We start from the raw sequence: 72089 nt of genomic DNA, 5'->3' as shown, positions 1-72089 counted from the left end.
AGAAATTATTTAGAAAAGTGATGCAATTCATCTAAAGCAATCTCTAATTCTAGTTAATCATGGAATAACATGACACAGCCTTCCATTCCTATTTACTCTGATTGGTTAGATTGTGTAGACACCACTACTTATGAGTGTTTATTGTTTTGTTAAGACACATCAGTCAGCATTTTGCCAAGGCTTGCAAAAATGTTTTCAAGTGTTAAAAGTCACAAATGAGGGTATTTAGCCATGAGCGAGATTTAGAAACTTCAAAACAAAATGCTTGGCACACATGTTCTCAATTAGATTGCTACTTCTTTTTTTTTTTTTTGTCTTTTTGCCTTTTCTAGGGCCACTCCCACGGCACATGGAGGTCCCCAGGCTAGGGGTCTAATCGGAGCCATAGCCACAGGCCTATGCCAGAGCCACAGCAACGCAGAATCCAAGCCGCATCTGCCACCTACACCACAGCTCATGGCAATGCTGGATCCTTAACCCACTGAGCAAGCCCAGGGATCAAACTGGCAACCTCATGGTTCCTAGTCGGATTTGTTAACCACTGTGCCACGACGGGAACTCCTAGATTGCTACTTCTTAACTGCTGTTCCCTACTTCCAATTTTTGCATTCTAAAGATTCTTTTCTTACACCTGAAGGAGAAAGGAGCGGTGGGGTAGGGGCAGGAGAGGTGACAGGGAGAGACATCAGGGTAAGTACATTAGCTTTGAGGAAAAAATTTAACATCCAGTGATATACAAGTCACTTTATCTTTCTGAATGTCAGTAATACATATATTTTACAGGATTGGTATAATTTTTTTTTTTTTTTTTTTGTCTTTAGGGCCGCATCCGCAGCATATGGAGGTTCCCAGGCTAGGGGTCTAATCGGAGATGTAGCCACTGGCCTAAGCCACAGCCACAGCAACGCCCGATCACAGCAATGCCCTGATCCTTAACCCACTTAGCGAGGCCAGGGATAGAACCTGCAACCTCATGGTTCCTAGTCGGATTATTTCTACTGTGCCATGATGGGAACTCCAGGATTGTTATAATGTTGATATGTTAAATATAAAAGTATGCATCCATGAGTCTCTTGCTGTGATAGTTCTGTGAGGTACCCAACATTAAAATCTTTGGGGTTATTGAGTATTCAGAAATCTGGCAAGTTGACTCTGGTCTTGGCTGGCTTTAGCTGGAGAAGGTTGGACCCCACCACCTAGACTGGTTTTGTTCTACCTAAACTAAAGGAATAACAACCATCTGGACATGCTTTTCTCATGACAGAAGGCAGAGACCCCAGAAGGAGGGTGGAAATTGCCAAGCCACCCAAAGTCTTAGCTTTTACTCACATACAATTGAGCAAAGTAAGCTGTATGGTCAAAGTTAAAGTCAATGGCAAGAGAAAGATTTGCAGGCAAATATAGTTGACTCTTGAACAACTTGGAGGTTAAGGCCCCCCAACCCACGCAGTCAAAATCCTTCTGTAATTTTCCAATTGGCCCTTCCAATCTGCAATTCAAACGACCCCAATAATGTGGTACTTCAATACCCATTTATTGAAAAAAAAAAAAAAACCCGTATATAAGAGGACCTGCACAGCCCAAATCATTATTTAGGGTCAGCTGTAATTCAATCTAACAATAGCTGGAGTATGCATCATTTTCAATGAATGCTTTAAGAAATAATGAAAATCCTGGAGTTCTCATTGTGGCTCAGCAGGTTATGAACCTGACTAGTATCCATAAGGACGTAGGTTTAGTCCTTGGCCTCGCTCAGTGGGTTAAGGATCTGGCATTGCCAGGGGCTGTGGTGTAGTTCATAGACGCAGCTCGGACCCTGTGTTGCTGTTGCTGTGACCTAGGACAGCAAAACTGTGCTCCAGTTCGCCTCCTAGCCTGGGAACTTCCATATGCCACAGGTGTGGCCCTGAAAAGCAGGGGGGAAAAAAGTCAAAACCGCTTACTTTAAAATATCACACTTTTACACCTAAAACATCACATTTTTACACCCAGGCTCCAGAAAGTATATACTACTTTTAATTCTGCTTATTATGAGCTTCTTCTGAATAGATGTTGCTAAGTATTTCTTTAATACAAAAGAATTCATATTTTAAAGGTCCAAATATCTGGATCGCCAGTGTAAGTAACCCTTCTACTTTAAGAATGGTATCTCCTCTGCCCATTTTTTTGATAGGGTTGTTTGTTTTTTTGGTATTAAGCGGTAGGAGGTGTTTATAAATATTGGAGATTAATCCCTTGTCAGCTGATTCATTTTCAAAGATTTTCTCCCATTCTGTGGGTTGTCTTTTTGTTTAGGGGTTCCTTTGCTGTGCAGAAACTTTTAAGTTTAATTAGGTCCCATTTGTTTATTTTTGTTTTTGCTGTCATTACTCTAAGAGGTGGATCTGAAAAGATGTTGCTGTCGTTTATGTCAGAAAGTATTTGGCCTATGTTTTCCTCTAGAAGTTTGATAGTGTCTAGTCTTATATCTAGGTCTTTAATCCATTTGGAGTTTATTTTTGTGTATGGTGTTAGGGAGTGTTCGAATTTCATTCTTTTCCATGTGGCTGTCCAGTTTTCCCAGCACTACTTAGTGAACAAGCTGTCCTTTCTCCATTGTATATTCTTGCCTCCTTTGTCATAGATTAGTTGGCTGTAGGTGCGTGGGTTTAATTCTGGGCTTTCTGTCCTGATCTATATGTCTGTCTTTGTGCCAGTACCATGCAGTTTTGACGACTGATGCTTTGTAGTATAGTCTGAAGTCCAGGAGCCTGATTCCTCCAGGTCCATTTTTCTTTTTCAGGATGTCTTTGGCTATTCTGGGTCTTTTGTGCTTCCAAAGAAACTTTAAAATATTTTGTTCTAGTTCTGTGAAAAATGTCCTTGGTAATTTGATAGGGATTTCATTGAATCTGTAGATTCCCTTGGGCAGTGTAGTCATTTTGATAATATTGACCCTTCCAATCCAAGAGCATGGTATGTCTTTCCATTTGTTTGTGTCATCTTTGATTTCTCTCATCAGTGTCCTACAGTTTTCAGAGTACAGTTCTTTCGTCTCTTTATGTAGGTTCACTCCTAGGTATTTTATTCTTTTGGATGTGATAGTAAACAGGATTGCTTCCCTAATTTCTCTTTCTGATCTTTCATTGTTAGTGTATAGAAATGCCATCAATTTCTGTGTATTAATTTTGTATCCTGCAACTTTGCCAAATTCATGGATGAGCTCTAACAGTTTTCTGGTAGAGTCTTTCGGATTCTCTAGGTATAGGTATCATGTTATCTGCAAATAGTGATAGTTTTACAAGATCTAAACAGACAATTCTCCAAAGAAGACATACAGATGGCCAAAAAACACATGAAAAGTTGTTCAACATCACTCACTATTAGAGAAATGCAAATCAAACCCACAATGAGGTACCACCTTACACCAGCCAGAATGGCCATCCTCAAAAAGTCTACAAACAATAAGTGCTGGAGAGGGTGTGGAGAAAAAGGAACCCTAGTACACTGTTGGTGGGATTGTACACTGGTGCAACCACTGTGGAAAGCAGTATGGAGATTCCTCAGAAAACTCAAAATAGAACTCCCATTTGATCCAGCAGTCCCACTCCTGGGCATCTATCCAGAGAAAACCATGACTCAAAAAGACACATGTACTCTGATGTTCATTGCAGCACTATTTTCAACAGCCAAGACATGGAAACAACCTAAATGTCCATGGACAAAGGAGTGGATCAAGAAGAAGTGGTACATATACACAATGGAATATTAATCAGACATTAAAAGGAAAGAAATACCAGCATTTTTAGCAACATGGATGGACCTAGAAATTATGCTAAGCGAAGTTAGTCAGACAATGAGACAGCAACATCAAATGCTATCACTGACATGTAGAATCTGAGAAAAGGACACAATGAACTTCTTTACAGAAAAGATACTGACTCAAAACTTAGAAAAACTTAGGGTTTCCAAAGGAGACAGTTTGGGGGGTGGGGGGATGTGCTGGGGTTGTGGGATGGAAATCCTATAAAATTGGATTGTGATGATCATTGTACAACTATAAATGTAATAAATTCATTGAGTAGTTAAAACAAATAGTATCTCCTCACGTCTACAATACATTTTTTTTTTTTTTGTCTTTATAGGGCCATACCCACGGCACATGGACGTTCCCAGGCTAGGGGTCTAATCGGAGCTATTGCTGCTGGCCTATGCCAGAGCCAGAGCAATGCCAGATCCAAGCCATGTCTGTGACCTACACCACAGCTCACGGCAACACCAGATCCTTAACCCACTGAGGGAGGCCAGAGATCGAACCCACAACCTCATGGTTCCTAGTTGGATTCGTTTCTGCTTCGCCATGATGGGAACTCCCACAATACATGTTCTTACTCTCAATCTTGGCTTTCTTTCCATGTTTTAGGGTGTATGGAAATTTAAGAGTGTGGATAGAATAAGTCTATATAAAGACAGGACAATTTCTTGAAAGCATCAGGATTTGAGATGAAACCTTGAAAGGAAGGAGCAGAGAGAGATATATGCAACAAGTGAGAAGGATGTTATAATTTGGTGGTGAATTTGGGCAAAGGGCACAAAGACAGGAGTGTTTAGGAGACAGTAAGATGCCCAGAGTAGGTACCCCAGTGAAGGGAACAGCATGAGGCAAGACAGAAGCAGAAGCAAAAGATGCCTTCTGTGAACAATGCATTTGCACAGTATTGAGGTCATGAATGTTTCAGATCTGTTTGTGAAAGCTGTTTATTCAAGCATGTTTCTATTTGTCCAAGTTTTCTGTTTATTATTTACAAAGTTATTATTTACAAAAAGCATTATTTGGTCATTGTTTAATTTTATTTTCTTTTAATTCCAAAGCCCTTTGGAAATCTGTTAATACCCCAGCTTTTTCTGGGAGAAAACCTAGTAATAACCCATAGCAAACAAAATGTAGCAAATTTTATTCTGTATTTTCAGTGTTCCCCTACAAGTTATCTAATTAAAGTTATGTCTTTAGAATTCCCACTGTTGTGCAGAGGTTTGTCTTTGTTGTGGCATGGGCTCCATCCCTGGCCAGGGCAGTGGGCTAAGGATCCAATGTCACTGTACCTGTTACTTGGATTCCATCCCTGGCCCAGGAATTTCCATACATCCAGGGTGCAGCCAAAAGAGGGAAAAAATGAATTAAATTAAATTCTTAATCTCTCTCATTATCTAGTGAAATAATGTTCAACATTCAATTACTACCTACACCTATACATATATGTAATTTGTATATTTTAAAATTATATAGGAAATAATTTAATTGTGCAGAGTATGTAATTGCAGAACATCAGTGATTTCAATTTTTCATTCTTGTTAAATATGATTCTTTTAATTGCCAGTAAAAGTGGGCTGCAGGGTTTTTGCCAAGTGTTTTTTCAGGGGTTAGCTAATGATAGTTGAGAAAGTTTTCATCCTCCTTTCATTAGGATGAAAAGCCTGTCTCTGACATTAATGCTGAAGATAAAAGGGGAGATAATTTTCCTTTTATAGTGCTTGCCTTTCAACAGACCTTCCTGATAAACCAGAAAGGCAACCTCTAGTCCAAGCACATTGTGAAGCCTTTGTGCAGATTTAGAAAGAAAAGTGATCATCAAAAGATGAAGTTGCAAGATGGAACTCAGGCCACCCTGAATGGACTTCAGAGATACTTCTTGAATTTAAAAAGTTTTTAGCATTACCTACTGTTGTGGATATTCTGATTTAAAGAAATTAATATACAGTGTTTCAACCAGGATGGGCAGTTTTCTATTAATGAAGAGTTCTTTCCAGTTTTGCATCTACACCTCCTGCAGTGATCCACAATACTCATTAAGGGACTCATGGAAATACAAGCCAACAATAGGTAAAACAGACACAGCTGAACATCAATCAAGTAGAGCAATATTCTGGAATATACTTTTTAAATAACCATTTGACTTCTCTCTCATTTAGGAAACATCATTTTCCTATAAATTTAGAAATGATAAGTTGATAAGAGTGAATGGTGTAGAAGTGGATTGTATTCTTTTCTAAGAAAGAAAAGTTTACACACATATATCTCTGTCAATAAATATTGGAGGGCTGTATTCCTCAAACATTTCCACTGAAGAGCCACTAATGGTACTGTGTCTGGATATATCGTAGATAGCAGTTATACTGTGCCTGGTTTTCATTTTAAAATTAATCTGAATCGCCTCTCTGCTTTAAAGATCATTTATGACATAAACATCAAATGTTTGTTTCAGTGTAAGATACTTTCTGTCAAAGAAAAACCTCCAGGTCTCTAGAAAGTCATCTCCAGTATGATGTGGAACTTTATTATTGTGTGAGTTCTAGTGTTCCCGCCCACAGGCTTGTACGACCAGGAATATATGTGCACTTTTCTGGGCATACAGAATATTCCCAAAGTCCAGATTCAGTTGTTCCTTTAACATATATTGTAAATAATACAAAAGTTATAGAAACATGATCTCTTTTTTCAAGGAGCTTTTAGCATTGTAGGGGAGTTAAGACAAATACACGAATAGCCATATATATACATTATAGAAATGGATAAGATTTAGAGGAAAATAAAATTGAGAAAATGGTTGACTGAATCAAGGAAAATCTTTGTGGAGAAGGATAGTTAGAGTGTGAATATGCAAAAAAGAATGAATGGAAGAGACTTTAACCAGTGAAAACAGTACTGAGAAAGGCACAGAAGCATGAAGAGAAATCATTGAATTTTGTTTTTCAAGTGCATAGAGGCATTGTTGCTAGTAGTAAATAACTTAAAAATACATCATTGCATTTAGTGATTGCAGATTAGATTTCAAATGGATGACAAAATAGGTCCTCTGAAAATCTAAAAAGAAGCTTAAAATAATTAATTTCCTGTACATTAGAAGACAGATTAAAGAGTTTTCAGATTATGGCATCAACCTGGATCTCAGCATTTGTATTTTTAAATAATCCGATTAAAGCATCATAACTCTAGATTAAAGAACAAAGACATTTTTCTATCTCTTATTTTGGAAATTTACATTTATTTTCCAGAACAAATTCTCAGGGAGTTTTAGAGGGATGACTATAAGATATGTAGGGTTTTCATATAACCAATGCAATCTTTCTTTAAAAATTCAATTGCTCCCTGTCATAACATAACATAAAAATCCATTCCAGATGGATCTAAGACCTGATTGTAAAATGTAAAATAATAAAGCTAGAAGATAACACAGGAGATTTTCCCCATGACTTTGGGATAGGCAAATATTTATCCAACAGATCACTAACCATCAAGGAAAAGATTGAAAAATTTGACTTCATTAAAATTAGGACATTCAGTTCAAGAGAAATGATCAAGAGAATGAAAAGCAAAGAAAGGAAATTTATAATACACTTTATATGTAAAAAGGACATATTTACAACACTTTAAAAAAGATACATACAAATCAATAAGAAAAAAGCATATGACCCAATTTATCCACTCAAATTGTACATAAGTATATGTTAGGAACCAGCAGTTCCTCTCTGAGCTAGAACAGGCAATAAAAGGTGTGTGAATAGGAGTTCCCACTGTGACACAGTGGGTTAAGAATTCGACCGCAGTGGCTTGGGTCACTACAGAGATGTGGGTTTGATCCCCGGCCCAGTGCAGTGCATTAAGGATTCAGCATTGCCACAGCTGTGGCATAGGTCACAGCTGTGGCTCAAATTCAATCCCTGGCCCCTGGGAACCTCCTTATGCCACGGGTGCTTTGAAAAAGAAAAAAAGAAAAAGGTGTGAATATGTGTACAAAAATACACACACAGGAATGTCGGGAGGATGCATCAGGAAGGAAGTACAAAGGCATTGTCTAGGAAATAGCTGTGTTCTCTATTTGGATCTGAGCGGTTAATTTTGTAAAGTTTCACTGAACTGCACACTTTAGATTTTTGCACTATAATGCATGTATGTTACATTTCAAAAATAAGGTTTAAAGAATTGATTGCACACGTGTAGTTAAAGTAGAAAGCCTTATGTGTGACTAGCTTGAGGCAGAGACAAATGGTTGCTTTGAATAAAAATAGAAACTGTGTGCTATCATAAACAGAAATGAGTATTTCATCAGCTGTAAGAGGAAAATTCACTAAGCATTGCCAAAACATTATAGATTGTTTTATCATGTGTATAGCCAGTTATTTCTATCTTCTTTTTAAAAATTAAACTCCTAAATTGTACAATACTGTTATTAAAGCCCAACGAGTTTATAAAATAGCAACTATAAATCCTGTACTTTAGTTCTTATAATAATAATATTTAACTCTTATTGAATTCTTTCTATTTATCTGTTTTAAGTGCTTCCATGGATTATCTCATCTTAATACACAAAGTGAAATAGCTACTAGTATTATTTCCCTTAAATGGAAAAAGATCCAGGGCTGGTAGAACCGAAGTAGTATAATGAAGGTCCTAGGACTAGTGACATTGTCATTAAAATAACTCAAGCAACTTAATTTAAAATTACATGCTTTAAAACATTGCACTACAATGATTCCACCTCCCCAAATACAATACGAATTCTATTCTTACAACTCCCAGTAGAGAATGGGCTGACTAACAATGTGGTAATAGACAGGCAGTATACCTCAGTTTGGTATTGAGCTTTGGGGTCATGAAACTTTACAGTGGATAAAATACCTAGATATGACTATATACCTGATTTTGGAAGTATGGGTATAAGAAAAACACATTTTTGTAAAGATATTTAAAGATAATTCTTAAGTATGTCCATGAACAGAACATAATAATAACATCAGCGTCATGGAGAGAACATGACATTGTCAGAGGCAGATATCTTCTTTGTAGAAATGTATCTGCTGGAATGCTTTGAGCTGTAAGTAACTGAATTCCCAAGTCAGTGTGGCTTAAACAATTAGTCTCTTATGGCTACAAATGGAGGCTAGGGATTCAATGATTGCTCAGTGGCAGGGAAACTCGGGAACTATCTACCTTTCTGCTCAACCAAGATGGTAGGTGTGACCTCAAGCCTGTCCCTCTTTGCACAATAGCAGGTGCATCTTTCAATTTCACAAACTTATACATCAGTGCCCAAAAGGACATTTTTAATTTTTGCATCTCTTTTTATTATGAGAGAAACCCCTTGCCAACCCTTCTCTTCACCCCTAAGCAGATTTCTTCCTTCCTTTCAGTTGCCAGGGTTGCAAGGCATGCCAATCAATGACTGGTAGCAGGGAATGTGATGATTGCCTTTGACCAATCAACATTCACCTCCTAAGAATGCCAGTTTGGCAGGATGCGAGAAGGTAAAACTGGAGTAAATTGGAGACTATGGGCTTGGAAGAAAGGAGGTGGAAGGCTGGTTTTGGGTTAGGCAACCAAGAGTGTCTGCCACAAGAAAGTAGTAATGCTAAAAACAACCATGGTTTTACGAGTAACAGCCTTAGCCACAAACCATAGTGCCCCTTTTACATGAATTCTGTAACATTTTCTTCTGTCTACACACAGATTTCTCAACAAAAAATAAAGTATCCTCTTTGAGTATTCCAGATTATTGTGCTTGATTGCTCTTCAAAATATTAAATCAGATATAACATGACATATTATTGAAGTGTTAATATGACCTGCATTACCAAATTGGCAGACAATAGAAACACTGAGACAAGGAATACCAACTTTTTTCGTTTCTTGCCTGGAGAAAGTTTTGGAATTAAAATCTTGAAACCAAAGGTAATTTACTTTAACATAAGCCTTTAGGTGTCTGATTTGTATACTGTATGAAAAGTTTTATAATGGAAATGTTCAAGAGTCAATGCAGTTAACTTCATTTTCTTAGCATCTTAACTCCTTTCTTCCCAACTTAAATTCTCTTTGAAAATATTTTAAGCAATATTATTACTTTTAACCCTTTTGCATTTGATACTCAGTATATTTTCAATACCACATTAAAATTGCAGTAGGGAGTTACCATGGTGGCACAGCGGAAACAAATTTGACTAGTATCCATGAGGATTCCGGTTCGATCCCTGTGCTCACTCAGTGGGTTAAAGTGGGTGTTGCTGCGGACTACACGGAAGATCCCAGAGGTGGCTCTGATCCTGCATTGCTATGGCTGTAGTGTAGGCCGGCAGCTATAGCTGTGATTCGACCTCTGGGCTGGGAACTTCCACATGCAATGGGTGCACCCGCTAAAAAGCTAAAAAAAGTAAAAAGTCAAATAAAATAAAATGAAATTGCAACATATAAATATGTTCTTTATCTGATGTAACAAATGATAGTTCTTTTATTATTAACATCAGCATCTTCAGTTTTCAGGAAGGGAAAGCCAATGCATGAGAGTTGTAAATAACTATTTGAAAAGTACAAATGCAATAGTCTTTTGTGTCTAAACTGCTATAAAATTGCAAAACGATACCTTTTATGAAAGTCATATGTGCACCAAAGCCTTTCATCTTCTCTGCTCTTCTGATTGGTTCTGTTTCCCTTTTGTTTATTTTCTTTACTGTGAAAGGAAGCAAGGTCTCATGTTCACCAGAGGCTTGGGTCTGAATTTTGATAAAGTGTAATTGGATGGTGGAAAGAGACAGGTAGCAATTTGGAATGATTTGGGTTATTACTATTAGAATGTTTTACTTTATATGATCATCTGCTATATACACTAGCATTTAGAGACTACAAAAAATTGAGATCATGGCTCACTACAGAAAGGAAGCAAAGGTCAATGAATTAAACCAATGTTTAATGAAAAACGTACCTGTACGTACGTTAATTAGGGAGTAGCACGTTAATTAGGGGGAGTCTCTGTGCATTTAAAATGAGTAATTTTCCCACTTGGAATTATAGCACGTACAACAGGGAAACTGACATTTCATTATCAGTTCCAGGTTTAGGTTTTGAATTCCTGTCAAGGTAGCTTTGATAAATTAATTGAGGCTACCCTTTATATCAACCCCATAGCTGTTTACATCATTAAGGAAAAAAAGAGTGCTGTGGTCACCTTGGATGCGACATATCTTATGGATAAAGGGGAGATCTCAACTGTTAGGCAATCTTGGGTCACAGATCATTCAACATTATGTGAAACCCTTTCTCCATTTGATCATCATCATCAAAGTTTTAAAGGAGCCAAAAAGAACTTTCCAATTCAAGGTCTTAGAAACGGAAGTGATCCCCTGGAGAAAATAATAGGAAAAACCTTCTGCTTCCCATCCTGCCCCCAGCCCAGTCCCCCATCCTAGTTCCTCTTCTGAGTCTTCAAAATCCAAGGTGTTAATCCCACCTCCACCCCTTCCGCACGCTCTCTGGGGCAGCCCTTTTCTGCAAGGGCTGTTAAAGTTATTTAGTATCCGTCGGGAAGGAGCCAGCAAAGGATCTCCGAAAGCAGATCCGAGCTGTGAGAGGCAGGAGGAGTTGGGGCCCTCCTTGCATACGCCTCCCACCGGGTCCAGACCTCCCACGTTCGGGTCCCTAAAGCCCAAAGCACACCCACAAAGGCCAAGCGTTCCGGCTTCGCTGGGCGGGGGGTTGAGGAGGTGGGGAGAAGCAGGGCGGCCGCTCCTCGCTCCCGCCGCGGGCACGGGTCCAGGGTTGGGTCGAGGTGGGAGTGGGCGAGGAGGGGCGCTCACGTCACGTGCGCGCGCGCTGGGACCGCAATAAATGCCCCGGAGCTCGAGTGAGCGACGGAAGCGCTCAGCGCCTGGCTCCGCGCAAGGCGGCTGCACCGAGCGGGAGCGCGAGGTCGCCTCCAGCTTTCGACACTCAGCCCGGCCCCTGTCCCCGCCCCTCGCTCCCGCAGATAACGCTCGGGGACGCTCGGGCGCCCACCCTGGCGAGCTAACTAGGCTGCTGCCTTTCACTGCAACTTCAGGCTCTGGTGCTGGAGGCTTTGCCTGCTCCTTCCTCTAGGTCCGAGGGGAGCTGCAGACGCCGAGGTTCGCACGCCTCTGCAGTCAGCGTCCTCGTCGCCCGGGGACGTGCGGTGTCCAGGTCCTGCGTGAAGCGGGCTGTCTTTGCGCAGCCGTGTGTGCCGGCTGCGGGCCGCTGCGGGAGGCCGGCGGTCTTACTCGGCTCCGCTCTCCTAGGGGACTTCACACTGGAGAGGTAAGGGCATTTCTATATCCGCAGCGCTGAGTCGTCAGGCTCCCACCTTTTCCTGTCTACTTTTTCTTTTTCAAAACAAAACCGTACCCACCAACTTGCAGAGAATGGTCAGATGGAGAGGGGGAAGGCGGGCTGCTCAGAAAGCCGCTTTGATGAAGATTTGTGGGAGCTCGTGGTTGTTGGTGACTTTGTGAGTTTCATCTCCCTCTGTCGCGCGCTTTCCGTTTGGGTTCAGTGAACTGTGTGCGCCTGCGGTGTGTGGGAGGAGAAGTGCTGAAGCTGACCTTGCACTGTTGCCTTTATCGGGTGCGGGACACAGATTAGGCACATACTTTCTAGGAAATAATGGTTGAATTCTTGACGTGTGTCTGGATAAGAAGGACCATACCCTGTCACTAACTGTTCACTGGCATTAATTCACTGCTTCCCCTAGAAGTACCCATGGGTATATGGATGAATAACATTTTGCACTTCTTTAAAACATTCACCCTCAATTTCATAATACTGTGGACGTTCTGAATGTATGTGAACTAGAGGTGGGACACTGAAATAAAATAATACCTTAAAACATGGACCTCTGGGCGGATTGATAAAACATTTAAGGGACATAATATCCTTTGCAGGCTGTATGTGATGTATAACCATTTAAAGCTTTGTAATTCAGAAATTATTTTCAAGCTTTGACTTTTCTGGGCTGCTTTTGCCATTTATTTTTGGCCTCATGTGTATTATCTTGGAAAATTTATTTGTCTATTTTCATTATTATTTTCATAATGCTTTTTGGGAAACAAGACATCATGGAAAGTCCTCCGGAGGAAGAATGGGTTGGTGAAAAAATTATTTCAAAAAGTGCATGTCCATTTGCTGGCATTATGTAAACAAATCAAACTGGCTCACTCCCTTTGTAACTGTTGTATTATTTTTGTTATTAGAAATAATACCTGCGGGGATTTTCACCCTAATCACTCTTTATGTCGTTATATAGCCAAAAGGAGTGGAAGAGCCTGTCTTGGAGATTTTCCCGAGGAAATCCTGAGATCATTCATTATGAAGTGTACCGCGCGGGAGTGGCTCAGAGTAACCACACTGCTCTTCATGGCTAGAGCAGTTCCAGCCATGGTGGTTCCTAATGCCACTTTACTGGAGAAACTTTTGGAAAAGTACATGGATGAGGATGGTGAGTGGTGGATGGCCAAGCAAAGAGGGAAAAGGGCCATCACAGACAATGACATGCAGAGTATCTTGGACCTTCATAATAAGTTACGAAGTCAGGTGTATCCAACAGCGTCTAATATGGAGTATATGGTAAGGACATTTTTCAAATGGTATGTATATAGAAATGTTTAATGATGCTTTTAGCCTCCATGATTAAATTCGCTCATGCTAGTCTTTCATCTTTTATTGTTTGTTTTGTTTGACATTTAAAAAAAGAATTTCTTCGAGAGTATCTTCCTCTGCATATTTTTATCAGTGCTCCTTTCATTGTAAGAGCTCTCTGAATTTCCTAGTAGAATTATATACCGCTAGAAGTCATGTTCCTACTAAGTGTTTTAAGTTATTCTTAAGAGAAAGAAATTTGTCTTGAAAATGCTCAACAACTGGTGCATTTACTTTTAAGTGACTTAGTGGAGTAATTGCTTCCTAATTCCTAACTGATGGAACCACTTATAAATGGTGGATCTGAAAAAAATCAAGGACCCATAATTTGAAGAAGCTTCCTGTATGGTTGATATACATATAGATAAATATAGATATGTATCGTTTCTAATGGGCCCTTGTTTCTTAGAGTATGTAAATGATATATTGCAAAGTGTACATTTCTGGGGTTTTATGTTAGGGAATACTTTAGCAATGACTTTTTTTTTTCTTCTGAATTTATTTGGGAACTTTGAGGAGTAGAAATAAGCCTGGGCAAAGGATTAAATAAAAATATGTGACTTATCCTTAATAACCTTATATTCATTCTTAGAGTAAATTAGCAAGTTTGGGAAAAAGAATTACTTTTAAAAAACTATTAATTATTACTTTTCTAGGACTATAATGCATTAACATTAGGGTACTTCATGCCCTAAATATTTAAATCATTTTTCATAAAACTATTATACCACTTACATGAATTAGGAATGCACTAGCAAAGACCAATAATAAATAACCATTAGTGACAGCAAATTTAGTGAACATTAAGGATAATATTTCTCCTTTGGCTACATTGCAGGGTGCGGTTCATTTTAATGCATTCTATTTGCATTCTACTTTTCCTTTTTTTTTTTTTCATTTACATAGAGAATAGAGTATTCTCTATTTTGGTAACTTTGATGAAACATGGAAGTTCTAGGTTCACATTGCCCATTACAAAACATTTCATTATATTATTTTAACCTCTACAGGTTTTTTTTTTTTCTTTTTTTGTCTTTTTGCTGTTTCTTGGGCTGCTTCCGTGGCATATGGAGGTTCCCAGGCTAGGGATCCAATCGGCGCTGTAGCCACTGGCCTATGCCACAGCCACAGCAACGCCGGATCCTTAACCCACTGAGCAAGGCCAGGGATTGAACCTGTAACCTCATGGTTCTTAGTCGGATTCGTTAACCACTGAGCCACGACGGGAACTCCTTTTTTTTTTTTTTTTTTTTTTTGCCCTAAAGAAAATAAGTAGCATTCAAGAGAACTCATATCAGAGATTAAGAATCAGCGCCCAGCAGTCAGGCCATCAGGGATTGAATTCTGGTGCTGATGCCCACCAACTGTGTGACTTTGTATAACTTATTGATCTCTCCTTCTGTTTCCTCCTGTCTAGCCCATGTACTCACCTCAGAGGGTTGTTGTGAGGGATTTGTGAGGAATGAGAGGACCTATGTAAAGTTTAGCTCATTAGCAGGAGTACTGTGATTTTGCAGGGTCTCTGTAAATGTTACTAATACCTATAATTTTTATGTCACCTCATATATATATATTTTTGTCTTTTTAGAGCTGCGCCCGTGGCATATGGAGGGTCCCAGCCTAGGGGTCGAATCAGAACTGAAGCCACTGGCCTACACCACAGCCATAGCAACGCGGGATCCAGGTGGTGTCTGCGACCTACACCACAGCTTACGGCAATGCCGGATCCTTAACCCACTGAACGAGGCCAGGGATCAAACTCGTGTTCTCATGGATGCTAGTTGGGTTTGCTAACTGCTGAGCCACGATGGGAACTCCTATACTGTTTAAATACAATGAGGAAATTGTTAGTGCTTGTCAGAACTCTGTGCAGGATACGACACCTGCAATGCCTACCATTTCTGACTTTTGTATATATATTTTTATATAATATATATACATGTTTTTTTGTCATTTTTGGCTGCCCGGAGGCATATGGAGCTCCCAGGCCAGGGATCAGACCCAGCCACAGTCATGACTTAAGCTGCAGCTGCGGTAACGCCTGATCCTTTAACCCACTGTGCTGGGCTAGGGATTGAACCTGCCTCCCAGCACTCCCAAGATGCCATTGATCCCATTGTGCCATAGCAGGAACTCCCTTTTGTATATTTTAAAGTGTTTGCTCAAAGTACAAAATTCTATGACTTCATCTGTGACTTTCAAACAGAAAGAACCAATTATGGAGCCTTTCCAAGTAGGCCACTGTATGCTTGATCCATGTGGATAGGTATTCAGTTGCTTTTTATTTAAAATAAGGAATAACTTGGGAGTTCAAACCCACAAAAAGAAATCTGAGAATATTTGTGTGTGCTTTAAGTAATATGGAAATATTGAAAGAACAGGTCTGTGATTCCTTTTTATGTCTGACTTCCAAAGAAAATAACTGCCTATTGTGTGATGTCTGGTCTAGGGTATTTATATGAGTTTCTTTTTAGTTTCACTGCTTTCATTCTATCCTTGAAATGTAGATTCAGAAACCAGCCAGGGTTTATGTTGTGTTGCCCTTAGAGACTCAGCGCTGGAACTGTGTCTTGGCCAATAACTAGGCTGCAGAGAAGTCCATTGCCCAACTGTAATACTGGAACGTATTTTCTAGAATACACATTTAAGGGGAAGTCTAAAAGAATAATACTGTTTTATTTGAAATACTGTTGATTTGTATCTTACACAGTAATACAGATATTGATCAACCCGTGAGAACAAAATTTGTTCACATAAGGGTTTAAAATGTATTTATTTTGATAAAACAAAATTTAAAACTAAGGAGCTATTGCCTATAAAATGTGCAATGCCCTATGATAAGTGCCTTTGGTCACTTCTACTCTCCATGTCATATTCCATTAAATGTTCGAATAGCCAGTTACCATATTTACATTTGATGCTTATTTTAGTCTAGTCTTTGTCCTTGAACCAACGGCAGACAAGCCACGTCCACTTTTATTAACATCACATTCCTACCCATACCCTTATGCTCATTTAATTAATAGGGTTTAAAAATGGACTCTGGAAGGCCACATCTCTCCTTGAAGGATTTATAAGCTGATTAAGAAGAAGGAAAAGACACGTTTGAAAATTTTCAAGTCAGCAAGGCCATAAAATTCTTTGTTTACATGTATGATTAGTGCCGAGGGACCACAGAATGGCAGAATATTCCTAATGGAGAGAGTTAATCAGTGGAGATTAGGTATGTTGTTCCTGGAAGGAGGTCAGGACCACCGGTTGTGGCCATGAGTAGCAGGCATATGTCAATTAGAAGAGGAAAGAACAGTCGTGGAGTGGCTGGGGTGACAGGCAGGCTGGTTGTAAGGAACAAGAAGCAGAGTAAGTTGATGAAAGCAAAGGCCAGCAGCAGAATCAGGAAGGGGAGAAATGAGTTACTAATTATAGAAACCAGCAATCCTAAGGAGAGAGATTATCAGCATTTGATTCAGGATAGTTTTAGAGTTCCCTTGTAGCGCAGTGGGTTAAGGATCCATCATCGTCACTGCAGTGGTTCAGGTTGCTGCTGTGGCACTGGTTTGATCCCAGGCCTAGGAATTTCCACATGCTGTGGGCATTCCCCCCTCTCCCCCAAAAAGAAAAAAAAATAATTCAAGATAATTTGAAAACCTGGATCTTTTAGATCATCAAATGCAGCTGTTGCTGAAGGGGCAGTGGAGTTTTGAGAAAAATCACTGGCTTTGGGCCCAGGTTCACGTGTTGTCTATGCTGCTTACTGGTATGTGCAGTCTGACAGTCAGCAGCCATTCTAGGCATTATTTTTCTTATTGGTAAAATCAGTGCAGGAATGTAACCACCACCAGCCCCCTCCTTGGGCCCTAGGCTGCAATGAGATAAGTGGCATTTGATACTCTTGAACCTGCTCTTACTTTTCCTCAAGCCATTCCTTTCCATGGGTTTTTTAACTCCATCACTTGGTTCTTTTATTTTTCTGGTTATTTCTTCAGCATGTCCTTGTTTCCTGCTCATCTCTTCAAACTTTGTTCCCCACAGTTTTACTTTTGGCTTTCTCCCTTCCTGCAGCATCTACTCCTTTGACTTGAAATACCGTTGGTATATTGATGGCTCTGTAGTTTATACAGTATCTAAAAATGGCAGGTGTCATTATATATGCCAATTATATAAGCCCTCTTCCAATATTATAACTATTACCATGTCTTTTAGAAAACTGTTGACAGATACTCTGCTGGCATGGTTGATGGCTGTGCCCCTAGTCATGTGGTTGAGATTAGGGGTAGAAACTTTGCATGGTATTTTTCCAAATGGAGAACTAGATCCATTTGGATACCTGTCCCTTTGCTGAGCAACCAGAGGCTCCAAGCCTCCGTGGTGTATGTTGATGCAAAAAATAACTTAGTTTCAATTTGTCACCTATATTCTTTATATGGTCATGCTTATCACTGGAAATCAGGTTTTTTTTTTTTTTTTTCTTCTTCTGTGCTTCAGTACTGCAGATAATTCCAGAAATGGGACAGGGAACAAACTAGTTTGCTGAACAGGCTGATGCTGTCTCAGTTCTGCTCTGTTTCTAATCATCTGTAGCTTGAATCCAAGCCTGAAAAAGTGATGTTTAGCTTGTGAGTTGCTCTTACAAAGCACCTCTCATAAGTCCACATTTTCTGGCATCATTTGCCATCAGTGGCATAAATCCAGAATCAATGCAAATAATTAAATGTTGGCCTCATAACTCATTTACTCAAAGCTCAGTGTTTACACATTTCATATCTTGCTAAAAGTGGCAGAAATTCACTGCAAGTAACATTTTATTGCAACTCGATTTAAGCTTGATTTTGGACAGATTAAACTTCAGAGGTCCATTAAATAGCCAAGTAAATTTGCCATCTATCCAATTAGATATAGGTGGTCTATTTTGGAACATAAAGTTCGAATTCATAAGAATTTAGGTGGTATTGAAAGCCATGAGGAGAGTGAGGGAATGAGTGTAGTTGGGAAGAGACATTCAAGAAGTGAGTCCTCAGCATACTTTGCAGTGTAGATGTAGGGAAGGTTAGGAGGAAAACCAAAGGGAATTGAGAACTAGGAAGAAAACCAGGGAAGCAAGACGAAGCCAATTGAAGACGGGCAGAAAGGATTATCAACTCTGTTAAGTGTTGCTTATAAAGATCAAGTAAAATGAGGACCCTTGAATTTTGAGATATGGAGCCACACTGGAGGTCCGATGAAACAGTTTGGGTGGCATCATAGTGGTCCAAGGAAGAATGGATGGGAGAAATGAGCATGTTTGTTCACCCTCTCATTCATCTAACATGAACCACCTCCTGTGGGCCAGGCGGTATCTGCAACCTTAACTCTTAACGACTTTCTTTCTTTCTTCTTTTTTTTTCTTTTTTGGGTCTTTTTTAGGCCACACCCATGGCATATGGAGGTTCCCAGGCTAGGGGTCAAATCAGAGCTGGCTTATATCACAGCCATAGCAACACCAGATTCAAGCCGCATCTGCGACCTACACCACAGTTCATGGCAATGCTGGATCCTTTACCCACTGTGTGAGGCCAGGGAATCGAACCTGTGACCTCATGGCCTCATGGATGCTAGTCAGATTTGTTTCCCCTGAGCCACAACGGGAACTCTCTTAACTCTTTTCTGACCGAAAGTTTTCAACTTAGTTTTAGAAGAGGTAATTCAGTTAGGTAACATATCCCAAGTTTGTAATTGTGGTCAGAAGGAAAATGCATTTTCTTTTCATAATTGTTTTTGCATTTACCTTTACTGAATGCCTTCATTAAAAGCAAAATGTTCATTTATAATTATTTATAGTAATTTATACTCACCACTGAGAGTGACATTTAGTTCAAGAACATTTTTTGCTATTGTTCAGCTGTGTTCTCTCACATACTGCTTCCAGGAATTTATACAACCAGGTAATTATTTATGATGTAAAATTCAAATTCTCATTTTTTTGATGATTTTTACTAATGAATTAAAGTTTATAAAACTGGCATAAATCTGTCATCTATTATTATGTATGATACATACCTATATTACACAAAATATTTAGTTCATTGGAAGAAAATGTGAAAATTTAAGTGGTAATGAATTATGTGGTGAAGGTATTACAATAAGTTTGTTTAACCCTTATTTTCCTAAGTATTTGTTACCTTCATAATTTTAAGAAGTTTCAGAAAGGCATTTGTGATTACAATTTGTTATTCTCATTGAGAAATTTGTAATTAAAAAAGCATTTAAAGGAGTTCCCGTCGTGGTGCAGTGATTAACGAATCCGACTAGGAACCATGAGGTTGCAGGTTCAATCCCTGGCCTTGCTCAGTGGCTTAAGGATCTGGCGTTGCCGTGAGCTGTGGTGTAGGTCGCAGACACGGCTCGGATCCGGTGTTGCTATGGCTCTGGTATAGGCCGGCGGCTACAGCTCTGATTCGACCCCTAGCCTGGGAACCTCCATATGCCATGGGAGCGGCCCAAGAAATGGCAAAAAGACAAAAAAAAAAAAAAAAAGCATTTAAATCAGCAAATACCGATTGAGCCCTTTTATACCAGGCACCATTTTTGATGGTAGAGAATACATTAGTGTATAAAAAGTTTTGCAAGTTAATGACAATGTAACAAAGTGAGATGAAAGAGAATGATAGAGGGGGAGCAAGTCCTATTGAGTTGAGGAAGACCTCTTTGAATTAATGGCTTTTGAGCTGGGAGCTGAATTATAGGAACAAATCAGCTAAACAAAGATGCAGAGATACAGGGAGAAGGAATACCAGGCAACAGGTCTTTAAGTCAGGAATGAGGTAGGAGTTTTCAGGAACCACAAAGAAGGCCAAGGTGGCTGAATTTTACTTAGTAATGAGGAAAGTGTTAGAAAATGAAGTAGGCATATAAGCAGAGGCCAGAATTCCTTTGGGACTGTATTGGTGAAGAGACATTTGGATTTTATTTTGAGTGAGATGGAAAGCCATTGGAAAATTCCTTACAAGGGACTGACCTGGTCTTATTCCAGTTTCTTAAAATTACTCTGTGCTATGGAGAGAGAGCTGAACAGAGGTCATAGCTGAAAGCAGAGAAATAGTTATGAAACCATTTGCATGTTCTGAGTAAGAGATGATGGCGACTGGGGATGGGGTGACAGTGGCAAAGAGGAGAGGGGTGAGTAGTTTCAGAGTATGTTTAGATGGCATTGCTGATGGGGGTTTTTGATAGCTTTAATGTGAAGGATAAAGGATAAGGTGGCATGTTCTCAGGTTTTTACTCAAGCAAGTTGGTGGAGAGTTGAAGCATTTGCTGAGACAAGAGGAGGAACAAAAAGAGAAGGTGAGGATGTAATCAATAGTTTCTTTTTATCCAAGTTTATTTTGCAGTGCCATGTTGTCCTCAGTTGAAGTTAGTGGTCAGAAGAGAGCTGGGACTTGAGATAAAAATGGAAATTATGTAGATGCTGTTAGGAACCATCCAGTCTTAGATGACCGAACCAAACCATCCAAGGAGAAAATTTTTATGGGTGAAAGTTGAATGCCTTGACTTGAGCCCTGGTCCATCAATAGGCAGAGATTGAGCAGAAAGAAGAAACTAGCAAACAGGAAGCAGAGAACAAGTGGTCAGTGAGGTTGGAGGAAAGGCGGGATAGACTGGTGTCTCCGAAGCCAGAAGAAAGTTCAACAGCTTCTGTATTGCTAAAAAGCAGAGTAAGGTGGAGAGAAAAGCCAACAATGGTTTTGTGGACATGGAGGCTGTTGGTAACTTTGATGAGATAATCTCAGTGGTGGAATATGACCCCTGAAGTGGAAAGAAGAGAACAAGGGGTGGGTGAGTTGAGAAGTAACTGTAAGTAACTCCTCAAAATACTTAACTTTGAAGATCAGAGAAATGGATCTAGCTAGTGCTGCAGGCATATGTGGGCATGGTCTTGGCATTCTTTTTTAGAGAATATGCTTGTAAGTTGATGGAAATGCTCAAGTTGAAAAAGCACTTGTCACAAGAGGGAGAAATACAACTGCAAAGTCAGTTCATTTATTCTAACAGGAAAGGCTGAGGCTATAGGTTCGCAAGCAAGCAATTTGGTGTATTTAATGATAAAAGGGAATTTTCATGTGGATGCTTCTGTTTTTCCCAGTGTAGTTTGGAGCAAATGAGATTGAGAGGGCAGGAATGAAGAGATGTGAGGGTAGGATATTAGGAAATGGTAATTTTGAAGCTACTACATAGAGATCTGTGAGGAATCAAATGTATGGGATGTTTTGTGGTACTTTTAAGTTCATTTGGTTTGCAGTGCTCTAAGTTACAAAGTCTAATAGATGAGGAGGAGGTATACTATAGTATGTAGTAGTAAAGTATTTCCAAAAAGCAGGAAGATTTAAATAATATATTTTTTTTGGTTTGCCTTAGGTTATACCACTCTTCCTAGCTGCTTCATGTGGTATCACCTGCTTGGCCTCTGATGACTTGACTAGGCAGCTCCAGGAGATGTGAAAGAGGTTAAAGACATGTTAGCTGGGGAGGAGGGGGTTTGATTTTTAAAGTATTCAGATATTACATAGTACGGATCAAGTACAGGTACAGATACAGACCAGATGATGTGTCCTGAGGTTCAGATTGCAGACTGAAGAGTAAAAGCAAATAGTTGTATGGGAACTTGCAAAATTAAATTATGGGAGTGACCCAAATATGTAAGTTGGATTAGTGGGTTATAAAACTCAACAAATATATCTATGATCCAGTGAAGCTTACTTTTATTTTTAACTAAGTAACAGAATCACTAAGGTGCAATTAAGTCAACTGCTGACATATAGCTTATTGGGACAAAGACAACAGGTTTTCTTTATTAGAAGCTCATTGACCTCAAAGGCAGAATATGAAGATGGATAGTTTATTTAGTAAGTTCTCTATTCTTTATATTTTAAGTTTTTAATCAAAGATAATTGTGAAATCAGTCATTAGGAAATTAAGGGTAGCAAGTTTTTTTGTTTTTTTTTTTGTGGGAAAGCAACTAGGTATGATTTTGAGAATAGAAACAAGGGGTGCTTTAGTCTGTTGCCACTCAAGCTCTCATGTGCATATGAATTCCCTGAGAATCTTGTGAATGTACAGTTTGATTCAGAAGGTCTGGGTGGGCCCCAATATTCTGCATTCCTACCAAGCTCCCAGGTGATGTGGCAGTGGTTGTCTGGGAACCACACTTTGAGAAGGAGGCTTTAGGCTCTCGGGAGAAAGTGAGGTCTAAATTGAGGCATTAAAAATTAACTCTAGAATCCAGATTCTTTCTCTTTCATCTCACCTCTCATATTTACGTTCTCCTTTTCATAAGGTAGCAACTCTATTAATGCAGGAAAATAGAAACTCCTTCTCACTCCCTTTCATGAAGTGCTTGGAAATCAAAAAGGTAAACTTGAATGGTAAGATTCCCAAAGGCTTAATATTTAAATCCATCTCCTTGGAGGAGGGGTGAAATATAAATCTCAAAATTGTTAATGACACAGTTCTGCAGGATAGCGAAAAGTGAAGTGCGGTCAATGGCAGGATAAACTCTAAAGACCATATGAGGGAGAAGGGAGCAAGCAGAATTTCAAAGTTGGCAAGAATGGGATTTGGGAGTGAGGGCTAGTCAGCTAGATGGGATAATGAGCTATTAGATCAGATCTAAGAATGAGCATGGGAGTCACTCTTTATAACTCTCCCCTTTGTGTTGATGTTGCAACTCAAACAATGCAAAGTAACCATCTAAATGGAACAATCCAGTAAAGGTGCTGGGAGTAAAATATAAAACCGTATCTTGGAATTCCCATTGTGGCTCAGCGGTTAATGAATATGACTAGCATCCACGAGGACGCAGGTTCGATCCCTGGCCTCTCTCAGTAGGTTAAGGATCCTGTGTTGCCGTGACCTGTGGTGTAGGTCACAGACACAACTCGGATCCTGCACTGCTGTGGCTGTGGTGTAGGCTGGCAGCTGTGGCTCCAATTTGACCCCTAGCCTGGGAACCCCCATATGCTGTGGGTACGGCCCTGAAAAGCAAAAACCAAACAAACAAAAACTGTGTCTTGGAGCTACATTGTGGCTCAGCAGAACTGGATCTCACTATCACCAATGAGGACACAGGTTTCTCACTGGCCTCACTCAGTGAATTAAGGATCCAGCACTGCCATGAGCTCTGGTATAGGCTGCAGACATGGCTTGGATCCTGAGTTGCTGTGGCTGTGGCTGTGGTGTAGGCCAGCAGCTACAGCTCTGATATGACCCTTAGGCTGGGAACCTCCATATGCCACGGGTGTGGCCCTAAAAAAGCAAAAAACAAACAAAAACAAAAAAACTGGGAGTTCCCATCTTGGCTCAGTGGTTAGTGAACCCGACTAGCATCCATGAGAATGTGGGTTCAATCCCTGGCCTCACTCAGTGGGTTAAGGATCCGGCATTGCCATGAGCTGTGCTGTAGGTCCCAGATGTGGCTCGGATCCAGCGTTGCTGTCTGTGGCTGTGGTGTAGACCAGCAGCTGTAGCTCCAATTCGACCCCTAGCCTGGGAGCCTCCATACCCCTCGAGTATGGCCCTAAAAAGACAAAAAGACCAAAAAAACAAAACAAAACAAAACTGTATCTTATGTTTGCAATTCTGTATCTGAAATATTGAATGATTAAATGATATGCTCAAAAGAGACTCTCCTGAGATCAGATATTGGCAATTCCATATCTGAAATATTGAATGATTAAATGATATGCTCAAAAGAGACTCCCCTGAGATCAGATATTGTCTAGAGATGGGAAACAAAAGCAATAAAAAAACAAGGGCATGGGAAAGGGGAGGCACTCAAATGAAGTTGAATAAGAACATCAGATTTCCTATCTGGAAAGAAAGGGCTCAGAGGTTTGTTGACTGAATTCAGTGAATGCAGTGAATACATCTAAACAAATAAAAAGCAGTGCTATTTCAACAGGACCATCCATAATAATCTTCCATCTATCTACCTTGAGATTTTTATTTTGTAGAGATCTTGCCAAGCCCTGTTACCTTTGCACATGTTAGAATGACTTCTGAGTATCTTGTTTTCTCTCTAGTGAATTTATCCTCTTCCTTTAAGACTCACCTAAAGACCAGCCTGCTTTTGTCTAAACCTGCCCATGGTTAGGTACACTCATACCCCAGTTCCCAGGCTTCCACAGCATTTCATACCTGCCTCTGCCTCTGTTATTTACATCCTGGTCTTTCTCTCTAGCCTTACCTTCCTTTGTAGGAAGGAACTTTGTTTTAGTAATTTTTGCATTTCCCCAGCTGAAAGGCTGACATAGGCCCCGAGGTCAATTTAAGCTATTTGGAAAGGGGAAAAATGAAATGAATGAATGAAAAACTAAGAAGGTGACTAGATTTTCAACAGTGAATCTAAAGTAGGTAGAATGAAAAAGGATATGGTTAATTCTGTTTAACAAGAGAATACTAATAGAAAATTGCGAAAGCATTCGTTTCAGCGAAGTAGTGTGTACGTTTTAATTAATTTTCAAGTACAATAGCTTTTTGGTTAGGGTAAAATCATTCTAATATGTATGTCAAGTGGCTAAATTAGCATTGGATTTTAGTGACTTCTCAGAGTTACATAGGGTTATGGATATAGTTTTTTGGGGAGTTTTATGGTGTTTATTTTTTTATTAAAGTATAGTTGCTTTACAATGTTGTGTCAATTTCTGCTGTACAGCAAAGCGACCCAGTCAAACATATATATATATTCTTTTTCTCATTCTGTCTTCCATCATGTTCTATCCCAGGTGACTGGGTATAGGCCCTTGAGCTGGACAGTGGGACCTCATTGCTTATCTAAATGTGTGGACATCTCTCTTTCATGAATTTGGGATGGCCAGGTTCCTCAGCAAGTAGGGATAGAGTCTTCCAGGAAATACAGCGATCAGAATACTCTGACTTTTGCTGGAGAACTGTTTTCAAAATATACATTACAGGGGTTCCCATAGTAGTGCAGTGGAAATGAATCCAACTAGGAACCATGAGGTTGTGGGTTCCATCCCTGGCCTTGCTCAGTGGGTTAAGGATCTGGCGTTGCTGCGAGCTGTGGTTTAGGTCACAGACGCTGCTCGGATCTAGCGTTGTATGGCTGTGACGTGGGCCGGCAGCTACAGCTCTGATTAGACCCCTAGCCTGGGAACCTCCATATGCCGTGTGTGAGGCCCTAAAAGGACAAAAGACACACAAAAAAATGTACATTGCAGTGTGATAAGAAGTGTAGATTACTCTAATTTAAACTGTGTTAAAATCCAGAAGTATTTCAGAATAACGCAGTAACCAGGAAAGGCTTCTTAGAAGAGGTACATTTTGAAATGGTATTTGGAAGAAGTTATAGTCATCGTGTGGTAGGTACTGTGGTTGAGGACATTGGGTGATGAGAGCCTTAACTGATGAGATGGTGAGATCAAAATATATGTCCAGTTGGTTCAAAAGCGTGGATATGGCAGCCACGATCTGTGAGGACTAATGAAAAGACGAAGATAACCTTGTTCTGTCAAGTGCAATTCATGGCTGACTTGAACAGCACAGCCCCATCCATTTTCCTTCTCTGCACACCTATGAAGAAACATTTTATTTGGCATAATTTGGTATTAGTTTGACTTTTGCAAGTTAAACAGTTATAACAAAGGATTTCCAAACTTGGAGTTTACTAACACTTTTAAAACTATTCCTCCGTGTGTGTGTGTGTGTGTGTGTGTGTGTGTATGTGTTTATTAATCTAAACCTAAACCACATGGGTTCTTACTTGGAGGCTTAAATGGAAATATCATCCTGGAAATTTATGTGAACAAAGATCCTACATTACAGAGTTTATTGCCAAATAGATTCAAAGCAAGACTTGGAATTCCTTACTCTAAGCTTTGTTTTATCATAAGTAATACTGTGTTAAATTTTAATTCTAAGAAGTTCAGTTTTTCTTTCTTTCTTTCTTTCTTTTTTTTTTTTTTCTGCTTTTTAAGTCTGCACCTGCGCATATGGAAGTTCCCAGGCTAGGGATCAAATCTGAGCTGCAGCTGCCGGCTACAGCCTCAGCCACAGCAATGCCAGATCCGAGCTGCGTCTGTGACCTACACCTCAGTTCATGGCAACACTGGCTCCTTAAACCACTGAGTGAAGCCAAGGATTAAACCCTCATCGTCATGGATACTGGTTGGGATCGTTACCACTGAGCCACAGTGGGAACTCCAGAAATTTTTTTTTTTTCATTGAAACTTTAGGTGACAGGAATTATCTTGTTTTTCAGTCATTCAGAATTTTGGATTTGAATTTCTTCCTCAGTACATGACTTATTTCTGGTGTTCCGTGAAAAGGCTGTGTGAATCACAGCAAATTAAGCAGATTCTTAGAGGAACAGGGGAATAAGAGAATGTTTATTAAGATATAGCAGGTATCAGGTAATCAGACAAATTCTGTGGGGTGTTTTTGTCCTCAGATATTCTTTCTTCTCAGGAAAACAAATGCCACAACAACAAAGGTTTAACTGGAAAAAAAAAAAAATAAGGAGGGCTCTACATGCAGAGTTGTTGGTGGGGCTTAGGCCAGCCATGAGGGATGGTATCACAGCCTGATGAGGATTAGAACCTGTGAAAGAGTTCCCAACACCAGAGTACCAAAGGGAATGAGTCGGGTTGAAGAAGGAGTAGTATATCCTTAAATTCACCTCTCATTCACTGACTTCCTGTCTATGACTTCCATTGGTCACATTCTGCTAGAATAAGGAGCCAAGGGGTCCTGGAGTAATTCAGGGTGCACAGTTGAGCTTTTTGAGACCTAGAGCATGATATCAAGTGGCTGAAAATGTCTGTATGGGAAAAATGAAGAATATTTAAATCAGTATTCTTAAGTTTTCAAATAAAGACTTTGGAAAACCCTGTTTTTTATATCACCTTCTTAGTCATTGTTTAGTTATTAAAGACAAATCTATGGGTATTATTCTAAGGGACATCTAAATATCTGATTGAGCATATGGTTACCAAATTAGCTTTGAGTTTCCGAGCAGCCAAGGCAAACAAAACCGTATGGTTTATGTAGCTCTCAGTGACTGTTTGGAAGCATAACAATTCATTGTTCTTGAAGCAGGAATTATTAGGGAAACTTAACACAGAATTCTCAATATAGAAACAACGAGCAGCTTTATATATATAGCAGTTTCATTAAAAGTAGGTAAACATGTTTTAAGTGTTTCTTATATTAGCCTTTGTTTTAAATTGAAGTTATGGCATTAAACTTATATATTGTTTACTGTATATTTCAGTTTCTATTTGTCTATAAATTTTGTTACTAACTTTTCCAAAAAGTTTTAGTTTTTTAACTTCACTCTTTTTTTGGTTAAAAAGACATCCCAAGTATGATCAATAAAAACAATTGCTATTTTATTTACTTTCAAAATCTGTTTCTTTCATTCTGAATTAGTTTAAATATATAAACTAATGCATGTAGAGGGATTTATTATGAGTTTATTTTTCTTTACATGCATTTTTTTAGGCTTGACTTTTAGATCAATCATGTATCTGTCTAAATTTATGAGCGGTAAATAAACTGAAACATAGGTGTTCATTTTTATAAATTGACCCAGTATCCATAGATCAAGACTTAACGAACTGGCCGATGGTACTGTACTTGCTCAGTTACTAAAGGATTTCCTTAAATACTGAGGTCTTCTTAAACATTCAGAACATAGTCCTAAAGATTAACTACTACTCTCCTAAATGGCAACAAAAATAATGAAGGATTATAGCTTTGAAGTTATCACTTTCTGTTTGACCTAGGAACCTATGAATACCCTTTCACCTGAGTTTATATCACACATGTATATTTAATGAGACGAATTTAGGTTCCTGTATTCCTGATCCAAGCTATTGCTCAGGCCAGGATAGCTGTGAGGCTAGAGATAATTGATGATTACATATTGGCAACGTAGTATATACCTAGTTTTATACTAGGTAACATGGAAAACACAGAAAAGATATGCGGCAACAGTTTTTGATTTAAAATTCCAGTTTGAGAAGACCCAAAGCAGCAGAAGAAGATCTAGGAGAACATAGAGTAATTGGTAAATTATGTGTTTAAGAAAGTTCAGAGCAGGGTGAGATAAATGGAGTATGTTTTGTGGTTGGAATGACTTCCAAGAGGAGAGAGCATGTGAACAGGACCTTGGTAAAAGGATAACATTTGAGTCACGAAGGAGGGGAGGAAAGAGAAAAGTCCTGTAGGGGAAAATTTCTGATGGATTCAATGGCCAAGGAAGATGAACATCTTAAGGTGTGATTATTCAGTGTATGGTTCTGGCACCAAGTGTTAGAAATGTCATAGCTTTGATTTCTTTCCTGACCTACCAAGTCAGAATCTGCATTTTAACAGGATCTCCTTGTGATTTACCTGCTCTTTAATGTTCCAGAGAGTCAGCAGTAGAGGCCCATGTTGAGGAGGGGTGGGCTGTAAGTGAGGCAGGTAAGTTATGGCCAGACTTGGCAGGGAGATGAGGTATGAATCATTCTACAGACACTCTGTAGAAATGTAAGGATTTTGTTGAATTCATGGCTCAGCTGCCTCACAAGGACAGTTTGCCCTACATCATGCATTCAGTCTATCTGTATAATATCCAAACAGTGGGTTATCTTATGAGTTTATCCACACATTGAATTTCCACTCCAAAAATTATTTTAATTTTAATAAAATGAAGAGCCAGTTCCCTAAATTATGAAGTTGCTTCTTTTTAAAGACTTTTAAGGCTTTCTTTTGAAGTAGATTTTAAGTAAAACACTACACATCTGCCTCACATGTCTGTAATTTCCAGGAGACCCGAATATGTGCATTGCCCTGAGGTAATGCCACTTTCTCAGTACCTGGCAAAGCCTCTGTATCAAGAAACACAGGTGTTCTCTTTGAAATCTGAGCCTTGTGCATTTTCCCTGTAACTACAAAGTCTTTTCGAAGCAGCTGAAGCACAGAAATTAAACACCTGAGGTAATTTCCGAGTTGTAAGGAATGTACTACTAGTGTTTTCCGTAGTGCTTTGTGTAACAGATGGCTTTGTCACAAAAACCTCATACATTCTTTTAGCGTAGACTGACTGACTGATTGATTAATTGCATTGATGTCTGTATTTAGTTCTGATACCACCACCAACGGGGAGAAAAGAAGGTGGCTAAGATTTTACAATGAGGCAACATATTTGGAATTTGGTTATGAAGTCTTGTGAACTGTCAATTGTGTTGCTTCCATAGAAACACAAATTCTTTCCTGGAGGTCAAGTTATTGCTATTGAGAGCTCACACTGATAGCTTATTCCATCAAATTTTTGGGTTGTACTTCCTGATTTAAATGGGAAAACACAACAGTGATTTGGGAGGGATTTTGTTTTGACATATGATGGATATTTACAAACCTGTTTTTCCAGAAGGTATGGAAGGGCAAGAATTATCTTTTAAAGGTGATGTTTAGAAAGACATGTCTTTGATTTTCTTCAGCTGCTTCCACATTCATGAGCTGACTAAAAATCCTGGGGTTCCTTTTAGCTGTATAGAAAAATTACTTGTGGAAGTCTGTTTCAAAGATTTCCAAGATAAAAGCCTCATTTCAAAGATTTTACCATTGGGTTTTCAAGACTAAGCTGAAGAGATAGCTAGTTTTCACTTTTTAATGAGAATATTTTCTAGTCTTATTCAGTTATGCTGAAGTTTTACTGGGATGTTTTACTGGAGGTTTTCTGTTGTGTTTATTTGTTTTGGACAATATTAAAACTTTCTCTGCTAAAAATGATTCAGAATCATTTCTTCTCTAGACTCATAATTAGAGGATTTGAAACTTTTTTGGCTTTACAGTCTTGAAAGAAATCACAAAACAACTTTTGCTTCTTAGTTAAGAAATACCTTTAATTGTCATCAGCAATATTTGTAAATTTCTACGGGCTTCTACATGCAATATGGAATGCTCTAGAAGAGAGTATAAGTACAGAATAATAGGATTCAAAAGCTAAAAGAAATCAAAGAGACTTACTCTAGCTTATGAATGTCACAGACAAGGAAACAGAAGCCAAACTTGACATAACCAAAGAGATAAATTTGAAAATACACAGTTTAAATAGGAGAGAAGAGTGTTCCGGGGTGTATTAAGTACTTTAATTAACGATAGTTTGAGTAATTGGAACAAGTGTAAGCTTAGTTTTATCTGTTGTATAAAAAAGGGAAAGGTCATCGCCAATGACCTCACTTGCGTGTGTCTAGAAGACATAGCGCCAGGGAAAGAGTATTTTTAATACTCCAATGTAGTTTCAACATTTTGAAAGCTAGATATCATTACTTCTGACCGTCAGTGACTGCTCAGAATCAAGGTGGGCTTAGAAATGCAAGGGTGGCTTTCTGTACGCAGATGTGCATTGTTCAAAAGAAATATATTTGCGGAATGCATTTTCAGAATTTATTGCAAATACTAGTATGTCTTTAAAAAATGATTTCATTATTATTTATATTTTTCAGCAGGAAGGTAAGACCAGGGCTTCCACCATAGATGTAGATTTTCAGTGTAACTATTTTCAATACCACTATGCTTTCATGGGGTTATTACATTGCCAAAAAGCAATGCACGTTTTAAAAGTCCATATTAAATTGCAAATTGTGTCATGGGCTGATGTTTAATTGTCATTTAATTAAGATACCTAATAGTATGATAGTCAAAGACCAATTATTTTTTGCACTTAGCTTGGAAATCCATTGAAGTGGTATTGATTTTGCAAAAGAAAATGTGGCCAATTAAAGCATTATTTCTAGATTATTTAGACACTCTTTTGAATAGTTAGATAATAATATTACCATTTTATTTTTTGGGGAAAAAAGTTTGTCTTAACTATTGAAAGATGTTTTTCTCAGCATTGTAGCTTTAACCCCTTAGGTGGGGTTTTCTAGAATGGTAGAATATCTCTCAATCCTTTTGCTCCCTGCTTAGAATGATATTTAACAATTATTAAATTATGTGAGAGTTTCCTATCAGTAGATTATTTCTGTGTGCATTTAAAGCTGTCAAACCTTGCTGGTCAGTTTCCTGTTAAAACTTCTTTACTTACTCATTTATAAGTGAATGAACTTTTCGTTGGTGAATCTAACTATATAAAACGATCTACTGGGAGTTCCCATAGTAGCTCAGTGGTAACGAGCCGGACTAGTATCCGTGAGGATGCGGGTTTGATCCCTGGTCCAGCTCAGTGGGTTAAGGATCCAGTGTTGCCATGAACTGTGGTGTAGGCCACCAGATGAAGCTCCAGTTCGACCCCTAGCCTGAGAACTTCCAGATGCCACAGATGCAGCCCTAAAAAGCAAAAAAAAAAAAAAAAAAAGAAAAGAAAATATATTTGAAAGTACTTGATCTTTTTAAAGAAATAAACTATTCTCAGTATCAAAGGAGGAAGAGTCACATTACTGTTGACTGTTTTTTGCCTAATGTATAATAATGATATGAACCTCTGGTAAGCTAGCAATACTAACTCTATTAAAAATTATATTTCTAAATTAATTGCAGCTGTTATTGTTGTTTTTAGACTAGGATAACAGGTGTTCTGGTAGGAATATGATTGTATATGCTCACCTATTTCACAAAGGACAGCATTTAGCTGAGTTTTCTGTACATGTCTAAATAGCTACATAATTTTTGATTTTTTTACAAGTACAGTATTTTAGTATTAAAATTACTATATATTTCTAGGCTTACTTTTGAAAGTCCTTTGTCAAGGTTTAAGGTTTCTTATATACACACACACACCGGAAATGATAGAGCCGGTATGTTGAACTGATTAAAAAATATTACTGGAGACGAAGTATGTTAATAGTATTCTAAGTATTTCTTTTAGTAGTAAAACTTCATTTGAAGACTTTACTATGTTCTCAGAAGGAATAGCTTACTCATGTAGTTGGAAAATAAAGTGGTTTTTATTTCTGCACACCTCAAGTACCCATTCTATAAAGAAATGGTAATTTTAAGTGTGGCTTAGCTTTAAAATTAGTTTGGGTGAATAGTTCAAGAGAAAAAATGAAGCTGGTTAGGCCATCTTGATTTAATTTACAATCCTGAATTTAAATAGAAATGTATAGCGAGTAACCTGCATTTAAATGGGATGGGTATGAATTATTGCCAGTCTTAAAGCCTGAAATATTATGTTGTAGCATAAAAATACACATCCCATGCTGTTGTCATATTATGATAGCATTTCTTCCAGGACAGCTATAGTTTCAGTAATTTTCTTTTCAAGAATGTTCTAGATTTGCATTATTTAACTTGACCTAAATATCAATGTTTGATTATATTTTCAAATAATTTTTGAATTGTCACTAATATTTATTAAATATTGATAACAAATTTTAGTTGCATGCCCTTTGCCTCAGTTCTTATATTAATACAATATATATCCCTATTTTAGTATTATCATAGTTCATTTGATATGCTCCCACTCTCAATTTTAATGGATTAAAAAGAAAACAAGTCATGCTATAGGAACAGCTTATCCATAGTTATACTCAGTAATTGAATTTTAGTCCTCAAAAGGACCTGAGTCATCTTTTATTTCAACTGATATGTTTTAGAGATAAAATAGCCTAAAGCATTTGGAAATACAGCATGTTTGTGAATTTGGAAATGATCGTATATCTTCTTTGAAAAGGATCGATCTATCTTCAGTTTCATAGGCAAAAATGACTTCTCAGATTGTAGAATTGTGTATGAAACAAGAGTAAACTGACCTTGAATTAGGGCCTTAAGAACTTGCTTAGTTGGATGCTTCTTGCTCTGGTCTCTCACTTGTTTACAGTGACCTGGACATGCAAACTCACAGGTCTCATGAATGGGCTAAGAAAACTCAAACAATGGAAACTCCTCCTGCATCTCTCTTTGTCTCTGTGTGGTCTCTCCATAATATTTTTTTTTTTTGTCTTTTGTCTTTGTTGTTGTTGTTGTTGTTGCTATTTCCTGGGCCGCTCCCGCGGCATATGGAGGTTCCCAGGCTAGGGGTTGAATTGGAGCTGTAGCCACCGGCCTACTCCAGAGCCACAGCAACGCGGGATCCGAGCCGCGTCTGCAACCTACACCACAGCTCACGGCAACGCCGGATCGTTAACCCACTGAGCAAGGGCAGGGACCGAACCCGCAACCTCATGGTTCCTAGTCGGGTTCGTTAACCACTGCGCCACGACGGGAACTCCTCTCCATAATATTTTTCCAGCTACCTCTTCAGGGTAGCTGAACTCCTAATTTGTTGGTCTGTTAAGATGTGTGCCTTGAAAGAGAAAGAATCAGATAACCTGGCCTGGGAAGTCTCAGTGCCATTCTCTTTATTAGGAGGGGGTCCCTGTTGAGCTCAAATTAGAGGGGAGGGGAGGGACTTCAGTGCCACCCTTTGTGGGAAGAGTGTTTTAAAACCCTCCCAGTGGTGCTGGAGGCTGTTTGCTTTTGCCCATCTAGGAATGTTTGTGTTTATCCTCTGGTTCCTGGCTGCTCTTTGAATATGAGGTTGCTATGTTGCTGGTTTAGAGATCTAAGAATAAGTATAGTTTCGCTGTGCTTATGACTGTTATGCAAAAACCTGGTTTACAAAATTGAAGACAAAAATTTGTCTCTTAAAGACAACTCGTATTCCAGGGAACTCTACCTGGTACCGTGCATGCTTTTGAGAGATAACCATCTCTCCAACCTTCTGGATACAAAAGGAGTGAAATATCTTGCTCGTTTTCTGGGATTTTAGCCAGATTCTTTGTTTCTTACCTTTGGGAAAATAATGACAGCAACCTAAAATATGCCTTTGCATAATTATATAATATGTAATTATAAAATTAGGTCTGATTTAAGTAATGGATTTAATTAAGAGTATGTTTATATTTGGCAAATGAAGTGCTTACCTGATAAATACTTATGTGGAGCATACATTTCTGATGTCCATGTCGCAAAACCAGTCATCTTGAACATCTGATATTAATTCAAAGTAAAATTCAAGTTTTTGTGAAAACTAGGGAGTTACCGTTGTGGCTCACTGATTAAGGAACCTGAGTAATATCCATGAAGACGTGGGTTTGATCCCTGGCTCTGCCCAGTGGGTTGAGGATCTGGTGTTGCCATGAGCTGTGGTGTAGGTCAAAGACATGGCTCGGATCCCATGTTGCTGTGGCTGTGGCAAAGGCCAGCAGCGACAGCTCTGATTCCAGCCCTAGCCTGGGAACCTCCATATGCTGTGGGTGCGGCCCTAAAAAGCAAAAAGACAAAAAAAAACAACAACAAAAAACAACTACTTCTGCTGCTGTTAGTTTTTAGCGGCCTGGCTAATAATGCTTTGTGTTTTTCCTAGATAATAAAGATGCATTTTAATAAAAATATACTTTTTCTGCATTTGTATACATTTTGCTTTCTTTTGACTTTAAAACCGTGGTTTTATGTATTTTAGATACACGATGAGGAGGAATGGTCATTATAAAAAGATTACATGAAGCATGAAAAAAATCACCCTACCCCACATATCCCTCTTTTTGTGTGTGTGTGTTTCTTTCCAGTGTCTTGTCCTTGAGGCCCATCATCATGGTTAGGTTTCTTCCATCCTTTAAAAATCAAAGCAAGTAAAATTCTCCCTGGAGGCTGGCATCCAATCTTTTAAGGCTTCTGCCCATCTGGCTTCTTCCCTTCTAAAGTATTAACAAAGTACCTCACACTTGCTTTCTCTTTCTAGTCACTTATTAACCCTCTGTGTTGTGGTTTTCTACCTGGCATGGATCTGAACTGCTCTTTTTATTTATTTATTTATTTTTGTCTTTTCCAGGGCCACACCCTCGGCATATGGAAGTTCCCAGGCTAGGGGTCAAATTGGAGCTGTGGCTGCTGGCCTACACCACAGCTCATGGCAACACCGGATCCTTAACCCACTGAGCGAGGCTAGGGATCGAACCCGCAACCTCATGGTTCCTAGTCGGATTCATTAACCACTGTGCCCTGAAGGGAACTCCTGAAACTGCTCTTAATAATGAGTTAGTACCTAGCAGACCTCATCTTCCTCGACCTCTCTGTAGCATTTGACCTTGTTATGGAATCTCTTGTCCTGTCACCTCTATAATTTAATCCTCTTTCAGTTTTCCCTTAGCCTTTCTGATTTTGTTTTCCTTAGTGTATTTTACCAGCTCAGTTTGGATAACCCCAGAATTTTCTGTTCATTTCTCTTCTCATTCTGCATTATCTTCCTGTAGAGATTCCTCTTGGGTAAATTACTTCAAAATGCGTATCTTCAAAGCATATTTCTCTCCCCAGAACCCCAGGCATGTATCTCCACTCTCCACTTGACATGTCTATGGTATGCATCACAGACACTTCACACATCACCCTTGAAATATGCATGGATATACATATGCTTCTATTACAACAATCTGTTTCTCTTTCTGTATTTTCTTTCTCACAGTTTGGTAACCTCATCTGTCTTCACCTCCTCCCACTGCCTACATTCAATCATCCATCACCTTCTAGGAATTTAAATTCCTAAACATTATTAGAAATAGTGTCTGCTTTCCTTCAGTCTCATTGCTATCACCTTAGGTTGTGTCCTCATTTTCTAGTTCTAGGACTATTTTTCTATCCTCTTATCATACCCTGAGTCCTGTAATTGTGCCAGGATTGCACCCGGTTCTACCCAACTCTGTCTTCACCACCACGCTTAGTATACTGCCTGATTTTCACAATAACAAACTGAATATTAAACCCAGGACATATGAAGTTATTTCAGTAATAATTCTGTAATTTTAAATATGTCTTGATGAATTATTTTAAAAGTCTGAATTCACCATTCTCATTGGATTTTATATACAAAAATGCATTTATATTGTTTAAGATTCAGATTCTTTCATCATTCATGTATTCAGCAAACATTTATTAACCACCTTGTCCACTTGGCAGGCATAGGCCATAGGCTGGAGATATCAGCATGAGTTAAATAACTGCCTCCAAGCAACTCAGAGTCCCATGAAAGAGACATGGAGACAAATACTAACACAGCAGTGTAATTTGTTTGCTAACAAAAAGCTTCAAGAGCCCAAACGAGGGAATAGCTTACATCTAAAAGAATGGAAAATGTGTCACGAATATGTAAAGTTGGATTGTGAAAAAGAGTAAGGATCTGTCTGACGAATAATTGCGAGAAGGATGTTTTAGGCAGAGGAAAGAATGCCAGAAAGAGCAAGGACTAGCATATTTTATTACAGGGAACAGTGGGACCAAGGATAACGAACTTTATGTAAAGGGGAAATCTGAAGGATGAATTTAGACAGATAAATCACTTAAGCATGGTTTTGTCCACTTAGGCAATTCTAAACACTTATAGAGTAGATGGGAGGAATGAGAGATGGATGCGAGGAGATTAATCTGGAGACTAGTGCAAAAATCTGAGATATGGAGAGAACACAGACTAAGACTCTGACTTTGCACAGAATTAAGAAGGGGGAAACCAAAAGAATGGAGTAAGACTGTATCCTAAAGAAAGGTCCAAACTCTACCTATACATTAACTGTTTGTGTCTGTATTTTGTTTTTTGCTTCAAATTGTAGACATGGGATGTAGAACTGGAAAGATCTGCAGAATCCTGGGCTGAAACCTGTTTGTGGGAACATGGACCGGCAAGCTTGCTTCCATCAATTGGACAGAATTTGGGAGCACATTGGGGAAGGTAGCTTAAAACACTACTTTCTGTTTCTAAAAATAAGTGCTTGCAATGAAATACTTACTAATTCCTCATTATCAGTTTTCAAAGGATTAGTGCCTTAAAGGAAACTGAGATAAATAAAAAAATAAATAAGTAAACATCATTCCAGAATGGTCAATAGTATTTTAAACTTATTTGTGCTTTGTTTAGTTTCTTCTGTTTTTTTTTTCTTTTTTTTTCTTTTTAGGACTGCACCCACAGCATAAGGAAATTCCCAGGCCAGGGGTTGAATTGGAGCTACAGCTGCCAGCCTATGCCTCAGCCACAGCAGTGCCAGATCCAAGCAGCATCTGCGACCTACACCACAGCTCAGGGCAATGCTGGATCCTTAATGCACTGAGCGAGGTCAAGGATTGAACCTACATCCTCATGGTTAGTAGTTAGGTTCATTACCCCTGAGCCACAACAGGAACTCCTAAACTTATTTTTGTTTTAAATCATTGACACGATAGTGATGTAATATGCAAAAGTATTTAATATTACACACAAAATACCTCTGTACTAAACGTTATCAGTCATTTCTGCAATATTTGGTTCTATGTTTTCTCCAACTCAATTTGCTTTTTGTGTTATTTCCTTTTAAATAGATATAGGCCCCCAACATTTCATGTACAAGCCTGGTATGATGAAGTAAAAGACTTCAGCTACCCCTATGAACATGAATGCAACCCATATTGTCCATTCAGATGTTCTGGTCCTGTATGTACTCATTATACACAGGTAGGTTTGGGATATATTATACTTCATTCTTTTAAGTTGGGTTCCTTTAAGCTAACAGTGTGTGTGGGGGTATGTGTGTATGCATGTGAACTTAAGGTACTGAACATTTGTTTGTCTTGCATTTTTTTAGTGTGGTTATTAAAAACATACAGAACAAGTATCATGTTATTTCTCATATGTAGAATCTTAAAAAAAATGATGCAAATGAATTTTATAAAACAGAAATAGACTCACAAACATAGAAAACAAACTTATGGTTACCAAAGGGAAAAGGGGGGAAGAGTAAATTAGGAGTTTGGGTTTAATATATATATATGACTACATATAAAATAGATAACCAAACAAGGACCTACTGTATAGCACAGGGAACTATACTCAATATCTTTCAGTAACCTATAAATGAAAAGAATCTGAAAAAAAATATGTGTGTGTGTGTGTAACTGAATCACTTTGCTGTACACTTGAACCTAACACAACATTTTAAATCAACTACATGTCAATTAAAAAATGTATGTCATGATTTATGAAGAGTAGGCTTACACATGTTCATAGAAGATAAAAATAATTATCAGAAAAAAGCCCAGACATTTCCTTAAAAATATTTTATTTCAATGATTTTACATATGAAACATTTTTAATATGGCTCCGGTAAATGCAGATGGGGACAAATTTACCATCTTCTAGGTCAGATGGCATTATTTTTTTTCCCCAAAGAATGAAAACTGGTTTTATTTACCATGGCCTTCAGGATTTACATGTGTGCATCATTGCAGCGTATATCTTTTTATATTCACTGTTCACCTTGGATATGTTCTAAACTTCAAATTCGTACAACTAATGGCATACCTGACTAGACAAACTTCACCACAGACCTCACTTTCTAGAATGCCTAGAACTGATTATTAATGAATATAGAACAAAGAAATGGTTCTGTATACCTTTCCATGGGCCAAGATTAAGGTTGGCATTGAACTCCCTCACAGCCAGCAGCACAGTGAAAATGTCACATTGTATAAAAAATTTGAACACTTGAACTTTTGCTCAGTACTTTCTGTTTTAAGATGAGAAATTCTGTTCCTTTGTTAGATAAGCTTCTGCACAGAAAAATTAATATGACATTTAGGTTTGTGAGGATATAACGGTTGAATTGCTTAGTAATAAAATGTTTTTGTTTTATATCCAGATAGAGTTATTTACCTGTAGATCTCTTTTTTAATTTAAATTTGGAGAATAGACTCGTGGCCAAGGGGGAGGGGGAGTGAGTGGGATGAATGGGGAGCTTGGGGTTAATAGATGCAGATTATTGCCTTTGGAATGGCTTAGCAATTGAGAGCCTGCTGTATAGCACTGGGAACTATGTCTAGTCACTTCTGATGGAGCATGATAATGTGAGAAAAAAGAATGTACACATGTATGTGTAACTGGGTCACCATGCTGTACCGTAGAAAAAAAAAATAATGTATTAGGGAAATAAAAGAAAAAAAATTAAATACTTGCCAAAGTCTTACGAAAAATATCCTTTTTGCAATTGCTTTCTTTCATTTTGAATGATGTGTTGTTTCTCAGAATTCACTTTTATAGATTTCTTTTCTCAGATATGTTGTTGTCTTACTTCATCTCAGCCTATTTTTTTCTGAGCCTTTCTTTTTTTCTAATGTAGGTGGTGTGGGCAACAAGTAGCAGAATAGGCTGTGCCATTAATTTGTGCCACAACATGAACATCTGGGGTCAGATATGGCCCAAAGCTGTCTACTTGGTGTGCAATTATTCCCCAAAGTGAGTAGACAAAACACTGCTTTCATATGTAAATGTTTTAACAACATAAAAAATAACTTTATAGTCCTGATTTTTTCCTATTTTCAGTGTGTATTATTGAATAAAGTGCCTTGTTTTAACTCAGTTTACGTACTATGGTAACAGTATATGGTTGCCTGAATCATAAAATCAATGCTTAAAAGTATCATGAAAATTGAAATTATAATCTTTGTAAAGACAGGGATCACATTGTTAGGCCTTCTGTTCTATTTATTGCAGTATTATAGTATTATAACATTTATAATTTGGATTTATTAGAGATGAGACTCTATAGACTGAGAAATGTATTTTCACCGGTATGAACACCCTTCAAGTAATTACACTGAAAATATTATACACCTGAACTCAGGGTCAAGTCTAAGTCTAAAGTCTTTTTTATTAGAACAAATGAATAAAGAGAATATCCCATAGCGGAGGTTAAGTGATTTGCAAAAGTTTCGTTTTGTAATTTTAAACAATGTACATAATACATTATTTAGAGTATTTTCCAAAGAATGGGGTACCTACCGTGGCTCAGTGGAAACGAATCCAACTAGTATCCATGAGGATGCAGGTTCGATCCCTGGCCTCTCTCACTGGGTTAAGGATCTGGTGTTGCCATGAGCTGTGGTGTAGGTCGCAGATGTAGCTCGAAACTGGCTTTGCTATGGCTGTGGTGTAGGCTAGCAGCTACAGCTCCGATTTAACCCCTAGCCTAGGAGCATCCATAAGCTGTGGGTGCAGGCCTAAAAAGACAAAAAAAAAAAAAAAAAAAAAAAGACAAAAAAAAAGAATAGCGTAGCAGTCTGTTAAATAATGAGATATCACCTCACACCTGTTAAACTGGTTATCGTCAAAAAGAACATAACTAACAAATGTTGGTGAGGATTTGGAAAAAGGGAACCCTTGTACACCATTGTTGGGAATGTAGACTGATGAAGCCACTGTGGGAAACAGAATGGAGGGTTCTCAAAAAACTAAAAACAGGGAGTTCCCACTGTGGCACAGGGGGTTAAGAATCAGACTGCAGCAACTTGCAGAGGTGTGGGTTTGATCCCAGGTCTGGTGCAGTGGGTTGAAAATCCAGCGTTGCCACAGCTGCAGCTCAGATTCGATCCCTGGCCTGGGAACTTCCATATGTCATGGGTGCAGCCATAAAGAGGAAAAAAAAAAAAAGCAAAAACTAAAAATAGACTGCTTCTTAAGAGTGGATTTTTTTTTAAGGGGAAACTGGTGGGGCCATGCCCCCTACAAGCATGGCCGGCCCTGTTCTGCTTGCCCACCTAGTTTTGGAGGAGGCTGTAGAGAAAATCTGTGCTATAAAGGTAAGTGCTATTGTGTTATAATATTCAATTTGATTTATGTTTCAATCCTACTTCTGCATTAATTTGTGTCTCAAAAGCCAAAAGCACATTTTATTATTGCATGAAAAAAGTTTCCAGAACTCTATTTCAAATATTTTGAAGAAGCCATTTAAAATATTTAAAAATATATTTATAAGATCAATAAGTCTATTATACCAATATGTATTTAAAGTTTCATGATTATTCCAGATAACCACTTAATTCTGCTTTGAAATTATCCCAGAGTGACAAATACATTAATATCCTTAAAAGCCATCTTCATATAGTGTTGACTAGGATTAGTTCCATAAGTTTCATTGTTTTTGAAGAATTTAGCAGTGTAACAATTTATTTTTAGCACCTTAAAAATTTTTGCCTAAATACCTATCCAGGACTCTTACTGAGTGAAGCCCAATGAACTATACTAATTCTCTCCTTCTTACTACAGAGTATAAAATTTCTCATGCCAAAATAACAAGAAAAAATTATAATAGTCTTATAAAACGGTGGCGAAAAGTATTTCTTGAATGCGTTTAATATCCTCAAAAGTAAATATGATGTCCTGTTTATAGCATATGGAGATAAAACTTACATGATAAAGCTTTGTGAAAGCCATGCTCTTCTTGGGCATCCAATGAATATTGTTCCTTCCTTGTATTACTTTTTTTAAAATGATAACTAAATGAAGATTAATGCAGACTAAGTGTATTAGAAAATATAAGTAAATGCATCCACTTTCCAATACTCATAAAGAATGTCTTTTTTTAATGATTATATTCTCATTAGCTGTAATAAGTAGACAAGAGGTAACTGTGTATTTCACTCTTGTTATATGCTATCTTGTTATATGTTATATGTTATATGTTATATGTTATATGTTAGCCATTTCTAACTCCTGATAGCATTTTCCATTGTGTGAGAATCTGTTTTCCATCCACTCTACCCCCAAAACTTCCAACTCTACTTGCTCCATCATCAGGGACCACAGTATTTTACTAAAGCTAATTTTCCTCCAAATTCATGCTTCCTTTTTCTGGATTCTGAGTTCTTGGATGTACATGAAAATGAGCACCTTTCCATAATGTGCCCCTGTCAAAGCCTTGATATAAGGCCACCTGGAAAAAATATTAAATTCAATGTTTGCATATTTTCCATTGTTAAGTTTAAATTTCTGCCCATTGAATTTTCTTCTACAATAGAAACTTTTCCACAGAAACTGATATTGTAAATAACAAGGGCATGTTTGTCCTGAGGCAGAAATTTTTTTCAGGAGAATTTTAAATGTGACCCTTTTGAAAATTTTAAGTGTGATCCTCCTGAAAATATGATTTCAGTTGCGAAAACAAATTCAAATTCACTAAGCCCTGACTTCATTAGATCACTGTGTAGATGTCATAGTGTCATTAAGAAAGTCAATCATTGATGTCATTGATGTCGCTTTAAAATTTAAGAGTAGAATTGACTTAGCCAAAGGGTGGCATGGATGAATCAAGGGCTCAAAGGTTTGTGCATGTGCTTTATGTACTTTTTTATGTATTTATTTATTTATTTTTTGTCTTTTTTGCTATTTCTTGGGCCGTTCTCACGGCATATGGAGGTTCCCAGGCTAGGGGTTGAATCAGAGCTGTAGCCACCGGCCTACGCCAGAGCCACAGCAACGCAGGATCTGAGCCGCGTCTGCAACCTACACCACAGCTCACGGCAACGCCGGATCGTTAACCCACTGAGCAAGGGCAGGGACTGAACCTGCAACCTCATGTTTCCTAGTCGGATTCGTTAACCACTGTGCCACGACGGGAACTCCGCTTTATGTACTTTAGTGAAGTCTGTTAAAATCACCACTTTAAGCCAAAACTTGTGTCAATATCCAGTACCGATTTTTTAGTGTTAAACAGGCTTATAAAGGTACATTGTTATGGACAATCTGTGCACATTTAAAATGGATCCATATTTCTTAAATCCATTCTTTCTAACAGAAGGCTCAGATAGCTATTACCCTCCTCGAGAAGAAGAAACAAATGAAATTGAACGACAACAGTCACAAGTCCATAACACCCACATCCGGACAAGAGCAGATGATAGTGACAGAAACGAAGTCATAAGCACGCAGCAAATGTGTAAGACCTCTGCATTATTTACAGAAACCTTAAAGTTTACATGGCTGGCATATTCAGCTATATATTTTTTTTAACTTTTTTTATTTTTGTCTTTTGTCTTTTCAGGGCTGCACCCAAGGCACATGGAGGTTCTCAGGCTAGGGGTCAAATTGGAGCTGTAGCTGCAGGCCTATACCACAGCCACAGCAATGCTAGATCCGAGCCTCATCTGCAACCTGCATCACAGCTCACGGCAACGCCAGAGCCTTTACCCACTGAGCAAGGGCAGGGATTGAACCCGGGACCTCATGGTTCCTAGGTGGATTCGTTTCTGCTGTATTTTTTTTAATTTGAGCATTTTTAGAATGGCAAAAGTTTGGCATTGGACTCTATAGAGTATTAATTAGAACAGCTGTTGCATCCTCTAAATTATTATTGTTATTTTTTTAAATTTTAGCTCAAATTGTTTCTTGCGAAGTAAGATTAAGAGATCAGTGCAAAGGAACAACCTGCAACAGGTAATATTTATGATGATCCTCAAAATTAATATCCTCATTTCATACTGACATCCAGAGAAGCTAAAGTTTTTCTCCTGTTCCTTTCATTTAGATATGAATGCCCTGCTGGCTGTTTGGATAGTAAAGCTAAAGTTATTGGCAGTGTACATTATGAAATGGTTAGTATTATCAATGTAATTATTTAAGGATAGAATCCTTTCATATAATATTTTACTTTTTTAATGTGAAAAATAACAATGTTTATAGGTACAGATATTTTGCTTAGAAATGTTTGTTTAATTTAAAGTCATATTAATAGGAATGGGTTGTGTCCTGTGTGGAACTCTTCTTATTGTAACATCCTTTTCTCTTTTTCTTCAAGCAATCCAGCATCTGTAGAGCTGCAATTCATTATGGTATAATAGACAATGATGGCGGTTGGGTGGATATCACTAGACAAGGAAGAAAACATTATTTCATCAAATCCAATAGAAATGGGATTCAAACCATTGGGTAAGTACCCAAATAATCTTTTGAATCAGAGATTTTAAGTTGTAACAGGGAGTTACATTCTTTTAGGACAAAGCATGAAAGAATTTAATTTCTAAAAAGAGAAGGTAATTTTCAAGGCACTTTTTAACTACATAATTTGCATGGGCAAAAAGATAGAAAAGTATTTAAATTCAGAGTTGGACCGTTTTGCTTATAAAGATTGTGCTGAAATTAAATTTTCTAGTTTCATGAAGAATGTGCAAATTTATAATTTTTCCCATTGTGAAGCAATATATTGTTCAGCTATGATAGAAAATGCCCAAGAAGACTAATTGATTTGCATGTTCTTCTTGCCTTGTTTAGGGCAAATTATATATTTCATGCAACAGTAATTTTGATAATGAGGTAAATTAGATTACTAGGTAAAAGAGCATTTTGAAAAATCTCTAAATATGTAATGTGTCATCTTTCTTTTGTCCGTTAAAATGTAATTTGATCCAGCAGAAAAAAGGAGACCAACTTTTGAAATGTTTGTTATATTAAACATACTAAATATATTCTTCTAAAACATGTTTTCCTGTATACTCTATGTAGACTTTTGAAATATCTTTGTAGTTTCACTTTCTCTTATGTAAAATAATGAACATTATTGAACCCCATAATGGAATGCCTTTTCTTAGGAAATATGACATAGTTTTTCTTCCTTTGTAACTGTGCAATTGCAGACGCTCCACAGTAGGAAATTCATAATAAGAAAAGATTTATTTTAAAAATCCCTGACAAATCAGTGAAATGACATCCAAGTGTTGTTCAAAGGCTTGATATTTGGTTTTCGGCTATTAGTGACTACTCTCTTAAGTAAAAACTTTATAGAAACACTTATTGATCAATTTATTCACTTAGTAAATATTTATTAACTACCTTCAATAAATAATAAATATTAGTTATTAGCTTTAGGAAGCCAAACACTGGATGTTGTATTAAAGAACATTTATCCTGTTATTTACTTTTGTCTCCTAACTTGTTTTTTATTGTTTATTATAGAAACTGTTTTGAAATTGTAGAGATGTCATATTACAGTACCAAAACAAATAAGCCTTACCTTTTTTTTTTTTTTTTTTTTGCTTTTTAGGGCCACACCCTCAGCATATGGAGGTTCCCAGGCTAGGGGTCAAATCAGAGCTACAGCTGCTGGCCTATGCCACAGCGCCACAGCCACAGCAGCACAGGATCCGAGCCATGTCTGCAACCTACACCACAGCTCACAGAAACACCAGATCATTAACCCACTGAGCGAGGCCAGGGATCAAACCTGCAACCTCATGGTTCCTAGTTGAATTCTTTTCTGCTGCGCCATGATGGGAACTCCAACAAATAAGGCTTACCTTTTGCAATAAATGATTTTATAAAAATCTGAGTATAGATAATCCAATTAAAATTTTCATATTTAATGGTATACCGTTCTTATATTCCTTCTTTTTAATAATACATGTAAAGAGGAAGAATTCATTTATTTGTTGTAGGCGAATTTTACTAGACTCTAGGTTGAACAGAACAATGAAAAAGGCACATTTCTTTAAGGCACTTATTATTTAGTAGTCTTTTTATACTGCCTTGTGTTGACTATTTTGAAAGTTTAAATTGGTTCTGTGGTGACAGGGAATGAGTATATTGAGAATTTTAATTTAATTATTAGGAAACAAATACATATATACAAGTGTGTATTATTTTATGCCGTTATCTGTAAGTTTTTGAGATTGATAATGAAAAGAGATCATTCTCTAATATCAAGAATGGTATTGATTTTGTTCATACTTGAAGGTAATATGTGTTTAGCATGAAATTGTTGATGAATTATTATACTAATACATGTCTAGATACTTAAATAAGAATATTTAAGAAACACGTATTCATAGACCTAAAAATATGAGTTTATGTTGATGATGATACATATAAGAAAACGATTGACTTTTTTGTTTTTATCTTCAGCAAATATCAGTCTGCTAACTCCTTCACAGTCTCTAAAGTAACAGGTTAGCACTTTTTTCATCTTATTTTCTTACCACTCTGTTGCATGTTACTATTTCCAAAGGATTTGCTTATTGTTTTGTGTTTGAATTCTTCAGTTCAGGCTGTCACCTGTGAAACAACTGTGGAACAGCTCTGTCCATTTCATAAGCCTGCTTCGCATTGCCCAAGGTACTGTTTTCTAAATTTTCTCACTCCTTTTTAACCAATGAACCAAGAGCTTTTACCCTGGGTACCCATTTTTGCCTTAAATGGTGGTGTGTCTAGGACTCAAGGTCTTGAATTGATAAGTGGCAGAGAGCAATGCATCATCACAAACTACATGCACTCCAGGCATCCTGGTGTACTTTCTCCAAAAAAATGTGCTTTTTGTTTGTTTTTATCTATCCAAAAAAATTGTTTTAGCATTTAAAAGAAAGGATCATGTGTTCATTCTGACAGCTTCAGGAGGCTTGGCCACCTTGTAAGTTATACAATCAGGTCATTGCCCAGCTCTATGACGGGTCACATCAGGGCTATGCAGTCCCCTTCCCCAAGATTAGACTCTGACTGGAGTGCATCATTCACAAAGATGCCTTCCCCAAAAGAGGCTGTGGGGTGTCTGCACTTGAACTGTGCCTCTGGATTACGAAACCAGTAGACTTAACACAATTCTTGTCACTACCTTCACTTATGAGTGTCAAGTTTATTGAACTTTCTTTTCTTTTTTCTTTTGTCTTTTTAGGGCTGTACTTGCAGCATATGGAAGTTCCCAGGCTAGGGGTGGAATCAGAACTGCAACTGCTGGCCTACACCACAGCCACGGCAACACAGGATCCCACCCACATCTGCGATCTATACCACAGCTCAGGGTAATGCTGGATCCTTAACCCACTGGGATTGAACCCATGTCCTCATGGATACTAGTTGGGTTCATTATCGCTGAGCCACAACGGGAGCTCCTGAAGTGAAACTTTCTGAATAGGGAGGCTGGAGGTACTACTTTCTCAGTTGAAAAAAAAAAAATTAGCATTTTCTATAGTGCTGCAGATAGGCAGCAGTAGAATAAATTACAGTAGCAAGTACTTTCTGCTGTTCCTTAAAAGCAGAGCTCATACATATACTCTGTATGTTCACATGCCTTATAAAAAGTGCTGTCTAAGTCTGCTTGGGCTCCTGTAACAAAACACCCCAGACTGGGTGGTGTAAATGACAGAAATTTATTTTCTCCAGTTCCAGAGGCTAGAAGCCTAAGATCAGTGTGTTGGCAGAATTGGTTCCTTTTGAAACCTTCTTCTTCTTTTTTTTCTTTTTAATATTTTCCCTTTTTTTATTACATTTATAGGTGTAAACAATCATCACAACCACATTTTACAGCCATTTCCATCTCAAATCCTCAGTGCATCCCCCCACCCTCCAACCTGTCTCATTTGGAAACCATAAATTTTTCAAAGTCTGTGAGTCAGTATCTGTTCTGTAAAGAAGTTCATTGTGTCCTTTTTTTAGATTCCACATGTAAGTGATAGCATTTGATGTTGGTGTCTCATTGTCTGACTGACTTCACTTAGCATAATTTCTAGGTCCACCCATGTTGCCGCAAATGCTGTTATTTCTTTCCTTTTAATGGCTGAGTAATATTCCATTGTGTCTATGTACCACATCTTCTTTATCTACTCCTCTGTCTACAGACATTTAGGTTGTGAAACCTTCTTGAAGCCTCTGTCAATGCCCGTGGCTGACTTTTCTCTGTATCTTCACATGGCTGGGAAGTCAGGGAGAGAATGAAGGGGGAGAACCAGAGCAAGGGCTATAGAGAGAGAGAGAGAGATGAATCCTTTCCTCTCTTCTGGGATCAGGGCCCCACCCTTATGACTTCATTTAACCTTAATACCATCCATGGATTGGGGTTTCAACATAAGAATTTTGAGGACACAGATAGTCAGTCTATAACGAGGTCTTACAACAGAAACTAAAATGGAATGACATTTTTAAGCAGTGTCATCTAGTTCCTAAATTAGATAAATCTCACTGTGGTGAGTTAAAAATCTGTCTTCTTTTGCTGCCTTTTATTTTTGTTTTGTGGTCTCTCTTAAAATATCATAAATTATCTACTATAAAATAATAGAAAAAGGCTTCATGTGTTGAGAGCGAGATCCTGTGAAAGCAGTTAGAAGTATGGCCATATGCCATAGCCATATAGGAAGAGTGGAGTATGTCTCTGCCCATCTTGCTCCTATCCACACTACCTCCATGAATGCCAAGAAATTCCATTTTAGGGTGCTCCTGTCATGGCACAGCAAAAACGAATCTGACTAGTATCCATGAGGATGCAGGTTTGATTCCTGGCCCCTCTCAATGGGTTGGGGATCCAATGTGGCCCTGAGCTGTGGTGTAGGTTGCAGACACAGCTCAGATCCCATGTTTCTATGGCTGTGGTGTAGGCCAGCAGCTGTAGCTCCGATTCAGCCCCTAGCCTTGGGACTTCCATATGCCACAGGTGCAACCCTAAAAAGCAAAAATAAATAAATAAAATAAAATAAAAATAAAATCCCATTTTAATTCCAAAACTAGTAATGAGATTTTGAGATGTCATTGGTAAACTAGTGTTATAGAGATTGAGGGAGCTCAGTTTTCATGGGAAAGTTTATTTACTTGGGAGAAGTTTCCTCATTTACACTTTGAAAAATCAAAGCCATGTTTCACTGCAGCAGTGAGGTTGGTGGTTCATAAAGTAATAAAAGTCAGTGATATTGATATAAGGAGTAAGGACTTTATTTTCTCCCAGTAGGGAGTGTCTCAGTTACAGATGTGGTGATATAAGCAATCAGGTTCTTTAGGCAGGAATAGCTGACCTGTTTCCTTCTAAAAACCAAATGTCTCTAACTCTCTTGTGAGAATTCTGTTGTAATATTTTTGGTCAGCTGACTGGTATATGCTGATTTGAAGATTTTTCAATTCTTCAGCAGGTATTTTTATTGGTATCAGCAGATTACACAGTGCGTAGGATAATCTGAGGATCACCTGCTCTTTGAAATGCATTATATATATTTTTACCATCTGATCACAGATAAATTATATGCCAAATATATTTGTTATAAAAGTACGCTCTCCTTTTAATTGGCGATTCACAAATTACGTTCTTATAAGGATCACAGATTTCATTAAAATCATGGCATGTTTTATAATCTTTAAAATTTTTATAGAATTTTTTTCAGATTTATCAAACCCCTATATTTACGGGTTATACTTTTATTTGTATTTTTTTATAAAGAGAATAAGAAACATGCTGCTAGGTGAAACTGGTAAATTTTATCATTGTGATATGGTGAAAAAAGCAAGAATTTTAAAATTATCCACTTGTAAATATTTATTAAATACTTACTACATACCAGTATTAAACTAGGCCCTGTTTTCAGCCATCTGGCAAGGTTTATGATACGGAAATAGTAAGGATAATCTCTCTGGAGCATCCAGCATAAAGCCTTCCTCTAGTATATGTTTGATAAATAATAATTTTATATCTAAAGAACAATCTATAGCACTACTATTGCCTACCCAAAGTCATTCAAGTAAAGAATTAATAAGTTTTCTGTTTCTTGGCTTGAAGGGAAATATCCCCCAAAAGGGAATGATATAAATTTTTAAAATTTAATTTTAATTTTTACTATCACTAACATAACAAATTAGTGGAAGTAATGATTTGCATATAATTTTTTTTTTTTGGTCTTTTTGCCATTTCTTGGGCCGGTCCCGTGGCATATGGAGGTTCCCAGGCTAGGGGTTGAATTGGAGCTGTAGCTGCCAGCCTACGCCAGAGCCACAGCGACACAGGATCTGAGGCGTGTCTGCGACCTACACCACAGCTCACGGCAACGCTGGATCGTTAACCCACTGAGCAAGGGCAGGGATCGAACCCGCAACCTCATGGTTCCTAGTCGGATTCGTTAACCACTGTGCCACGACGGGAACTCCTGATTTGCATATAATTTTGACCTTAACTCATCTGATAGCTACTCTCCTGATTTATTTTGGAGACTGGTAGTACAAAGTGTGTCTTTCTCATTTAACATTTTTTTTTTTTTTGTCTTTTTAAGACTGCACCCATGGCATATGGAGCTTCCCAGGCTAGGGGTCCAGTAGGAGCTGTATCCACCGGCCCACACCACAGCCACAGCAATGCAAGATCCAAGCCATTTCTGTGACCTACTCCACAGCTCATGGCAATGCCGGATCCTTAACCTACTGATCAAGGCCAGGGATCGAACCTGCATCCTCATGGATGCCAGTAGGGTTCATTAACCGCTGAGCCACTACGGGAACTCCCTTTTTTTTTTTTTTATGTCTCATATAACATTTTTAATAGTTTTGTAAATTAGGTCATAATTGTATTATTTACATGACAGTTTATAACATTTCAGGAACCGTATGTTTGGTACATCTGTTTTAAAATTTCACATCACTTAACGAAGTTGAGGCATAAATCCATTCTAGAGAAAAATGCCAGGAGCAGATAAACGAAAGGAAATTAATTGAAGGCAAGCATGAAAAAACAAGATTTACCTGCACAATTATGTCCTTGAGAGGTTCCATAGCAGGTAAAACGGCACCAAATAAACTACCTTTATTATTTAGTACCATAACCTTGTAGGAATAAAGTGTCTATTATTGAAAATTTTATCCTGCTGTACATATGTCTATAAACAATTAGATCTTTAAAAGCTATTGCAGAATTCCCGTCATGGCTCAGTGGAAATGAACCCAAGTAGTATCTCTGAGGATGAGGGTTCAATCCCTGGCGTTGCTCAGTGGGTTAAGGATCTGGCATTGCCATGAGCTGTGGTGTAGGTTGCAGACGCAGCTTGGATCTGGCTGTGGCGTAGGCTGGCAGCAGCGGCATCTCCCATTCGATCCTGAGCCTGGAAACTTCCATATGACACACTTGGAGCCATAAAAATAAATAATTAAATAAAATCTATTGACTACTCAAGATGTAAAAGCAGGAGTTCCCGTTGTGGCGCAGTGGTTAACAAATCCGACTAGGAACCATGAGGTTGCGGATTCGGTCCCTGCCCTTGCTCAGTGGGTTAACGATCCGGCGTTGCCGTGAGCTGTGGTGTAGGTTGCAGACGCGGCTTGGATCCGGCGTTGCTGTGGCTCTGGCGTAGGCCGGTGGCTACAGCTCCGTTTCGACCCCTAGCCTGGAAACCTCCATATGCCGTGGGAGTGGCCCAAGAAATAGCAAAAAGACAAAAAAAAAAAAAAGATGTAAAAGCAGGTACTATTAAGACGTGTCAGTTTTTATTCAAAGCTTAAGAGCAAGTGGTAGTTGAAGGAATGTTTACTAGATCACTGTTTACATCCTCACAGGTATATGACAAAGTGTTAAAAGCAGAAATTGGAATATAAACAAGCAAAACGCTCCTGTAGTCCTTTGACCTGAATTTACCTAGGCGGAAACTAATTCAGTTCAGAGCTACTGACCTTGGCCTTCCATAAACCAGGGGCTACCTATGGTCAAGGTAGAGCCTGCATAGCATAATCCTAAAGGCAGAGCAGGTGGTTTTACCACCATAGGGTGAGCACTTCTCAGAAACAAAAAGAAAATTTTGTAGCCAACAGAAGGCACACTTTATAAAGATCAACCCTTTCATTCAAAGTTAACAAAACTTTAGATCATTTATTATATTTAAATGGCTCTGGTTTAGATGCCAAATGAGGTATATACAATACACTCCAGAGTGCACAGTGTTACGCAAATTTAGGAACTAGAAATTTAAGTATGAAATGTAGCCATTTCTTAAAAAATGTTTTGAGGAAGATCTGCTTCGATTGTTAAAGGTAGTTGCAACTGAGTTTTTTTTTCTTTTAGAATACTTTTTCGAAAATAATTGATGCTTTGATCAAACCATGATTTTTATATAGTCATTTTGTTGAGACTGATTTACTGTGTCAAAAGAATTATGTTTTTTCCAGGCTTAGCTTTGATTTCCTTTTAGCATGTGATTGTGTGTAAATTCAGAAGAGCCAGTCAGGAGTTCCTGTCGTGGCACAGTGGTTAACGAATCTGACTAGGAACCATGAGGTTGCGGGTTCGATCCCTGCCCTTGCTCAGTGGGTTAACTATACGGCGTTGCCGTGAGCTGTGATGTAGGTTGCAGACGCGGCTCGGATCCCGAGTTGCTGTGGTTCTGGCGTAGGCCGGTGGCTACAGCTCCGATTCGACCCCTAGCCTGGGAACCTCCATATGCCGCGAGAGAGCGGCCCAAGAAATGGCAAAAAGACCAAAAAAAAAAAAAAAAAAAAAGAAGAGCCAGTCAATTAAAGGTTTACCACTTGACATTTTCTTAAACTTTGGGAGTAGACTTTTTAAAAATACCATGTGACTGATTGAACATTGATAATTGGACTATGTTCCCAGATACTGAGAGATAGATACTTCCTGATGCTTCTTTCTGCCTTCAGTCTCCAAATTAGAAGGCTTCCTTGCTAAATTTAAAAAAAAAAAAGAGAGAGAGAGAAAGAAGGAAAGAAAGAAAAAGAAAGAGAAAAGAAACATTTGTGCTAAAAATAGGAAATAAGATAAAGTTAACAGAAGCAATTGTGTCTGCCTGGTTTATACAGTTGACCTATTTCAGAAGGAAAAATATGTATATATTTAGATATATACATACTTACACACTGAAATGCTGCTCAGGTATAAACAAGAATGAAAATTTGCCATTTACAACAACATGCATGGACTTGGAGGGTATTATGCTAAGTGAAATAAGTCAAACAAGAGAAAGACAAATACTGTAGGATATCACTTATATGTGGAATCTAAAAAAATACAAGCAAATGTATCAAAAAGAACAGGCTCACAGATGTAGAGAACAAACAAGTCGTTATCAGTTAGGAGAGGGAAAGGGAGATTCAGGCATGGGGGTAAAGAGATGAAAACGACTGTGTATAAAATAAGCTACAAGTATATATTGTAAAAGATGGAATATAGCAATATTTTGTAACAACTGTAAATGGAGTGTAACCTTTAAAAATTGTGGATCTCTACATTGTACACTTAGAACTTATATAATACTGTACATCAAATATATTTCATTAAAAAATGGTTAGCTGTTAGAATGCTGAGTTTACTTTTGTGTGTGGTCTTACTGTTAAGAAAGAGTGAAATGAATAGCTACTTAATATTTATAAATATATGTATGTATTTTTCAGAGTTTACTGTCCTCGTAACTGTATGCAGGCTAATCCACATTATGCTCGTGTAATTGGAACTCGAATTTACTCTGATGTAAGTATCTTCGTTTATGCAGCTCTCACTATCTGTATGCACGCGCACATTTGTTTAAATCTATATATATATACATTTATATACAGAAAAAGGAACAGATTTTGTACTGATACACATTTTCTCAGAAGGGTCAATCATCAGTAGCACTAAAAATTTATATGCCTATACAAGTATATATGCATAATCATTTATTTTGACTAAATTTTTCTTCACAACCTATCCATATATCTTATATCAGGTACTAAATGAAATAAATAGCTTGGATGTGTCCTTGGGAAGGAAAAACCATTTTACTTTTCTTTAACCTTCTTTTGAGTTCTTCTGTATTTGAAGTGTAAACTGGTTGATTGAGTTTGTCAAATGTATGAACAACATCTCCACTGTCAAATGGGCATTTAAAAGACAGCGTACCTCAAAAACAAGTCATCATTAAAATACATACAAATGGAAATCAGTTGAGGGTGCGTTGTTATGGATGATAGGACTGGGGTTGGACCTGGAAGATTAGCCATGATAGCTTCAGTGTGGATAAGTGCTTTTTCATCCAGGTTTCAAATGTCGGTTGGTAAAGAGGATTACTGCACATTCTGGGTGGGGTGAATCACATCTACAAAGATATGGAGGTGGGAATGAGTGAGCTGAAAGTGGGTATAGCCTGTAGGTGTACTTGTATCTGAGCTGGTGAGAACTGAAGTTAAAGGGGCTGTAGCCACTTTGGTGTGATGGATGGGGAAAGGGAAGGGGTCCAGCTCTTTTTTTTTTTTTTTTTTGTCTTTTTGTCTTTTAGGGCTGCACTGATGGCAGATGGAGGTTCCCAGGCTAGGGGTTGAATCAGAGCTGTAGCCGCTGGCCTACACCAGAGCCACAGCAACGTGGGATCCCAGATCCTTAACCCAGTGAGCGAGGCCAGGGTTGGAACCTGTGTCCTCATGGATGATAGTCAGGTTCGCTAACCACTGAGCCACGATGGGAAATCCAGGGGGTCTGGCTCTTGAACCATGTGATTAGAGGGTCTAAATACATACTGATAAGTTTAGATTTTGTAGTAGACAGTTGGAAACCATTACCAATATCTTAATCCAAAGAATTACCAAAACAAATTTAAGTAATAGATTCTCAATGCACTTATTCAGTAGAAATACTATAGAAATATGATTGTGAAAAGAGGCCTGAAATGTAATATATTCTCGATGCACTTATTCAGTAGAAATGCTATAGAAATATGATTGTGAAAAGAGGCCTGAAATGTATGTATTAGCACCCTGTTTCTCTTGCTGAATTCATTTAGGTCCAGTTTTTTGGGTTTTTTTTTTTTTTTTCCAGTTCAGCTTTACCTTTAAAATTATTCTCTGAATCTAAGTCTCTCTCCCAGCTCCAGGTTTGCAGGATTCTTATCTGCAACTTAAATGTCTTGCTGGTATCTTAATTTGGTAGTCCTCACAATTTTTGCTTATTTTCTTGTCTCTGTTTGAAGACATCCTTTTCCTAATTTTTTTGTCAAAATCATGGTTATTCTTCACATCGTAAATTATTGCCACTCTTTGTGAAGTGTTGTGCTGGGTCTCCTAATCTAAGTATGATGTTGCTTTTCTTTCAACCATATAGCTTTGTTTTTTTCCTTTTATTATTTATATTCTTTTTATTATTTATTTTTCCTTTGTATTTAGCACTTAGCTGATTCTAAGTTAGGCATTATGATTTCCCCACCACTGTTATTAATTTTTAAGTTCCTTGAGGGCAGCAGCTGGGCAAATTATGCATCATTTTTTCATTGGCATTTTGACGGGTGCCAAGCTGTGAACAAGACAGGCGTACTTCCTGCATTAACAGACCTTAGAGCACACAATGATATCAGACATTCAGCAAATACCTTGCACATAAATGCTTGTTAAAAAAAATAAATTAATAAATACATAGGAATGAGCAAATCTAGACTCATCAGACATTTCCAAAGAAATCATTCTTGCTGGGTTGTCCTTTTAAGTAAAAACTTTTAGTTTTATTCATGTCTGGTGAAAAATCTGTCAGGAAGTCCTACACACTTCTATACCTATAAGCCATCTCTTTGCCAGAGTTAATGTTTTGTTAGAATTTGTATCCTGAGATCATTTTATCTTCCTATCTTAGTGAAATGGGGGAAGAAATTATGTATTCCTATGTAGAATAAGTTGGAAATATAAAGATTTTTTATGCACAAGTACAGAGATTCAACCATTAATTAATCAGTCTTCCCACTCCCTGAAAAATATATTATCTCTTTAAATACAAGATATGGAAAGAAGAGAAGCAAGCTACCGATCTCCCCTCTCCCCCATCTCTCTCTCTCTTCCCATTTATAGAGCTACAACTTGTACATTCCATTGCTTTGAGCTTTTGTTTCTCATTTATTACAGATGAAGTTAACTTCTGCATTCATTAAAAATGTTCTACTGTTTTCATAGATAATATTTTTTTCTTCCTGTGTTATATTCTTATAATGTGCAAGTAGGAAAAGAAAATCTTTTCTGACCTTTGAACTCAAATGGGAATGCCTGCTGACTGCATAGTTATGGGCAAAACAATAGTTTCAAACCATATTAAGTGCTTGGATTTAGTGAATGTTATATCTAAGCACTTTTATTGCCTTGGGAAAAATGCTGATAACACCCTTTTAACAGAATAGGATAAATTCTGAAATGTGTACAGAGTTATTTTTAATTCCTTCTATTATGAACCCACATTGGACACAAATATTAATTCAGTGAGAGACTTTTCAATGGTGAATAAAATTTTCCTCAGAGTAAGGATATGGGGTTTTAGATGTATGGTATTTTGTGATATAGCAAAAAAACATGAAAAGGATTAAACAGCTTGGCATTCGCTCTGTTTGATCTAATAAATACTGACTGATGCTACAGAGTTCAGAGCACAGTAATAAAGCAAGGTCACGTAAGATGCACATGCCTATGTGAACTTAAAAAAACACATTAAGTCACTCACATGTGCACAGAGATAAGAAAAGAACACACCAGTGGGATCAGAAAGACCCCATGTCATGGGGATATGAGGTGGATTGCTTTTTACTGAAACAGTGCAAGTGTTTCATTTTGTGGGATTTCCTCAGGCTATACTCAGCTATTGACAAATTTTGGTAAAACATCTGAATGAAAGCGTATGTTAAAATCGACAGAAGACTTTAATTGGCCAAAAGAAGAGTTGCTTTCTAGAACTCAGTCGTGTGAAAAAATGAAAAGGGTTTGTTGGAACTGAAGCAGTTTTCTCCTTTACAGAAATTCCATTCAATTCAGGTTATGTAACTGGTCCAGTGCAAAAATAGAACTTTCTTAGGACCTCATGTCAGAGTGTTCGAACCAGAGTTGACAGACATTGCAAATTTAGGTAGACGCTATGATTGCTCTTCATATTTTTTCCTTGGGATTATTCTTTTGGGCAGGTTTTCTCTGCATAGGTTATATTATCTAATAGGAAAAAACCTCCCTATTTAATGTATGCCTCTATTTTGGAAAAGGGACTGTAGAGGTATACAGAACTGTTTGAGTTGTTTAAAGTCAAAACTGAATGTAAGTGAGGTCCAGATAATCCAAGCTGTGAGTTTTTGGTCAGAGTGACTGGAGTAGGGACCAGCAAAGGCTGAAATTTAAGAGTGGTAAATAGGCTCTGGAAGAGATAAAAGGAGCTAATTTGCATTTTATAGCAATAGTAAAAGTTTGCTGTTTGGCCAGATTAGCTGGTGAAGGGATCTGCTTTGCTGGTCCGGTGTTGCCTTGAGCTGTGGTATAGGTCGCATAAGCAGCTCAGATCCCTTACTGCTTGTGTGGCTATGGTGTAGGCCAGCAGCTACAGCTCTGATTTGACCCTTAGCCTGGGAACCTCCATATGCTGCGGGTGTGGCCCTAAAATACGAAAAAAAAAACAAAAAAAATCTGCCTTGCTCAAAATTAGCTTTAACTTTGTGACTTTTGGAACATTCCTTTATGCGCAAGATATCATCCTGCTCACGGGGTACCCATATAGAGACAGATGGCAGGAACCTGCTGTGCAATAGAAGAGTGGTAGGGATAAGATCAGCAGGCATTTCCTAACGATTGCGGGTTTTTTCTTGCTCCCTCAGCTGTCCAGTATCTGCAGAGCAGCGGTACATGCTGGGGTGGTTCGAAATCATGGTGGTTATGTTGACGTTATGCCTGTGGACAAAAGAAAAACTTACACTGCTTCCTTTCAGAATGGAATCTTCTCAGAAAGGTAAAGAAATGAATATGTGTAATTTATAAACTTATATCTAAATATGTATATTTCAATATATCCTCAATTCCTTTATGCTCGATTCCTTTATTCCAACTCGCTTTAATATGAGTTTGAGGTTTCGTGACTGAGCCACTGTGCTTCCGTTGCACGCTGTATAATCATAGGTCTTCCAGGGATGGGAGAAGCTGCAGTACCAGAGGTGCCTGTCTCCTCCAGGCTTATAAAAATCAACATGAAAATCGGATTACAAGTCAGAACCACTCTTTTGTTAATTGATCTCATAATAAGGAAATTTCTTTCATCCTCTTTTGGATTTTCTAGATTAGTTTTTACATGTAATTCTTTCTAGGTGAGCAAGGCACTGAATATTTCTCTAATCCAGTTGTCTGAAAAAGTATTTGAGGGAAACAACAAGTCTGATTTTCCCTGGAACCAAATTCTCTTTTTGACTGGAAGCTGGATGCCCAGTATGGTATTAATGAACTCTTTCAGGTCATCTTGTGTTTGACTCATTAGTATTATATATTTCAGTGGTTTGAGAAAACTTATATGACTTACATTTATCAAGTAATAAAGTTAAGAAAAAAACCTTTAGTGATTTTTCAAATCCTTGGTACTTACAGAAGTAATGTTAAGCCCCATGTATTTTATTTTATTTATTTATTTATTTATTTATTTATGGTCTTTTTGCTATTTCTTTGGGCCGCTTCTGCGGCATATGGAGGTTCCCAGGCTAGGGGTCAAATCGGAGCTGTAGCCACCGGCCTACACCAGAGCCACAGCAACTCGGGATCCGAGCCGCGTCTGCAACCTACACCACAGCTCACGGCAACGCCGGATCGTTAACCCACTGAGCAAGGGCAGGGACCGAACCCGCAACCTCATGGTTCCTAGTCGGATTCGTTAACCACTGCGCCACGACGGGAACTCCATCCCCATGTATTTTAAATAGATATAGAAAAAAGCCCTAACTTTCTTATTTTTTTATTTTTTTGTCTTTTTGCCTTTTCTAGGGCCGCTTCCCGCAATATATGGAGGTTCCCAGGCTAGGGGTCGAATCGGAGCTGTAGCTGCCAGCCTACGCTAGAGCCACAACAATGCAGGATCCGAGCCGCGTCTGCAACCTACACCACAGCTCACGGCAATGCCGGATCCTTAACCCACTGAGCAAGTGGCAGGGATCGAACCCGCAACCTCATGGTTCCTAGTCAGATTCGTTAACCACTGCGCCACGACGGGAACTCTCAAAAAGCCCTAACTTTTAAACATTTACTAGGTTCTTCAAAGTTGCCAAGGAGGGTTGATATATGTGCTAAAGTTTCTTTAAAGGACGCAAACCATGCAGGGTATCTAGATCGCCTTACACATAAGCATCTGGATGTCCTTTTCATCAGATGACAGCTTTGTATTTAGCATCTCCTTTCAGACGAGACTGTATCAGGGGGCCAGTGTTAAGAGCGTGACTTCTCTCCAGCCTGGCTTCTCTGACTCATGGTAATTTTCTAGAATTAGTAAATACATAGGAATGAGCAAATCTAGACTCATCAAAGATTTCCAAAGAAATCATTCTTCCTGGGTTGTCCCTTTAAGTAAAAGACCTTTTAGTTTCACTCGTGTCTGGTGAAAAATATGTCAAAAAGTCCTACAGACTTCTATACCTATAAGCCATCTCTTTGCCGGAGTTAATGTTTTTTGTTAGAACTTGTATCCTGAGATCATTTAATCTTCCTATCTTGGTGAAATGGGTAAGAAATTATGTATTCCTATGTAGAATAAGTTGGAAATATAAAGATTTTTTTATGCACAAGTACAGAGATTCTTTTTACCCTACCATTTCCTAAGTCTGACAGCATTTAAATTGTATTACCATCGTAGTTATGAATATTTTTAACATCTGTGGTTTCAAGAAAAATTTTAGTGAGGTAAGGTAATGGTCAAATCTGTGAGATCCTAAGAATTTCTTCATTGTAATGTAAACAGACACACATCACTCACACTCCACACCCTTCCCCATCTCTCTCTGTTTATTAGATACAACATATAAAATTGATCTAATATGTACATTAGATACTACATATAAAATTGATTCTAGAGTTGTAAAGTATGATATGCAGTTTTATAAGCTAACCTGAGTGTTGTGGTTTCATTTACCTGTCACCTTTCTTAAATTTATTTTAAAACCATAAGATAGGTGATATTTTAATAAAACCGAGAATAGTAATTATTTTTGAACATCTACTATGAATTTTCCAGATGCTGCTGGGCCCTTTAAACATATTAACGCAGCTCTACCAACTTCCTTATAAAGTTGGATCTGGAAACTCTGATTTACAGACATGGTAACTGAGGCTCAGAGAGGTTAAAGGATATGTCCAAGGTCAGGTAACTAGTCAGTCTCAGAGCTCAGATTCAGCACTAGTTCTCTAGTTTCAGAAATATGCATTTTACGGTGTATCATTTTGTGCAAAGACACTTTCTAGAGCATTTTGTTAATGTGTTTCCTACAACAAAAATGGCTTTCAATTGACCATTTGCTTGTACGAAAAATGTGTGTGTGTGTGTTTACTGTGCAATGTTATGTGTGCCTACTTGTGACATCCTCATTTCTTCTTCATTCTGAAATTCTCCCCTTCCTGTGACTCAGTGGCTTAAGGATCCAGAGTTGTCACTGCTGTGGCTCTGGTTACAGCTGCGATGCGATTTAATCCGTGGCCCGGGAACTTCCACATGTCATGAGTGCCACCAAAAAATAACATAAATATAAAATCAAGTAGAATAAAATAAAATTCTACCTTTCCTTTTCCTGTACATGAATAAATATGTAAAAGAAATTGCACTTTGTCTCCCTCTTAGCATTTATTGTATTTATCTCTAAAAGCCTTTATGTATTATTAAGAAAATAAAACTTTATGCAAAACTATAGACATCAAAAGTTTATATTTGATTAGAATAAATGATGATTAATGACATTATCAATTGGCTTTAACCAGAGGCATTTAAGCAAAACATATCTTGATTAATAAATAAAATATTAACAATTTATAAGAGTAAAAGAAATAACTCCGCATTACTTTAAAGTTCTGTTTTAGAATACTTCTGATGTAAGATTGAGTGCATTGTGTGTGTTGTGTGTGTGTGTGTGTGTGAGTATGCGTTTCCATTTCAGTGAAGAAATTCTTAGGGCCTTTCAGACTTGACCATTAAATTCCTCACTTAGATTTTCTTGAAATTACAGATTTTTTAAAATTTAAAAAAATATGCTGGCTATGTAGTTTAAATTTTGTCTGATTTAGGAAATAATAAGTTAGTACTCTTGAGTATTGCTTAGGTATTGTCATATTTTTAACTTGCAGTTAACTTTTAACCATGGCGATCAGTTGTAAACCTGAATCTCGGTAAAAATCGCTTAAGAGCTGCTTAATTTAACTTTATTGGAATCAAAGGTGGTAATTTATGAAAACATGACCTAGACTCTGTGACGTTCTAAATAAAATACTATTATTACCACTATGCGTCTGAAATTTCTTTAGTCAACTTGTAGGCAGCATACAACCAAGATTTAAAGAATTATGTCATCCTCACTCAAGCTTTCCAGTAACTATAAATTATAGTAGGCTAAGAAATTTGACCATCTGGATTCATAGGGCTGCTTTCTTAACTGTCATAGGAAAGCTTGATTTGTTTGGAGGATTATGTGTGGAGATGACATCAATATACTTTGTGTATTTTTGCAGTTTACAGAATCCTCCAGGAGGAAAGGCATTCAGAGTATTTGCTGTCATGTGAATTGGAACACTTGGAAGAGGATCGTAAAGACTATTCCAAATGCCAATGCTTTCTGAAGTTTGTATAAAACTGTAACATTACTGTACAGAAGATATCAACTATTTTCAGCCCCCGAAAAGTGCCAAATGCATATAAATCTTGATAGACTACGTCTGTAAAATAAAACATGGGACCATTGTTAGCTTCAGGAAAAGTAATGAGTATGTAATGGTTTTAGAAATCCTGTGTTAAATATTGCTATATTTTCTTAGCAGTTATTTCTACAGTTAATTACATAGTCATAATTGTTCTACATTTCATATATTATATTATATGGTGCTTTGTATATGCCACTGATAAAATGAAACTAAGCATTGAATGTGAATGGCCCTCAGAAAATCATCTGGTGCATTTTAAAACAATAATAATGAAAATAATAACTCTAAAAACAAAATAAAAACATTACATTTCCTAGGTTCAATGCTATGATTACCTACTCCATATGATATCAAATTACTTTCCACATAATACCTGTATAGTTTTTATCTTCTATCTGTTTAGGCATGCAGAATATTAAGTCCTGACATTGCACTTATTTTGTATAAAATAATTCCTTAATATCCAAGTGAATCTGTTAAAATATTTGATTCCTTGGGAATGGGCTTAATAGTAAATGGAATTAAGCCAGAGTAGTGGTACAAAAACATTTCTAGTGATCATATAATAAATATAGAGTTAAGCATGGGCACCAGAGCTTTCTATGTATTGTTCAAACTGAGGTCACACATTTTCTTTTGTATCCTGGCAAATACTCCTGCAGGCCAGGAAGTATAAGAGCAACAAGTTTAACAAAGTTGAACTAATGTATTACATCACCATTGCCACTGATTTTCTTAATGGTAAATGGCCTTGTGTATAAATGTTGCCCTATTATGTTACCTATAATGGTGATATATTTGTATGAAAAATGTATTGTGCTTTAAGACTAAAAATCTGTAAAATGTTACTTTGGGTAATTTTTTTTTCTGCTGTTGAATTTACTCTTTCCTTGTAAACATATTAAAATTAATCATGTTTCAAAGTATTACTTTCAGTCCCTTTTGTATCCTTATTTTGACTTAAAAAATCATTTTCAGTTAACAGAATTATTGTAAGTCTTTTAAATATAGGTTATTGACATTACCATAAGCAACACCCCCTAATACCAGATGTGGGCAAGTCACCCTGATTATCTATGTATTTGTGAAAGAGAAGACAGAAACCCATATATTTAGAAGCATGCTATTAAGGGAAATTAAAAAAAAAAAGATTGTAAGTTAGAAGGAAAGAATGTGAAAGATACAAAGCGATTATAAAATAATTGGTAACAAATTCTTTAAATATTTTTAGAAAGTAAGTGAGTAGATGTTTTGGAGCAGATAAAAGAGAGAAATTCCACCAGAGAAATCAGGGAAAGCCAGGGAGCTGGATAAGACCAAAAATGGAAAAAGTGCAGCTCACATAAACGGCTGCTGGAGAACAAATTGTGAAGAAACTAACATTGTGACCGGTTATCAAGTACTGTCTGGGAATTGGTTCAAAATATAGGAAAATTTCAAAACTAAAAGCAATTTTTGTGGGAATATCTTTTTTCCAAAAGACTCATACACTTTCTTTCTTTTTTCGGCTTTTTTTAGGGCCAAACCCATGGCGTATGGAAGTTCCCAGGCTAGGGGTCAAATGAGAGCTACAGCCACCAGCCTACACCACAGCCACAGCAATGCAGGATCCTTGACCCACTGAATGAGGCCAGGGATAGAACCAGAATCCTCATGGGTACTAGTTGGATTCATTTCTGCTGTGCCACAACAGGAACGCCCTCTCATACACTATCTTAAATACCGTTATTTAAATGTATACTTTAGTCAGATTCACCTTCTGTTCCTCACTGCTCCCCTCCAGTAGGAAAGACCCCTTAATTCTGTCAGAATAGGGATTCTAGTTTGGCTGTTTATTATCAGTTTTCTGTATTATGGCAATTAATAATTGTTTCCAACTGGTGCCTTTTCATTTTGTTCCTCTTCATTCTTTTTCAGTGCATCATTAATTTTTTTTACTGGAATTACTCTGTTCGGTAAGTCTCCATTATTTAAGAAAACCAACTCATCTCATAAAAGCATTTAAGAGCCTGCATAGCCTTGCTCCATATTGCTTATCTATGCTTTTCTACACAAGGTATGGCCTGGTGTAAGTTACACAAACTCCTGTGCTTCAATTACCTGACCTGAAAAATGGGACAAATAATACCTCATAGGGATTGTGCTAAGAATTAATTGAGGTATTATGTATAATGTACTTAAAAGAACATCAGACACACTGTATGTTGTCAATATATGTTAGTTTTTATTAGTAATATCTTTATGATCATTTTTGTTGTTATTTACCTTGAGGACACTGCACATCTGTCATAATATACTACTTCTCCTTCAGCACTTACATACATGTGAAATCCTCTAGGAATTTTTCCTGGTAAGAATAAAATAATACTCTCTAATATGCCCTTTTTGTTTAACTACATTACTTTAAAAATTTTGTCTTATAAACTTATACTAACATAAATAAACTTATAAACTTAGAAATAAGCTCTTTGAGAATGGTAATACTCTTAACTAACACAGAGATACAATAAGTTTTATCCTCTATAAATAGTATTGAGTGAATATTCCAACAATTCCTAATTTTATTCTTTAAAATTTTTTTTATTTTTATTTTTTTATTTTCTTATTATTTTTTTTGTCTTTTTAGGCCCGCACCCATGACATAGGGAGCTTCCCAGGCTAAGGGTCCAATTGGAGCTGTAGCCACCCAGCCTACACCATAGCCACAGCAACGCGGGATCCAAGCTGCCTCTGCGACCTACACCACAGCTCACGGCAATGCCAGATCCTTAACCCACTAAGCAAGGCCAGAGATCGAACCTGCAACCTCATGGTTCCTAGTCAGATTGGTTAACCATTGAGCCACGACGGGAACTCCTGAAATTTTTATATATCCTGGATACAAAGCCTTTATCTCATATATGTGTGTGTGTGTGTTTTAAGCAGTATATAAAAATGTATATTTTTGGTTTTTTTTTTTTTTTTAGTGGTGAGTTTTTTAGTTTTGAAGACCAGAAAATTTAAATTGCATGGATTCCAACTTAATTTTTGTTTTGTGATTTATGCTTTTATGTTATATCTAGAAAATCTTTGGCTACATCAGGTCAAAAAGATTTTCTCTTATGGTTTCTTCAAAGAGTTTTATATCTTAAGTCTATGATTCATTGAAGTTAATTTTTGTGCATTGTATGATGTTAGGGTAGAAGTTTTTTGTTTTGTTTTTTTTTGTCCACACAGATACCCAGTTTTCCAGGTACTGTTTGTTGAAAAAAACTGTCATTTCTCATTCAGTTACCATAATACCTCTGTCAAAAATCAATTGATCATGTATATGTGGATCTATTTCCAAACACTCAGTTCCAGCAACATGTAACAGAAATTTAACATGAGCCACATATACCATCTTAAATTTTAAAGACCATATTAATAGAAGAAAAAATTAAGTTCATTTAAAAAATACATTTAACCCAATGCACCCAAAAGATTATCATTCCAACATATAATCTCTATAAAAAATCTGGTAAACATTTTGTTCAATAATAATAATCATTGTAACACTGCCTGAATGATTTTCATTCATCTGTTCACTTGAAAAAAAATTCACTAACAAATTTATTACAGGTGTTCTTGAAAAGTCCATTTTGTTTTCGTTTTTGAAAACTATTTTCACTGGATTTAGAATTCTGTTTGACGGTTGTTTGCTTTTGACATTTTAAAGATGTCATTTCATTGACTTCTTCTGGCTTATGTATTTCCTGAAGAGACCTCTGCAATCATTCTGTTTGTATCCACCTCTACATAATGGTTCTTTTTCCTCTGGCAGTTTTTCAGATCTTCTTTTAATCGCTACACAGAGATTGTTTAGTCTCATACTAAGGTTTGATCTTTTGGGGTCTATATTAAGTGCTCCCAGTGATAAGCAAGGAATCTTCAGTTCCAACTGATGAGAGCTTGATTGTTTCCTGGGTCCTAGTGAGCTCTGGAAATGTTTCAATGTATTCTTTCACTGTTCTTTTTTTAAGTCTCCTAGTTTTCTCCTTATGTACGAATAAGCTAGTATTAAACAAACACTCCAGGTGACCCCATGAATCTGTCAACCTGGGCCGACCCTGCCCAGCAGGCCACCTTCCTGGGGCCAGCAGTTGCCCCAGCTGCACTGCGGAAGAGGAGCAGGTAAGGTCCTTGCAGCCAGACAACGCCCAGGGCCCTGAAGGTACCCACGGCCTCAGTCAGGCTTCCCACATGACTCTCATCAGCCTACTTCGCGGTACAAGCTGGGATGGCAAGACTAAGGAGTGCCCCTGAGATGGGGCCTGAGGTCCCTGCCTACTGCCAGCACCATCCTTGTATGGCCTTCACCCAGACGGATTTCAAGAAGCCTGGAGGCGGAAGCGGGCAGGAGGCGCATGCGCAATTCTGCACTGCGCCCCCCCCCCCCCCGACCCCAGTCAGCCCTCATTCTCACTCACCCTCAACTGGCCCCCAGTGCTAGGTCGTCGGGGAACTCTAGGACCTTGCAAACCCGGCTGATCCAAACCCGTCGCCCGTCTTCCTGGGGCCAGCAGTTTTCCCCGCTGCTCCCCTGAGACGGAGCAGGGACACTCCTCGAGCAGTAACCCCTGTGGACCTGTCTCAGAAAGGCCGTCAGGGACTCCGTGGGAGTCAGGCCCCCGAGGCGTCAGCAGCGCTGGATGGCAAGACCAAGGAGTTCCCTCTGAGACTGGCTTCAGGGCAACAGGCATCTCTTGTTTGGGGGCGGGCTGGACCTTGGCAGCACCGTTTTTGCCCTTGAGCCCCAGCCTGTGGCCCGGCCTATCCCGCCACTGCCCAGACCCAGCTGTACCTTGCAGTCTTAAAAATAAGCCAAATCCTGTATTTGCACTTAGGCGAAAGGTGAGTGTTCTTTCAAAGCTGTTAAAGACAAATAACCTTTACTTTAAAGAATTCTGCCAGAAGTCTTTAATGGACTTAAGTTATCATACCTCAGAGAAAAAAAGAATTGGAGGCTGTTGTTATTGTTTAATGAGATTTTTGCTCCTACTTGGCTCCTTGCTCTGGCACTGATGAGATATTCAATGGAAGGAAATAATTATGATAATATCCCGAACAGATGTGCTGGAGGGTGTCCCATAACTTTGATGCAGTTTTAATCTACAAAACAAAACCCAGAATCTTAGGTTTCTTTGAGAACTATAATTGGACAACCTGTCTGTGTCATGTGTGAATTAATGTGTGTATAAATTTACATTTTTCATAGCTCAGTGTGGTGTATTAGGTAAATGTCTTGGTGTTCATGTAACTCTTCATTCTCTCAGTTTGCAGGTAGAAAAATTGAACATGCACTGACTTGGCTTGAGTCATGTAGAGGGGTGGCTAATTTTAAATAAGTTCCTCAGATTTCCCATCATATTTTCTATATTTCCCTGAGATAAAACCAGAAGTAAGGGAATAAGCCCAATGTTAGAAAAATACTTTGAATACATCTTTGCAAACTTAAAAGTATCAAGTCAGTCACTATATTACAAACACTTTACCTATCAGGGTTTTCACCATACTAATAAGGAATAAAGCTAATTAGGTGGTTCAGTGTGTCAACTTAGAAGCATATTTGCTTGTTGCATCAGAACTTATTTTTTAAAGAAAAAACAAAAAAACCTTTTACAGCATAAACTCTCAGTCTCTAAGACATTAAAAAGCTACCAGGAGTTCCTGTCATGGCGCAGTGGTTAACAAATCCGACTAGGAACCATGAGGTTGAGGGTTCCATCCCTGGCCTTGCTCAGTGGGTTAAGGATCCGGCGTTGCCGTGAGCTGTGGGGTAGGTCGCAGACACGGCTCAGATCCTGTGTTGCTGTGGCCCTGGCGTAGGCTGGCAGCTACAGCTCTGATTAGATCCCTAGCCTGGGAACCTCCATATGCCGCGGGAGCAGACCAAGAAATGGCAAAAACAAACAAACAAACAAACAAAACAAAAAAAGCTACCAGACACCTGAGATTTCGGTGTAAATTACTGAGGCCTATCAGATGCTTTTATAAATAGTACTGGTAATAGCCATTTTCATAGAGAGCGTATTTTGTGCCAGGCATTGTCCAAAAAAGTTTATACATAAACTCACACAGTCTACAATATAATCCAGTGAATACCATTATTATCACATTCATTTTATACATGATAAGAGATCAATAACTTCCTCAAAATCACTCAGACAATAGCTATTGGAGCTATGATTTGAACTCCTAAAATAAGGCTCTAGTCTGTGTTCTTATTAGTTATTTCCCTCCTACAGCCAGCATCTTTCATGAGGTGTATAGACAGCAAAATTTCTTTATGCAGATACACTTTTCAGAATGGGTACAAAATGTGAAGATATTTTTGTACTAAATAAATGCCTGGAAAAGGCATCTACTGCGCAGGAGGCTTTAGCTGCTAAAGGACATCACTTAGACCAGTTGTCTCCTGTTTTTCTCTCCCTTGTTTTAGTCTCTGATCAGCCTCCTGTTGGGAGGGATTTGCCCACCCCATGCAAATATGTCAAAGCTTTGCCCAGTAAAGTCTGTGCATGCTCCTGCCACCTTGTGGTTATGTATTTTTCCTTGATCTGCTCTGAAATTCCTTGAGCCCCCCACACTTGATAGGTATTTTCCATGTGGTCATCTGTTGTTTATTCCTTGTTTGCAACTTTGTTGTCTTCTTTTGGATGAGTTGGGCAGATTTAATTATTCCATTTTTTCCTTTTCTATTCACTTTTTAGCTCTATATTCATTTATTTTTTCTTATGGTGGTAATTTATAGGGACTATAATTTGCATCTTAAAAATATATTGGGGGTTCCATTGTGTCTCAGTGGGTTAAGGTTCTGATGCTGTTACTGCTGTGGCTCTGGCTGGAGTCTTGCTGTGGTGCTGGGTTGGATGCCTGGCCCTGAAACTTTGGCATGGTGCTGGTGTGGCCAACAATATAACTGTTACCTTAATTTAGCATATGTATCACTTCTAAATGCAAACATCTTCAAATAGTTTAACTTGATTGACTTAACTCCCATTCTTGCCTTTTGTGTGTGTTATCATATATTTTACTTCTACTTTTGTGATCTGCCTTACAAGACACTACTGTTGTTCACTGAAGTAGTTAATATTTATTTATATTGACTTTTTCCAGTGTTAGTGTTTACTGCAGAAGATCTGTGTTTCCATGTATTGTTACATTTATTTAACATGAAAAAGATATAATATCCTGTAGTGCAGGCCTACTTCTCGTGTATTTGCTCAATTTTTATTTATATGACATACCTTTATTTCATGTTTGAAGGACATTTATGCTAGAGAGAGATTTCTAGGGACCTTTTCTTTTTCTTTTTGATCACTTAAAAGCTAATTTGTTGTCCTCTACCTTCCATAGTAATGATGAACATTAAGCATTGTTTTATTTCTGTTCTTTTGAATGCAAAGTGTGATTTTATTTGGCTGCTCTTGAATTTTTCTCTTTATTTTTTGGTGTTCGGACTGATGACTAACTGGTAACTAAAATATCTAACTCACCTATGGATTTCTCTTCTTCTTTCTTATTTTTCTTTAATTTGGGGTCTTTTTTTTTCTTTTTGCATATGTTTGGATTGGATGAAAATTATAGAGATTCTAAATGATTCATTGCTGTTTTAGCATTTTAACATCCCAGATGCTATTTCTAGTAAGTTAAAAATGTTAAAAATATTTTTTGTGTCACTGGGAGTGCACAGTTTAGAAGAGCCAATGATTTAGGGAAGATTTGTATAGTCATTTTTGAGCCCTAACGCTGAGGTTTCCTCCTCTCCTGGTGTTTGCCCATTAAATCCCAACCAATATGGCAGCCCAGGCATCTGGCCAGAGTCTTCTCTGCACAGTAAGACTTGCACCCTCTACTTGTGCTCTAACTCCCTTGTTCAATATTTCATTATACACTTCCCTTCTCTCAAGGAGTTTAGTCCTTCAAGTCCTGCCTATATTTGATGCAAAACTTCCAAACCCATGTTTTATCGATTTTTTTCAGCTTTTATAGTTGGTCTGTGCTGGAAGGTTAGTCCCAAACAGGCTATTATACTCTGGCTGGAGCCAAAAGATTACATATATTTATTTTTATAAGTTGTATTTTATTCAGAAAAGGTAATGTAACCCATGACAACAATACAAAAATTTAGAACTTCTAAAGATATATCATGAGAAGTATATTACCTTGATTCCCAGGTCCCCTTTAGAAATTCACCCAAGCCTCATGTGGATTTACAATCATAGATCAGCATGTCTTTGTAGGTATTTATGAATTCGTGCGTACATGCATGTGAACTCTTAACCATTATGCTACTCTAATTAAGAAATTAACACTTCTTTGTTAATTTAAAACGTTTTATTTTTCTTTTCATTTTTAAACTTGTATTTGTATGTTGTTAAATTTGTTCATTCTTTTTTCTCAATAATTTCTGATGTCATTCTGCTTAGAAGAGCCATTCTTACTCTAAGCATACATTAAAAAAATCATGAGTGTTTACTTCAGGCACTTTAAGGTATTCATTTATTATGTTTAAATGCTGGACTAATCTAAAGTTTATTTTGGTATAAGGACTGAGGAAGGAGAAATCCAACTATATTTTTCCAGATGGCTATCCATTTTTTCTAACACTGTTGTTTGAATAATTTATCTTTCCCACCTAAATTTGAAAATGCTGCCTTGCTTGAACTAAATTTCCATAAATATTTGATATAATTATTGGCTCCATTTTCTGATCTATTAATCTAGCTATTTATCCAGTACTAACATGTTTCATTGATTTGCTTTGTAATATGTTTTAGGGTTTGGTGAGGCTTAATACTCATGTTTTTAAAAAACTTCTCAGCTAGTCTCACATGTTTATATATATTTTTTTTTGTTTGTTTGTTTTTGCCATTTTTTGGGCTGCTCCCATGGCACATGGAGGTTCCCAGGCTAGGGGTCTAATCGGATCTGTAGCCACCAGCCTACACCAGAGCCACAGCAAAACGGGATCCGAGCCACGTATGCAACCTACACCACAGCTCACAGCAACGCCAGATCCTTAACCCACTGAGCAAGGCCAGGGATCGAACCTGCAACCTCATGGTTCCTAGTCAGGTTCACTAACCACTGAGCCATGATGGGAACTCCTCACATTAAACATATTTTTATAGGAAGTGTGAAAAGTCACTTTGTTTTTTTGGTCAGTTAAATAGACCTGTTTGGGAAACAGGTATATATTGGATGTCTTATGGTTTTGGTTATAATCACAGTTGGTGCTACCAAAACTTCTACTCTTTATTAAACTGGATCCATGATATCCTGAGAGCCTAAGCTGTGAGGTCATATGTCACATGCACGTCATGGTGTGGAAGCACGTTCCCTGCTCCCTTCTACACATTCACATTGCCCAGCAGAATCCTTCTGGGAAAGTCATCATTTTCTCTTTTCATCTTGTTACAAAATAACTCTAATCCTTCTAAGTAGGACTTAGATGACAAGAATATATAAAACATATCACAAAGAAGTACTCAATGTACATAGGCAACACGTTTTATTCGACACCAAAAAAGAATAACATAACCAAAGATCTTTCAATATTGAACTGTGCATTGAATTTATTTATTTTGTCTTTTTTTTTTTTTTTGTCTTTTAGGGCTGCACCCATGGCATGTGGAGGTTCCCATGCTAGGGGTCCAGTTGGAGCTGTAGCCACCGGCCTAGGCCAGAGCCACAGCAATGGTAGATCTGAGCCATGTCTGCAAACTACACCACAGCTCATGGCAATGCTAGATCCTTAACCTACTGAGTGAGGCCAGGGATCGAACCCGCAACCTCATGGATTCTAGTCAGGTTCATTAACTGCTGAGCCACAATGAGAACTCCAAGTACACTGAATTTAGAGAATGTTTTCACTTAGTTCCTACCTCTCATTCTATCTGCTATAAATTAGCATTGCATTAGAATATACACAAATTCTAAAACTTTGTAGCTCATATCTTTTAAGTTATGATTCCACCCTCTATTTTATGAAAGTAATAAATACTATAAAACTCATTCGTATTAGCATTTTTCTTTTATGTCTTTTACTGGAGGAAAATGATCTTAATTTTTGTTAGTCTGATGAACATGTTAATTCCTCAAATTCCAATAGTGTCTTAAAATTTACAGACTTTTTTCACATAAAGCATTTGAGTTTGAAAAAGACTCCATGAAAGAGATGTTCATATTTACATTTTACAAATGTCAAAAGCAAAATGCAGAGATATTAAATTACTTTAGATTCAAACTCAATTCACTGCACTCCTAAATGGCTTGAAAAGAAAAGAAGATATTTCTGCTTTAAATATTACTGCTATGAGAGTTCCCATTGTGGCGCAGCAGAAATGAATCTGACTGGGAACCATGAGGTTGCAGGTTTGATCCCTGGCCTCACTCAGTGGGTTAAGGATCTGGTGTTGCCCTGAGCTGTGGTGTAGGTTGAAGATGTGGCTCTGATTAGACCCCTAGCTTGGGAATCTCCATATGCTG

The 72089-nt window shown here is 37.9% G+C and overlaps 1 protein-coding gene across 2 annotated transcripts; it reads left to right on the top strand.

Annotated features, from left to right (window-relative positions):
- The first annotated feature begins 11683 nt into the window (after nt 1-11683).
- CRISPLD1 (cysteine rich secretory protein LCCL domain containing 1) lies at nt 11684-62503 on the top strand. Of its 2 annotated transcripts, XM_047783719.1 has the most exons (15): nt 11684-12076; nt 13062-13381; nt 37018-37136; nt 37760-37892; nt 39553-39668; nt 40911-41011; nt 43006-43146; nt 43583-43643; nt 43735-43801; nt 44005-44135; nt 46104-46147; nt 46241-46313; nt 53334-53409; nt 57521-57651; nt 61389-62503. In XM_047783719.1, exons 2-15 carry the CDS (start codon nt 13124-13126, stop codon nt 61438-61440), a joined length of 1503 nt encoding a protein of 500 aa, XP_047639675.1. In that variant the 5' UTR covers nt 11684-12076; nt 13062-13123; the 3' UTR covers nt 61441-62503. The 2 variants fall into 2 exon arrangements, with proteins under 2 accessions (XP_047639675.1, XP_047639676.1); XM_047783720.1 differs by lacking the exons at nt 11684-12076; nt 13062-13381; nt 37018-37136; nt 39553-39668 and having other exon boundaries at nt 37825-37892; nt 61389-62447.
- The last annotated feature ends 9586 nt before the right edge of the window (nt 62504-72089 follow it).

Source organism: Phacochoerus africanus, chromosome 6, assembly GCF_016906955.1.
Source record: "Phacochoerus africanus isolate WHEZ1 chromosome 6, ROS_Pafr_v1, whole genome shotgun sequence".
Classification (NCBI taxonomy): Eukaryota; Metazoa; Chordata; class Mammalia; order Artiodactyla; family Suidae; genus Phacochoerus; species Phacochoerus africanus.
The sequence above is the reverse complement of the archived record's forward strand: the minus strand, read 5'-3'. Positions and strand labels throughout refer to the sequence as shown.

Coding starts and splice junctions, on each gene's coding strand:
- CRISPLD1 (XM_047783719.1), top strand. CDS start 13,124: ATGAAGTGTACCGCGCGGGAGTGGCTCAGAGTAACCACACTGCTCTTC. Junction 37,137..37,759: donor TTGGGAGCACATTGGGGAAG/GTAGCTTAAAAC, acceptor CCTTTTAAATAG/ATATAGGCCCCCAACATTTC. Junction 37,893..39,552: donor TATGTACTCATTATACACAG/GTAGGTTTGGGA, acceptor TTTCTAATGTAG/GTGGTGTGGGCAACAAGTAG.